Here is a 70,644-nt window from a genome sequence, read left to right on the forward strand (position 1 = left end):
CTTTATTATGTCCAACGATGCATTTGGGTTTCTTCCGTCCTCTTGTGTGCCCGTGAGTAAGCTTCCACGTGGATGAAGGAGATTGTGTACAGGACAATTGATTGCGGCATTGCCATTTGGCTTCACTGTCACTCAGTTGAACACGGTCCTTATCTAAGAAGGACTTCCAAGAAATGGGTAGGAGTTTTGGCTGTGAGAGGAGCAGAAAGCACATTTTCTACAGCAAATTGCTAGCTGATGCACTTTCCTCCCTGCCAAAATAGTGATTGCCATTCATCTTCCTGGGAAGAATGTAAAGACCCATTCAGAGATGCCAGGTTCAGCTGGCCTGTGGCTTTGTGTGCCTCATTTCACATGTCCAATTTCAAGGGCCACTAAAAGAGGCTCATGTTTGCCTTGCTACCCACAAGTGCTGTAGGTATTTCCAGGAGAAGAGGGAAAACATCGCTGTCCTGTGGTGTGGTAGAAATGCCACCACAACTGTGATTGTGTGAGCAAAGCCAGCCAGTGCTTTTTGGGGCAGCAGCAGCAGCTGAGAGTGTGGCAGAGCGGTTGTGATACTCTTTTTAGAGTCCTGCAAACATTGTTCCCGAAACAACCCACAGCTTTGCAAATGTGCCCGAAGAAAATGCAAAGAGAACTGGGGTGTGAAAATCAAAGACTGTTTATCTGTAGAAGAAAAGGAACAAGAATGAACTACACCACATATTTACACTGTAAGAATATTGGTAACAACAACAACAACAACAACCACAACAACAACAACAAACTATAGAACCTATTTACCTGAGAACAGCTCTAACAAAACTCTATGAAACGTATTTACAGACAACTTAAACAAGCTCTAAAACCTCTATCCTGAACACAACAACTGTAAAACGTATGTACAGCAGGGTGGCATCTGTGTCTGTGATGTCCCTAAGTCCTGGAAGAAAAACAAGTAGCACGGTCAGTGCAGTCAGGCACGGAAGGGTGTTCCATGTGCTGCCGGGCTGGGACACTGGCCCAGTGGGACTCTGCTGCCAGAAGGGAGCCTGGCTGGGGGCTGTGGCCCAGGCACTGGAACAGGGCTTGTGTGGCCCACAGCAAGCCCAGGCCAGGCCAGGGATGGCCAGCAGAATCCAGTGCATGGGCTAGCGTGTCCCTGAGCAGGAAGTGCCCAGCCCGGCCCCAGGCTGGCAGCAGGGGCCCCACTCTGCCTGTGGGGAGCACCTGCCTGTTCTGCTGCTGGCATCGGTCTTCATCCCAAGACCATGTCTTCCTCCTTGTCTTTTAGATCAATATCCATCTCTTCAACATAATCTTTCGTTTCCACCTCCATCTCTTCCTCTGTCTCGTACATATCCACATCCATCTCTTGCTCTCCAGTATCCTCTCCGTCCACTTCCATGGCTTCTTCTCTATCAGTCTGTGTATCGACGTCCGTCTCCTCCTCTCCGTCTGTGCCAGCCTGCAGAGGTAGCAAAATTTCCCAGCCTGTCCCACAGAGCTCCAGCCCAGCCAGGCAGCTGCGGGGTGTCCGCCTCCGTGGAATAGTACCATACCTCTTTTGGAACAAATGCAGACATCCTGCAGGGATGGAGAGCAAAATCCAAGCGATGGGGAGCTTTGGGGACTGCTGGGGGAATCAGGGAGCAGGTGGCAACAAGGTGACAGGGGTAGGCTTGGAGCAGGGTGAATGAAGAGCGTGCTGGCACAAGGAGCCAAGGGTTGTGTTGTGGCCGTTGCTGGATGCTGGAAGTTCTAGCTGGAGCGTGCACTGTGACATCACCGCCAGGAGTTCAGGCCCAGGCTGAAGTGGACAACGGAGACCGTAGAATGAATGATGGAATCCCTGGGTGCTTGGGCTTGGAAGGGACCCTAAAGACCATCTTGTTCCAAGCGGAGCGATCTTCCCCTAGAATAGGTTGCTCAGAGCCCCGCTCCCAGCTGGCCTTGGATGTTGCCAAGGATGGAGCATCCCCAGCCTCTGTGCACAGCCTGGGCCAGTGGCCCAGCAGCCGGAGTGGAAAAGAGCAGCTTCATTAGATCCAACTTCAAGCTCACTCCTGCAGTTGAAAGGCTTCTCCTCTCTGTGCCCATCTTTCCTAGAGCTGCAGGGAGGCCTCGCCAGCCCCCTTCTCTTTCCAGGCTGAGCATCCCCAGCCCCACACGGACAGCAGTCCCATGCGTGGCAGTCAAGGCTAAAGGGTAGCAAATGGCTACATCAGGAAGTGAGAGATGGAAGCTTTTGGAGATGGAAGCTTTACCTCTAAATGTAGAAAAGAAAGAGAAGTGGAGGGGGAAATGGTGGGACTCTGGCTCTGTTCTAACTGGCGAAGATTTTCTTTTCTTCTTTTCTGTCGTGCTAACCCAAGTTTTGTTGTTTGAAAGGAGGTTTAGCAAAATATCCATCGTCTTCTCCACTGCTGAAACACTGAACAACACCTGGGCAGGCTGAGGATGCAGAGCAAAACCTGCAAATATCTACTGCTGATCGTGATCCTGGGGAATGCAGCTAAAGCCAGCCAAAAGCAATTTCTGGAAAGTCAAGCCTGCTTTACGTTTTCTGGAGTTTGCTTGTGCCAACTTCACCAGTCATTTCTAAAAAAGGAAAAGAAACTCCAAGCAAAAGAGAGAAAAACACAAAGAAACCAACCCAAAGAAACCAATCAAACAAACAGATAAAACACCCCCAATCAAACCAAAGGCAATGAGAAGTTAGGACTAGTTGTAAGGATATCACAGCAGGCGAATGGCTGCTTCCTACTTGGATCACCATCCAAAGCCACCTAGAACAACTTCTCCAAAACATATCCAACAGGACAAATGGAAAAAGTGATCCATGGCAGCTCTGCATTGTGGTGAAGGATGAGCATGCAGTGGTCCAGATGCAGCATTGCCCACCCTCCAGGCTGCTGTTTGCTCTGCTGAAAGACTCTTGCAGGACTCTTGTGGCCCCTCTCCATGCAATGGAAATCCTTGCCACAGCTCTCAGTTGAGGCACTGGCATTTCCAGAGCCAGATTCAGGCACAATCCTACTGCCTGCTGAGCATCTGGGAAAGGTGCTGAGCATCTTCAGGCCTAGAAGCACAAAAGAGCTCAGGCTCTCCCCGAACTGGGTTTTCAGGGCAGCTTTCCATATCTCTGCAAGATTTCTTCATCCCTCAACACGTCTGACTTTATTATGTCCAACGATGCATTTGGGTTTCTTCCGTCCTCTTGTGTGCCCGTGAGTAACCTTCCACGTGGATGAAGGAGATTGTGTACAGGACAATTGATTGCGGCATTGCCATTTGGCTTCACTGTCACTCAGTTGAACACGGTCCTTATCTAAGAAGGACTTCCAAGAAATGGGTAGGAGTTTTGGCTGTGAGAGGAGCAGAAAGCACATTTTCTACAGCAAATTGCTAGCTGATGCACTTTCCTCCCTGCCAAAATAGTGATTGCCATTCATCTTCCTGGGAAGAATGTAAAGACCCATTCAGAGATGCCAGGTTCAGCTGGCCTGTGGCTTTGTGTGCCTCATTTCACATGTCCAATTTCAAGGGCCACTAAAAGAGGCTCATGTTTGCCTTGCTACCCACAAGTGCTGTAGGTATTTCCAGGAGAAGAGGGAAAACATCGCTGTCCTGTGGTGTGGTAGAAATGCCACCACAACTGTGATTGTGTGAGCAAAGCCAGCCAGTGCTTTTTGGGGCAGCAGCAGCAGCTGAGAGTGTGGCAGAGCGGTTGTGATACTCTTTTTAGAGTCCTGCAAACATTGTTCCCGAAACAACCCACAGCTTTGCAAATGTGCCCGAAGAAAATGCAAAGAGAACTGGGGTGTGAAAATCAAAGACTGTTTATCTGTAGAAGAAAAGGAACAAGAATGAACTACACCACATATTTACACTGTAAGAATATTGGTAACAACAACAACAACAACAACCACAACAACAACAACAAACTATAGAACCTATTTACCTGAGAACAGCTCTAACAAAACTCTATGAAACGTATTTACAGACAACTTAAACAAGCTCTAAAACCTCTATCCTGAACACAACAACTGTAAAACGTATGTACAGCAGGGTGGCATCTGTGTCTGTGATGTCCCTAAGTCCTGGAAGAAAAACAAGTAGCACGGTCAGTGCAGTCAGGCACGGAAGGGTGTTCCATGTGCTGCCGGGCTGGGACACTGGCCCAGTGGGACTCTGCTGCCAGAAGGGAGCCTGGCTGGGGGCTGTGGCCCAGGCACTGGAACAGGGCTTGTGTGGCCCACAGCAAGCCCAGGCCAGGCCAGGGATGGCCAGCAGAATCCAGTGCATGGGCTAGCGTGTCCCTGAGCAGGAAGTGCCCAGCCCGGCCCCAGGCTGGCAGCAGGGGCCCCACTCTGCCTGTGGGGAGCACCTGCCTGTTCTGCTGCTGGCATCGGTCTTCATCCCAAGACCATGTCTTCCTCCTTGTCTTTTAGATCAATATCCATCTCTTCAACATAATCTTTCGTTTCCACCTCCATCTCTTCCTCTGTCTCGTACATATCCACATCCATCTCTTGCTCTCCAGTATCCTCTCCGTCCACTTCCATGGCTTCTTCTCTATCAGTCTGTGTATCGACGTCCGTCTCCTCCTCTCCGTCTGTGCCAGCCTGCAGAGGTAGCAAAATTTCCCAGCCTGTCCCACAGAGCTCCAGCCCAGCCAGGCAGCTGCGGGGTGTCCGCCTCCGTGGAATAGTACCATACCTCTTTTGGAACAAATGCAGACATCCTGCAGGGATGGAGAGCAAAATCCAAGCGATGGGGAGCTTTGGGGACTGCTGGGGGAATCAGGGAGCAGGTGGCAACAAGGTGACAGGGGTAGGCTTGGAGCAGGGTGAATGAAGAGCGTGCTGGCACAAGGAGCCAAGGGTTGTGTTGTGGCCGTTGCTGGATGCTGGAAGTTCTAGCTGGAGCGTGCACTGTGACATCACCGCCAGGAGTTCAGGCCCAGGCTGAAGTGGACAACGGAGACCGTAGAATGAATGATGGAATCCCTGGGTGCTTGGGCTTGGAAGGGACCCTAAAGACCATCTTGTTCCAAGCGGAGCGATCTTCCCCTAGAATAGGTTGCTCAGAGCCCCGCTCCCAGCTGGCCTTGGATGTTGCCAAGGATGGAGCATCCCCAGCCTCTGTGCACAGCCTGGGCCAGTGGCCCAGCAGCCGGAGTGGAAAAGAGCAGCTTCATTAGATCCAACTTCAAGCTCACTCCTGCAGTTGAAAGGCTTCTCCTCTCTGTGCCCATCTTTCCTAGAGCTGCAGGGAGGCCTCGCCAGCCCCCTTCTCTTTCCAGGCTGAGCATCCCCAGCCCCACACGGACAGCAGTCCCATGCGTGGCAGTCAAGGCTAAAGGGTAGCAAATGGCTACATCAGGAAGTGAGAGATGGAAGCTTTTGGAGATGGAAGCTTTACCTCTAAATGTAGAAAAGAAAGAGAAGTGGAGGGGGAAATGGTGGGACTCTGGCTCTGTTCTAACTGGCGAAGATTTTCTTTTCTTCTTTTCTGTCGTGCTAACCCAAGTTTTGTTGTTTGAAAGGAGGTTTAGCAAAATATCCATCGTCTTCTCCACTGCTGAAACACTGAACAACACCTGGGCAGGCTGAGGATGCAGAGCAAAACCTGCAAATATCTACTGCTGATCGTGATCCTGGGGAATGCAGCTAAAGCCAGCCAAAAGCAATTTCTGGAAAGTCAAGCCTGCTTTACGTTTTCTGGAGTTTGCTTGTGCCAACTTCACCAGTCATTTCTAAAAAAGGAAAAGAAACTCCAAGCAAAAGAGAGAAAAACACAAAGAAACCAACCCAAAGAAACCAATCAAACAAACAGATAAAACACCCCCAATCAAACCAAAGGCAATGAGAAGTTAGGACTAGTTGTAAGGATATCACAGCAGGCGAATGGCTGCTTCCTACTTGGATCACCATCCAAAGCCACCTAGAACAACTTCTCCAAAACATATCCAACAGGACAAATGGAAAAAGTGATCCATGGCAGCTCTGCATTGTGGTGAAGGATGAGCATGCAGTGGTCCAGATGCAGCATTGCCCACCCTCCAGGCTGCTGTTTGCTCTGCTGAAAGACTCTTGCAGGACTCTTGTGGCCCCTCTCCATGCAATGGAAATCCTTGCCACAGCTCTCAGTTGAGGCACTGGCATTTCCAGAGCCAGATTCAGGCACAATCCTACTGCCTGCTGAGCATCTGGGAAAGGTGCTGAGCATCTTCAGGCCTAGAAGCACAAAAGAGCTCAGGCTCTCCCCGAACTGGGTTTTCAGGGCAGCTTTCCATATCTCTGCAAGATTTCTTCATCCCTCAACACGTCTGACTTTATTATGTCCAACGATGCATTTGGGTTTCTTCCGTCCTCTTGTGTGTCCGTGAGTAAGCTTCCACGTGGATGAAGGAGATTGTGTACAGGACAATTGATTGCGGCATTGCCATTTGGCTTCACTGTCACTCAGTTGAACACGGTCCTTATCTAAGAAGGACTTCCAAGAAATGGGTAGGAGTTTTGGCTGTGAGAGGAGCAGAAAGCACATTTTCTACAGCAAATTGCTAGCTGATGCACTTTCCTCCCTGCCAAAATAGTGATTGCCATTCATCTTCCTGGGAAGAATGTAAAGACCCATTCAGAGATGCCAGGTTCAGCTGGCCTGTGGCTTTGTGTGCCTCATTTCACATGTCCAATTTCAAGGGCCACTAAAAGAGGCTCATGTTTGCCTTGCTACCCACAAGTGCTGTAGGTATTTCCAGGAGAAGAGGGAAAACATCGCTGTCCTGTGGTGTGGTAGAAATGCCACCACAACTGTGATTGTGTGAGCAAAGCCAGCCAGTGCTTTTTGGGGCAGCAGCAGCAGCTGAGAGTGTGGCAGAGCGGTTGTGATACTCTTTTTAGAGTCCTGCAAACATTGTTCCCGAAACAACCCACAGCTTTGCAAATGTGCCCGAAGAAAATGCAAAGAGAACTGGGGTGTGAAAATCAAAGACTGTTTATCTGTAGAAGAAAAGGAACAAGAATGAACTACACCACATATTTACACTGTAAGAATATTGGTAACAACAACAACAAACTATAGAACCTATTTACCTGAGAACAGCTCTAACAAAACTCTATGAAACGTATTTACAGACAACTTAAACAAGCTCTAAAACCTCTATCCTGAACACAACAACTGTAAAACGTATGTACAGCAGGGTGGCATCTGTGTCTGTGATGTCCCTAAGTCCTGGAAGAAAAACAAGTAGCACGGTCAGTGCAGTCAGGCACGGAAGGGTGTTCCATGTGCTGCCGGGCTGGGACACTGGCCCAGTGGGACTCTGCTGCCAGAAGGGAGCCTGGCTGGGGGCTGTGGCCCAGGCACTGGAACAGGGCTTGTGTGGCCCACAGCAAGCCCAGGCCAGGCCAGGGATGGCCAGCAGAATCCAGTGCATGGGCTAGCGTGTCCCTGAGCAGGAAGTGCCCAGCCCGGCCCCAGGCTGGCAGCAGGGGCCCCACTCTGCCTGTGGGGAGCACCTGCCTGTTCTGCTGCTGGCATCGGTCTTCATCCCAAGACCATGTCTTCCTCCTTGTCTTTTAGATCAATATCCATCTCTTCAACATAATCTTTCGTTTCCACCTCCATCTCTTCCTCTGTCTCGTACATATCCACATCCATCTCTTGCTCTCCAGTATCCTCTCCGTCCACTTCCATGGCTTCTTCTCTATCAGTCTGTGTATCGACGTCCGTCTCCTCCTCTCCGTCTGTGCCAGCCTGCAGAGGTAGCAAAATTTCCCAGCCTGTCCCACAGAGCTCCAGCCCAGCCAGGCAGCTGCGGGGTGTCCGCCTCCGTGGAATAGTACCATACCTCTTTTGGAACAAATGCAGACATCCTGCAGGGATGGAGAGCAAAATCCAAGCGATGGGGAGCTTTGGGGACTGCTGGGGGAATCAGGGAGCAGGTGGCAACAAGGTGACAGGGGTAGGCTTGGAGCAGGGTGAATGAAGAGCGTGCTGGCACAAGGAGCCAAGGGTTGTGTTGTGGCCGTTGCTGGATGCTGGAAGTTCTAGCTGGAGCGTGCACTGTGACATCACCGCCAGGAGTTCAGGCCCAGGCTGAAGTGGACAACGGAGACCGTAGAATGAATGATGGAATCCCTGGGTGCTTGGGCTTGGAAGGGACCCTAAAGACCATCTTGTTCCAAGCGGAGCGATCTTCCCCTAGAATAGGTTGCTCAGAGCCCCGCTCCCAGCTGGCCTTGGATGTTGCCAAGGATGGAGCATCCCCAGCCTCTGTGCACAGCTTGGGCCAGTGGCCCAGCAGCCGGAGTGGAAAAGAGCAGCTTCATTAGATCCAACTTCAAGCTCACTCCTGCAGTTGAAAGGCTTCTCCTCCCTGTGCCCATCTTTCCTCGAGCTGCAGGGAGGCCTCGCCAGCCCCCTTCTCTTTCCAGGCTGAGCATCCCCAGCCCCACACGGACAGCAGTCCCATGCGTGGCAGTCAAGGCTAAAGGGTAGCAAATGGCTACATCAGGAAGTGAGAGATGGAAGCTTTTGGAGATGGAAGCTTTACCTCTAAATGTAGAAAAGAAAGAGAAGTGGAGGGGGAAATGGTGGGACTCTGGCTCTGTTCTAACTGGCGAAGATTTTCTTCTCTTCTTTTCTGTCGTGCTAACCCAAGTTTTGTTGTTTGAAAGGAGGTTTAGCAAAATATCCATCGTCTTCTCCACTGCTGAAACACTGAACAACACCTGGGCAGGCTGAGGATGCAGAGCAAAACCTGCAAATATCTACTGCTGATCGTGATCCTGGGGAATGCAGCTAAAGCCAGCCAAAAACAATTTCTGGAAAGTCAAGCCTGCTTTACGTTTTCTGGAGTTTGCTTGTGCCAACTTCACCAGTCATTTCTAAAAAAGGAAAAGAAACTCCAAGCAAAAGAGAGAAAAACACAAAGAAACCAACCCAAAGAAACCAATCAAACAAACAGATAAAACACCCCCAATCAAACCAAAGGCAATGAGAAGTTAGGACTAGTTGTAAGGATATCACAGCAGGCGAATGGCTGCTTCCTACTTGGATCACCATCCAAAGCCACCTAGAACAACTTCTCCAAAACATATCCAACAGGACAAATGGAAAAAGTGATCCATGGCAGCTCTGCATTGTGGTGAAGGATGAGCATGCAGTGGTCCAGATGCAGCATTGCCCACCCTCCAGGCTGCTGTTTGCTCTGCTGAAAGACTCTTGCAGGACTCTTGTGGCCCCTCTCCATGCAATGGAAATCCTTGCCACAGCTCTCAGTTGAGGCACTGGCATTTCCAGAGCCAGATTCAGGCACAATCCTACTGCCTGCTGAGCATCTGGGAAAGGTGCTGAGCATCTTCAGGCCTAGAAGCACAAAAGAGCTCAGGCTCTCCCCGAACTGGGTTTTCAGGGCAGCTTTCCATATCTCTGCAAGATTTCTTCATCCCTCAACACGTCTGACTTTATTATGTCCAACGATGCATTTGGGTTTCTTCCGTCCTCTTGTGTGCCCGTGAGTAAGCTTCCACGTGGATGAAGGAGATTGTGTACAGGACAATTGATTGCGGCATTGCCATTTGGCTTCACTGTCACTCAGTTGAACACGGTCCTTATCTAAGAAGGACTTCCAAGAAATGGGTAGGAGTTTTGGCTGTGAGAGGAGCAGAAAGCACATTTTCTACAGCAAATTGCTAGCTGATGCACTTTCCTCCCTGCCAAAATAGTGATTGCCATTCATCTTCCTGGGAAGAATGTAAAGACCCATTCAGAGATGCCAGGTTCAGCTGGCCTGTGGCTTTGTGTGCCTCATTTCACATGTCCAATTTCAAGGGCCACTAAAAGAGGCTCATGTTTGCCTTGCTACCCACAAGTGCTGTAGGTATTTCCAGGAGAAGAGGGAAAACATCGCTGTCCTGTGGTGTGGTAGAAATGCCACCACAACTGTGATTGTGTGAGCAAAGCCAGCCAGTGCTTTTTGGGGCAGCAGCAGCAGCTGAGAGTGTGGCAGAGCGGTTGTGATACTCTTTTTAGAGTCCTGCAAACATTGTTCCCGAAACAACCCACAGCTTTGCAAATGTGCCCGAAGAAAATGCAAAGAGAACTGGGGTGTGAAAATCAAAGACTGTTTATCTGTAGAAGAAAAGGAACAAGAATGAACTACACCACATATTTACACTGTAAGAATATTGGTAACAACAACAACAACAACAACCACAACAACAACAACAAACTATAGAACCTATTTACCTGAGAACAGCTCTAACAAAACTCTATGAAACGTATTTACAGACAACTTAAACAAGCTCTAAAACCTCTATCCTGAACACAACAACTGTAAAACGTATGTACAGCAGGGTGGCATCTGTGTCTGTGATGTCCCTAAGTCCTGGAAGAAAAACAAGTAGCACGGTCAGTGCAGTCAGGCACGGAAGGGTGTTCCATGTGCTGCCGGGCTGGGACACTGGCCCAGTGGGACTCTGCTGCCAGAAGGGAGCCTGGCTGGGGGCTGTGGCCCAGGCACTGGAACAGGGCTTGTGTGGCCCACAGCAAGCCCAGGCCAGGCCAGGGATGGCCAGCAGAATCCAGTGCATGGGCTAGCGTGTCCCTGAGCAGGAAGTGCCCAGCCCGGCCCCAGGCTGGCAGCAGGGGCCCCACTCTGCCTGTGGGGAGCACCTGCCTGTTCTGCTGCTGGCATCGGTCTTCATCCCAAGACCATGTCTTCCTCCTTGTCTTTTAGATCAATATCCATCTCTTCAACATAATCTTTCGTTTCCACCTCCATCTCTTCCTCTGTCTCGTACATATCCACATCCATCTCTTGCTCTCCAGTATCCTCTCCGTCCACTTCCATGGCTTCTTCTCTATCAGTCTGTGTATCGACGTCCGTCTCCTCCTCTCCGTCTGTGCCAGCCTGCAGAGGTAGCAAAATTTCCCAGCCTGTCCCACAGAGCTCCAGCCCAGCCAGGCAGCTGCGGGGTGTCCGCCTCCGTGGAATAGTACCATACCTCTTTTGGAACAAATGCAGACATCCTGCAGGGATGGAGAGCAAAATCCAAGCGATGGGGAGCTTTGGGGACTGCTGGGGGAATCAGGGAGCAGGTGGCAAGAAGGTGACAGGGGTAGGCTTGGAGCAGGGTGAATGAAGAGCGTGCTGGCACAAGGAGCCAAGGGTTGTGTTGTGGCCGTTGCTGGATGCTGGAAGTTCTAGCTGGAGCGTGCACTGTGACATCACCGCCAGGAGTTCAGGCCCAGGCTGAAGTGGACAACGGAGACCGTAGAATGAATGATGGAATCCCTGGGTGCTTGGGCTTGGAAGGGACCCTAAAGACCATCTTGTTCCAAGCGGAGCGATCTTCCCCTAGAATAGGTTGCTCAGAGCCCCGCTCCCAGCTGGCCTTGGATGTTGCCAAGGATGGAGCATCCCCAGCCTCTGTGCACAGCTTGGGCCAGTGGCCCAGCAGCCGGAGTGGAAAAGAGCAGCTTCATTAGATCCAACTTCAAGCTCACTCCTGCAGTTGAAAGGCTTCTCCTCCCTGTGCCCATCTTTCCTCGAGCTGCAGGGAGGCCTCGCCAGCCCCCTTCTCTTTCCAGGCTGAGCATCCCCAGCCCCACACGGACAGCAGTCCGATGCGTGGCAGTCAAGGCTAAAGGGTAGCAAATGGCTACATCAGGAAGTGAGAGATGGAAGCTTTTGGAGATGGAAGCTTTACCTCTAAATGTAGAAAAGAAAGAGAAGTGGAGGGGGAAATGGTGGGACTCTGGCTCTGTTCTAACTGGCGAAGATTTTCTTCTCTTCTTTTCTGTCGTGCTAACCCAAGTTTTGTTGTTTGAAAGGAGGTTTAGCAAAATATCCATCGTCTTCTCCACTGCTGAAACACTGAACAACACCTGGGCAGGCTGAGGATGCAGAGCAAAACCTGCAAATATCTACTGCTGATCGTGATCCTGGGGAATGCAGCTAAAGCCAGCCAAAAACAATTTCTGGAAAGTCAAGCCTGCTTTACGTTTTCTGGAGTTTGCTTGTGCCAACTTCACCAGTCATTTCTAAAAAAGGAAAAGAAACTCCAAGCAAAAGAGAGAAAAACACAAAGAAACCAACCCAAAGAAACCAATCAAACAAACAGATAAAACACCCCCAATCAAACCAAAGGCAATGAGAAGTTAGGACTAGTTGTAAGGATATCACAGCAGGCGAATGGCTGCTTCCTACTTGGATCACCATCCAAAGCCACCTAGAACAACTTCTCCAAAACATATCCAACAGGACAAATGGAAAAAGTGATCCATGGCAGCTCTGCATTGTGGTGAAGGATGAGCATGCAGTGGTCCAGATGCAGCATTGCCCACCCTCCAGGCTGCTGTTTGCTCTGCTGAAAGACTCTTGCAGGACTCTTGTGGCCCCTCTCCATGCAATGGAAATCCTTGCCACAGCTCTCAGTTGAGGCACTGGCATTTCCAGAGCCAGATTCAGGCACAATCCTACTGCCTGCTGAGCATCTGGGAAAGGTGCTGAGCATCTTCAGGCCTAGAAGCACAAAAGAGCTCAGGCTCTCCCCGAACTGGGTTTTCAGGGCAGCTTTACATATCTCTGCAAGATTTCTTCATCCCTCAACACGTCTGACTTTATTATGTCCAACGATGCATTTGGGTTTCTTCCGTCCTCTTGTGTGCCCGTGAGTAAGCTTCCACGTGGATGAAGGAGATTGTGTACAGGACAATTGATTGCGGCATTGCCATTTGGCTTCACTGTCACTCAGTTGAACACGGTCCTTATCTAAGAAGGACTTCCAAGAAATGGGTAGGAGTTTTGGCTGTGAGAGGAGCAGAAAGCACATTTTCTACAGCAAATTGCTAGCTGATGCACTTTCCTCCCTGCCAAAATAGTGATTGCCATTCATCTTCCTGGGAAGAATGTAAAGACCCATTCAGAGATGCCAGGTTCAGCTGGCCTGTGGCTTTGTGTGCCTCATTTCACATGTCCAATTTCAAGGGCCACTAAAAGAGGCTCATGTTTGCCTTGCTACCCACAAGTGCTGTAGGTATTTCCAGGAGAAGAGGGAAAACATCGCTGTCCTGTGGTGTGGTAGAAATGCCACCACAACTGTGATTGTGTGAGCAAAGCCAGCCAGTGCTTTTTGGGGCAGCAGCAGCAGCTGAGAGTGTGGCAGAGCGGTTGTGATACTCTTTTTAGAGTCCTGCAAACATTGTTCCCGAAACAACCCACAGCTTTGCAAATGTGCCCGAAGAAAATGCAAAGAGAACTGGGGTGTGAAAATCAAAGACTGTTTATCTGTAGAAGAAAAGGAACAAGAATGAACTACACCACATATTTACACTGTAAGAATATTGGTAACAACAACAACAACAACAACCACAACAACAACAACAAACTATAGAACCTATTTACCTGAGAACAGCTCTAACAAAACTCTATGAAACGTATTTACAGACAACTTAAACAAGCTCTAAAACCTCTATCCTGAACACAACAACTGTAAAACGTATGTACAGCAGGGTGGCATCTGTGTCTGTGATGTCCCTAAGTCCTGGAAGAAAAACAAGTAGCACGGTCAGTGCAGTCAGGCACGGAAGGGTGTTCCATGTGCTGCCGGGCTGGGACACTGGCCCAGTGGGACTCTGCTGCCAGAAGGGAGCCTGGCTGGGGGCTGTGGCCCAGGCACTGGAACAGGGCTTGTGTGGCCCACAGCAAGCCCAGGCCAGGCCAGGGATGGCCAGCAGAATCCAGTGCATGGGCTAGCGTGTCCCTGAGCAGGAAGTGCCCAGCCCGGCCCCAGGCTGGCAGCAGGGGCCCCACTCTGCCTGTGGGGAGCACCTGCCTGTTCTGCTGCTGGCATCGGTCTTCATCCCAAGACCATGTCTTCCTCCTTGTCTTTTAGATCAATATCCATCTCTTCAACATAATCTTTCGTTTCCACCTCCATCTCTTCCTCTGTCTCGTACATATCCACATCCATCTCTTGCTCTCCAGTATCCTCTCCGTCCACTTCCATGGCTTCTTCTCTATCAGTCTGTGTATCGACGTCCGTCTCCTCCTCTCCGTCTGTGCCAGCCTGCAGAGGTAGCAAAATTTCCCAGCCTGTCCCACAGAGCTCCAGCCCAGCCAGGCAGCTGCGGGGTGTCCGCCTCCGTGGAATAGTACCATACCTCTTTTGGAACAAATGCAGACATCCTGCAGGGATGGAGAGCAAAATCCAAGCGATGGGGAGCTTTGGGGACTGCTGGGGGAATCAGGGAGCAGGTGGCAACAAGGTGACAGGGGTAGGCTTGGAGCAGGGTGAATGAAGAGCGTGCTGGCACAAGGAGCCAAGGGTTGTGTTGTGGCCGTTGCTGGATGCTGGAAGTTCTAGCTGGAGCGTGCACTGTGACATCACCGCCAGGAGTTCAGGCCCAGGCTGAAGTGGACAACGGAGACCGTAGAATGAATGATGGAATCCCTGGGTGCTTGGGCTTGGAAGGGACCCTAAAGACCATCTTGTTCCAAGCGGAGCGATCTTCCCCTAGAATAGGTTGCTCAGAGCCCCGCTCCCAGCTGGCCTTGGATGTTGCCAAGGATGGAGCATCCCCAGCCTCTGTGCACAGCCTGGGCCAGTGGCCCAGCAGCCGGAGTGGAAAAGAGCAGCTTCATTAGATCCAACTTCAAGCTCACTCCTGCAGTTGAAAGGCTTCTCCTCTCTGTGCCCATCTTTCCTAGAGCTGCAGGGAGGCCTCGCCAGCCCCCTTCTCTTTCCAGGCTGAGCATCCCCAGCCCCACACGGACAGCAGTCCCATGCGTGGCAGTCAAGGCTAAAGGGTAGCAAATGGCTACATCAGGAAGTGAGAGATGGAAGCTTTTGGAGATGGAAGCTTTACCTCTAAATGTAGAAAAGAAAGAGAAGTGGAGGGGGAAATGGTGGGACTCTGGCTCTGTTCTAACTGGCGAAGATTTTCTTTTCTTCTTTTCTGTCGTGCTAACCCAAGTTTTGTTGTTTGAAAGGAGGTTTAGCAAAATATCCATCGTCTTCTCCACTGCTGAAACACTGAACAACACCTGGGCAGGCTGAGGATGCAGAGCAAAACCTGCAAATATCTACTGCTGATCGTGATCCTGGGGAATGCAGCTAAAGCCAGCCAAAAGCAATTTCTGGAAAGTCAAGCCTGCTTTACGTTTTCTGGAGTTTGCTTGTGCCAACTTCACCAGTCATTTCTAAAAAAGGAAAAGAAACTCCAAGCAAAAGAGAGAAAAACACAAAGAAACCAACCCAAAGAAACCAATCAAACAAACAGATAAAACACCCCCAATCAAACCAAAGGCAATGAGAAGTTAGGACTAGTTGTAAGGATATCACAGCAGGCGAATGGCTGCTTCCTACTTGGATCACCATCCAAAGCCACCTAGAACAACTTCTCCAAAACATATCCAACAGGACAAATGGAAAAAGTGATCCATGGCAGCTCTGCATTGTGGTGAAGGATGAGCATGCAGTGGTCCAGATGCAGCATTGCCCACCCTCCAGGCTGCTGTTTGCTCTGCTGAAAGACTCTTGCAGGACTCTTGTGGCCCCTCTCCATGCAATGGAAATCCTTGCCACAGCTCTCAGTTGAGGCACTGGCATTTCCAGAGCCAGATTCAGGCACAATCCTACTGCCTGCTGAGCATCTGGGAAAGGTGCTGAGCATCTTCAGGCCTAGAAGCACAAAAGAGCTCAGGCTCTCCCCGAACTGGGTTTTCAGGGCAGCTTTCCATATCTCTGCAAGATTTCTTCATCCCTCAACACGTCTGACTTTATTATGTCCAACGATGCATTTGGGTTTCTTCCGTCCTCTTGTGTGTCCGTGAGTAAGCTTCCACGTGGATGAAGGAGATTGTGTACAGGACAATTGATTGCGGCATTGCCATTTGGCTTCACTGTCACTCAGTTGAACACGGTCCTTATCTAAGAAGGACTTCCAAGAAATGGGTAGGAGTTTTGGCTGTGAGAGGAGCAGAAAGCACATTTTCTACAGCAAATTGCTAGCTGATGCACTTTCCTCCCTGCCAAAATAGTGATTGCCATTCATCTTCCTGGGAAGAATGTAAAGACCCATTCAGAGATGCCAGGTTCAGCTGGCCTGTGGCTTTGTGTGCCTCATTTCACATGTCCAATTTCAAGGGCCACTAAAAGAGGCTCATGTTTGCCTTGCTACCCACAAGTGCTGTAGGTATTTCCAGGAGAAGAGGGAAAACATCGCTGTCCTGTGGTGTGGTAGAAATGCCACCACAACTGTGATTGTGTGAGCAAAGCCAGCCAGTGCTTTTTGGGGCAGCAGCAGCAGCTGAGAGTGTGGCAGAGCGGTTGTGATACTCTTTTTAGAGTCCTGCAAACATTGTTCCCGAAACAACCCACAGCTTTGCAAATGTGCCCGAAGAAAATGCAAAGAGAACTGGGGTGTGAAAATCAAAGACTGTTTATCTGTAGAAGAAAAGGAACAAGAATGAACTACACCACATATTTACACTGTAAGAATATTGGTAACAACAACAACAAACTATAGAACCTATTTACCTGAGAACAGCTCTAACAAAACTCTATGAAACGTATTTACAGACAACTTAAACAAGCTCTAAAACCTCTATCCTGAACACAACAACTGTAAAACGTATGTACAGCAGGGTGGCATCTGTGTCTGTGATGTCCCTAAGTCCTGGAAGAAAAACAAGTAGCACGGTCAGTGCAGTCAGGCACGGAAGGGTGTTCCATGTGCTGCCGGGCTGGGACACTGGCCCAGTGGGACTCTGCTGCCAGAAGGGAGCCTGGCTGGGGGCTGTGGCCCAGGCACTGGAACAGGGCTTGTGTGGCCCACAGCAAGCCCAGGCCAGGCCAGGGATGGCCAGCAGAATCCAGTGCATGGGCTAGCGTGTCCCTGAGCAGGAAGTGCCCAGCCCGGCCCCAGGCTGGCAGCAGGGGCCCCACTCTGCCTGTGGGGAGCACCTGCCTGTTCTGCTGCTGGCATCGGTCTTCATCCCAAGACCATGTCTTCCTCCTTGTCTTTTAGATCAATATCCATCTCTTCAACATAATCTTTCGTTTCCACCTCCATCTCTTCCTCTGTCTCGTACATATCCACATCCATCTCTTGCTCTCCAGTATCCTCTCCGTCCACTTCCATGGCTTCTTCTCTATCAGTCTGTGTATCGACGTCCGTCTCCTCCTCTCCGTCTGTGCCAGCCTGCAGAGGTAGCAAAATTTCCCAGCCTGTCCCACAGAGCTCCAGCCCAGCCAGGCAGCTGCGGGGTGTCCGCCTCCGTGGAATAGTACCATACCTCTTTTGGAACAAATGCAGACATCCTGCAGGGATGGAGAGCAAAATCCAAGCGATGGGGAGCTTTGGGGACTGCTGGGGGAATCAGGGAGCAGGTGGCAACAAGGTGACAGGGGTAGGCTTGGAGCAGGGTGAATGAAGAGCGTGCTGGCACAAGGAGCCAAGGGTTGTGTTGTGGCCGTTGCTGGATGCTGGAAGTTCTAGCTGGAGCGTGCACTGTGACATCACCGCCAGGAGTTCAGGCCCAGGCTGAAGTGGACAACGGAGACCGTAGAATGAATGATGGAATCCCTGGGTGCTTGGGCTTGGAAGGGACCCTAAAGACCATCTTGTTCCAAGCGGAGCGATCTTCCCCTAGAATAGGTTGCTCAGAGCCCCGCTCCCAGCTGGCCTTGGATGTTGCCAAGGATGGAGCATCCCCAGCCTCTGTGCACAGCTTGGGCCAGTGGCCCAGCAGCCGGAGTGGAAAAGAGCAGCTTCATTAGATCCAACTTCAAGCTCACTCCTGCAGTTGAAAGGCTTCTCCTCCCTGTGCCCATCTTTCCTCGAGCTGCAGGGAGGCCTCGCCAGCCCCCTTCTCTTTCCAGGCTGAGCATCCCCAGCCCCACACGGACAGCAGTCCCATGCGTGGCAGTCAAGGCTAAAGGGTAGCAAATGGCTACATCAGGAAGTGAGAGATGGAAGCTTTTGGAGATGGAAGCTTTACCTCTAAATGTAGAAAAGAAAGAGAAGTGGAGGGGGAAATGGTGGGACTCTGGCTCTGTTCTAACTGGCGAAGATTTTCTTCTCTTCTTTTCTGTCGTGCTAACCCAAGTTTTGTTGTTTGAAAGGAGGTTTAGCAAAATATCCATCGTCTTCTCCACTGCTGAAACACTGAACAACACCTGGGCAGGCTGAGGATGCAGAGCAAAACCTGCAAATATCTACTGCTGATCGTGATCCTGGGGAATGCAGCTAAAGCCAGCCAAAAACAATTTCTGGAAAGTCAAGCCTGCTTTACGTTTTCTGGAGTTTGCTTGTGCCAACTTCACCAGTCATTTCTAAAAAAGGAAAAGAAACTCCAAGCAAAAGAGAGAAAAACACAAAGAAACCAACCCAAAGAAACCAATCAAACAAACAGATAAAACACCCCCAATCAAACCAAAGGCAATGAGAAGTTAGGACTAGTTGTAAGGATATCACAGCAGGCGAATGGCTGCTTCCTACTTGGATCACCATCCAAAGCCACCTAGAACAACTTCTCCAAAACATATCCAACAGGACAAATGGAAAAAGTGATCCATGGCAGCTCTGCATTGTGGTGAAGGATGAGCATGCAGTGGTCCAGATGCAGCATTGCCCACCCTCCAGGCTGCTGTTTGCTCTGCTGAAAGACTCTTGCAGGACTCTTGTGGCCCCTCTCCATGCAATGGAAATCCTTGCCACAGCTCTCAGTTGAGGCACTGGCATTTCCAGAGCCAGATTCAGGCACAATCCTACTGCCTGCTGAGCATCTGGGAAAGGTGCTGAGCATCTTCAGGCCTAGAAGCACAAAAGAGCTCAGGCTCTCCCCGAACTGGGTTTTCAGGGCAGCTTTCCATATCTCTGCAAGATTTCTTCATCCCTCAACACGTCTGACTTTATTATGTCCAACGATGCATTTGGGTTTCTTCCGTCCTCTTGTGTGCCCGTGAGTAAGCTTCCACGTGGATGAAGGAGATTGTGTACAGGACAATTGATTGCGGCATTGCCATTTGGCTTCACTGTCACTCAGTTGAACACGGTCCTTATCTAAGAAGGACTTCCAAGAAATGGGTAGGAGTTTTGGCTGTGAGAGGAGCAGAAAGCACATTTTCTACAGCAAATTGCTAGCTGATGCACTTTCCTCCCTGCCAAAATAGTGATTGCCATTCATCTTCCTGGGAAGAATGTAAAGACCCATTCAGAGATGCCAGGTTCAGCTGGCCTGTGGCTTTGTGTGCCTCATTTCACATGTCCAATTTCAAGGGCCACTAAAAGAGGCTCATGTTTGCCTTGCTACCCACAAGTGCTGTAGGTATTTCCAGGAGAAGAGGGAAAACATCGCTGTCCTGTGGTGTGGTAGAAATGCCACCACAACTGTGATTGTGTGAGCAAAGCCAGCCAGTGCTTTTTGGGGCAGCAGCAGCAGCTGAGAGTGTGGCAGAGCGGTTGTGATACTCTTTTTAGAGTCCTGCAAACATTGTTCCCGAAACAACCCACAGCTTTGCAAATGTGCCCGAAGAAAATGCAAAGAGAACTGGGGTGTGAAAATCAAAGACTGTTTATCTGTAGAAGAAAAGGAACAAGAATGAACTACACCACATATTTACACTGTAAGAATATTGGTAACAACAACAACAACAACAACCACAACAACAACAACAAACTATAGAACCTATTTACCTGAGAACAGCTCTAACAAAACTCTATGAAACGTATTTACAGACAACTTAAACAAGCTCTAAAACCTCTATCCTGAACACAACAACTGTAAAACGTATGTACAGCAGGGTGGCATCTGTGTCTGTGATGTCCCTAAGTCCTGGAAGAAAAACAAGTAGCACGGTCAGTGCAGTCAGGCACGGAAGGGTGTTCCATGTGCTGCCGGGCTGGGACACTGGCCCAGTGGGACTCTGCTGCCAGAAGGGAGCCTGGCTGGGGGCTGTGGCCCAGGCACTGGAACAGGGCTTGTGTGGCCCACAGCAAGCCCAGGCCAGGCCAGGGATGGCCAGCAGAATCCAGTGCATGGGCTAGCGTGTCCCTGAGCAGGAAGTGCCCAGCCCGGCCCCAGGCTGGCAGCAGGGGCCCCACTCTGCCTGTGGGGAGCACCTGCCTGTTCTGCTGCTGGCATCGGTCTTCATCCCAAGACCATGTCTTCCTCCTTGTCTTTTAGATCAATATCCATCTCTTCAACATAATCTTTCGTTTCCACCTCCATCTCTTCCTCTGTCTCGTACATATCCACATCCATCTCTTGCTCTCCAGTATCCTCTCCGTCCACTTCCATGGCTTCTTCTCTATCAGTCTGTGTATCGACGTCCGTCTCCTCCTCTCCGTCTGTGCCAGCCTGCAGAGGTAGCAAAATTTCCCAGCCTGTCCCACAGAGCTCCAGCCCAGCCAGGCAGCTGCGGGGTGTCCGCCTCCGTGGAATAGTACCATACCTCTTTTGGAACAAATGCAGACATCCTGCAGGGATGGAGAGCAAAATCCAAGCGATGGGGAGCTTTGGGGACTGCTGGGGGAATCAGGGAGCAGGTGGCAAGAAGGTGACAGGGGTAGGCTTGGAGCAGGGTGAATGAAGAGCGTGCTGGCACAAGGAGCCAAGGGTTGTGTTGTGGCCGTTGCTGGATGCTGGAAGTTCTAGCTGGAGCGTGCACTGTGACATCACCGCCAGGAGTTCAGGCCCAGGCTGAAGTGGACAACGGAGACCGTAGAATGAATGATGGAATCCCTGGGTGCTTGGGCTTGGAAGGGACCCTAAAGACCATCTTGTTCCAAGCGGAGCGATCTTCCCCTAGAATAGGTTGCTCAGAGCCCCGCTCCCAGCTGGCCTTGGATGTTGCCAAGGATGGAGCATCCCCAGCCTCTGTGCACAGCTTGGGCCAGTGGCCCAGCAGCCGGAGTGGAAAAGAGCAGCTTCATTAGATCCAACTTCAAGCTCACTCCTGCAGTTGAAAGGCTTCTCCTCCCTGTGCCCATCTTTCCTCGAGCTGCAGGGAGGCCTCGCCAGCCCCCTTCTCTTTCCAGGCTGAGCATCCCCAGCCCCACACGGACAGCAGTCCGATGCGTGGCAGTCAAGGCTAAAGGGTAGCAAATGGCTACATCAGGAAGTGAGAGATGGAAGCTTTTGGAGATGGAAGCTTTACCTCTAAATGTAGAAAAGAAAGAGAAGTGGAGGGGGAAATGGTGGGACTCTGGCTCTGTTCTAACTGGCGAAGATTTTCTTCTCTTCTTTTCTGTCGTGCTAACCCAAGTTTTGTTGTTTGAAAGGAGGTTTAGCAAAATATCCATCGTCTTCTCCACTGCTGAAACACTGAACAACACCTGGGCAGGCTGAGGATGCAGAGCAAAACCTGCAAATATCTACTGCTGATCGTGATCCTGGGGAATGCAGCTAAAGCCAGCCAAAAACAATTTCTGGAAAGTCAAGCCTGCTTTACGTTTTCTGGAGTTTGCTTGTGCCAACTTCACCAGTCATTTCTAAAAAAGGAAAAGAAACTCCAAGCAAAAGAGAGAAAAACACAAAGAAACCAACCCAAAGAAACCAATCAAACAAACAGATAAAACACCCCCAATCAAACCAAAGGCAATGAGAAGTTAGGACTAGTTGTAAGGATATCACAGCAGGCGAATGGCTGCTTCCTACTTGGATCACCATCCAAAGCCACCTAGAACAACTTCTCCAAAACATATCCAACAGGACAAATGGAAAAAGTGATCCATGGCAGCTCTGCATTGTGGTGAAGGATGAGCATGCAGTGGTCCAGATGCAGCATTGCCCACCCTCCAGGCTGCTGTTTGCTCTGCTGAAAGACTCTTGCAGGACTCTTGTGGCCCCTCTCCATGCAATGGAAATCCTTGCCACAGCTCTCAGTTGAGGCACTGGCATTTCCAGAGCCAGATTCAGGCACAATCCTACTGCCTGCTGAGCATCTGGGAAAGGTGCTGAGCATCTTCAGGCCTAGAAGCACAAAAGAGCTCAGGCTCTCCCCGAACTGGGTTTTCAGGGCAGCTTTACATATCTCTGCAAGATTTCTTCATCCCTCAACACGTCTGACTTTATTATGTCCAACGATGCATTTGGGTTTCTTCCGTCCTCTTGTGTGCCCGTGAGTAAGCTTCCACGTGGATGAAGGAGATTGTGTACAGGACAATTGATTGCGGCATTGCCATTTGGCTTCACTGTCACTCAGTTGAACACGGTCCTTATCTAAGAAGGACTTCCAAGAAATGGGTAGGAGTTTTGGCTGTGAGAGGAGCAGAAAGCACATTTTCTACAGCAAATTGCTAGCTGATGCACTTTCCTCCCTGCCAAAATAGTGATTGCCATTCATCTTCCTGGGAAGAATGTAAAGACCCATTCAGAGATGCCAGGTTCAGCTGGCCTGTGGCTTTGTGTGCCTCATTTCACATGTCCAATTTCAAGGGCCACTAAAAGAGGCTCATGTTTGCCTTGCTACCCACAAGTGCTGTAGGTATTTCCAGGAGAAGAGGGAAAACATCGCTGTCCTGTGGTGTGGTAGAAATGCCACCACAACTGTGATTGTGTGAGCAAAGCCAGCCAGTGCTTTTTGGGGCAGCAGCAGCAGCTGAGAGTGTGGCAGAGCGGTTGTGATACTCTTTTTAGAGTCCTGCAAACATTGTTCCCGAAACAACCCACAGCTTTGCAAATGTGCCCGAAGAAAATGCAAAGAGAACTGGGGTGTGAAAATCAAAGACTGTTTATCTGTAGAAGAAAAGGAACAAGAATGAACTACACCACATATTTACACTGTAAGAATATTGGTAACAACAACAACAACAACAACCACAACAACAACAACAAACTATAGAACCTATTTACCTGAGAACAGCTCTAACAAAACTCTATGAAACGTATTTACAGACAACTTAAACAAGCTCTAAAACCTCTATCCTGAACACAACAACTGTAAAACGTATGTACAGCAGGGTGGCATCTGTGTCTGTGATGTCCCTAAGTCCTGGAAGAAAAACAAGTAGCACGGTCAGTGCAGTCAGGCACGGAAGGGTGTTCCATGTGCTGCCGGGCTGGGACACTGGCCCAGTGGGACTCTGCTGCCAGAAGGGAGCCTGGCTGGGGGCTGTGGCCCAGGCACTGGAACAGGGCTTGTGTGGCCCACAGCAAGCCCAGGCCAGGCCAGGGATGGCCAGCAGAATCCAGTGCATGGGCTAGCGTGTCCCTGAGCAGGAAGTGCCCAGCCCGGCCCCAGGCTGGCAGCAGGGGCCCCACTCTGCCTGTGGGGAGCACCTGCCTGTTCTGCTGCTGGCATCGGTCTTCATCCCAAGACCATGTCTTCCTCCTTGTCTTTTAGATCAATATCCATCTCTTCAACATAATCTTTCGTTTCCACCTCCATCTCTTCCTCTGTCTCGTACATATCCACATCCATCTCTTGCTCTCCAGTATCCTCTCCGTCCACTTCCATGGCTTCTTCTCTATCAGTCTGTGTATCGACGTCCGTCTCCTCCTCTCCGTCTGTGCCAGCCTGCAGAGGTAGCAAAATTTCCCAGCCTGTCCCACAGAGCTCCAGCCCAGCCAGGCAGCTGCGGGGTGTCCGCCTCCGTGGAATAGTACCATACCTCTTTTGGAACAAATGCAGACATCCTGCAGGGATGGAGAGCAAAATCCAAGCGATGGGGAGCTTTGGGGACTGCTGGGGGAATCAGGGAGCAGGTGGCAACAAGGTGACAGGGGTAGGCTTGGAGCAGGGTGAATGAAGAGCGTGCTGGCACAAGGAGCCAAGGGTTGTGTTGTGGCCGTTGCTGGATGCTGGAAGTTCTAGCTGGAGCGTGCACTGTGACATCACCGCCAGGAGTTCAGGCCCAGGCTGAAGTGGACAACGGAGACCGTAGAATGAATGATGGAATCCCTGGGTGCTTGGGCTTGGAAGGGACCCTAAAGACCATCTTGTTCCAAGCGGAGCGATCTTCCCCTAGAATAGGTTGCTCAGAGCCCCGCTCCCAGCTGGCCTTGGATGTTGCCAAGGATGGAGCATCCCCAGCCTCTGTGCACAGCTTGGGCCAGTGGCCCAGCAGCCGGAGTGGAAAAGAGCAGCTTCATTAGATCCAACTTCAAGCTCACTCCTGCAGTTGAAAGGCTTCTCCTCCCTGTGCCCATCTTTCCTCGAGCTGCAGGGAGGCCTCGCCAGCCCCCTTCTCTTTCCAGGCTGAGCATCCCCAGCCCCACACGGACAGCAGTCCCATGCGTGGCAGTCAAGGCTAAAGGGTAGCAAATGGCTACATCAGGAAGTGAGAGATGGAAGCTTTTGGAGATGGAAGCTTTACCTCTAAATGTAGAAAAGAAAGAGAAGTGGAGGGGGAAATGGTGGGACTCTGGCTCTGTTCTAACTGGCGAAGATTTTCTTCTCTTCTTTTCTGTCGTGCTAACCCAAGTTTTGTTGTTTGAAAGGAGGTTTAGCAAAATATCCATCGTCTTCTCCACTGCTGAAACACTGAACAACACCTGGGCAGGCTGAGGATGCAGAGCAAAACCTGCAAATATCTACTGCTGATCGTGATCCTGGGGAATGCAGCTAAAGCCAGCCAAAAACAATTTCTGGAAAGTCAAGCCTGCTTTACGTTTTCTGGAGTTTGCTTGTGCCAACTTCACCAGTCATTTCTAAAAAAGGAAAAGAAACTCCAAGCAAAAGAGAGAAAAACACAAAGAAACCAACCCAAAGAAACCAATCAAACAAACAGATAAAACACCCCCAATCAAACCAAAGGCAATGAGAAGTTAGGACTAGTTGTAAGGATATCACAGCAGGCGAATGGCTGCTTCCTACTTGGATCACCATCCAAAGCCACCTAGAACAACTTCTCCAAAACATATCCAACAGGACAAATGGAAAAAGTGATCCATGGCAGCTCTGCATTGTGGTGAAGGATGAGCATGCAGTGGTCCAGATGCAGCATTGCCCACCCTCCAGGCTGCTGTTTGCTCTGCTGAAAGACTCTTGCAGGACTCTTGTGGCCCCTCTCCATGCAATGGAAATCCTTGCCACAGCTCTCAGTTGAGGCACTGGCATTTCCAGAGCCAGATTCAGGCACAATCCTACTGCCTGCTGAGCATCTGGGAAAGCTGCTGAGCATCTTCAGGCCTAGAAGCACAAAAGAGCTCAGGCTCTCCCCGAACTGGGTTTTCAGGGCAGCTTTCCATATCTCTGCAAGATTTCTTCATCCCTCAACACGTTTGACTTTATTATGTCCAACGATGCATTTGGGTTTCTTCCGTCCTCTTGTGTGCCCGTGAGTAAGCTTCCACGTGGATGAAGGAGATTGTGTACAGGACAATTGATTGCGGCATTGCCATTTGGCTTCACTGTCACTCAGTTGAACACGGTCCTTATCTAAGAAGGACTTCCAAGAAATGGGTAGGAGTTTTGGCTGTGAGAGGAGCAGAAAGCACATTTTCTACAGCAAATTGCTAGCTGATGCACTTTCCTCCCTGCCAAAATAGTGATTGCCATTCATCTTCCTGGGAAGAATGTAAAGACCCATTCAGAGATGCCAGGTTCAGCTGGCCTGTGGCTTTGTGTGCCTCATTTCACATGTCCAATTTCAAGGGCCACTAAAAGAGGCTCATGTTTGCCTTGCTACCCACAAGTGCTGTAGGTATTTCCAGGAGAAGAGGGAAAACATCGCTGTCCTGTGGTGTGGTAGAAATGCCACCACAACTGTGATTGTGTGAGCAAAGCCAGCCAGTGCTTTTTGGGGCAGCAGCAGCAGCTGAGAGTGTGGCAGAGCGGTTGTGATACTCTTTTTAGAGTCCTGCAAACATTGTTCCCGAAACAACCCACAGCTTTGCAAATGTGCCCGAAGAAAATGCAAAGAGAACTGGGGTGTGAAAATCAAAGACTGTTTATCTGTAGAAGAAAAGGAACAAGAATGAACTACACCACATATTTACACTGTAAGAATATTGGTAACAACAACAACAACAACAACCACAACAACAACAACAAACTATAGAACCTATTTACCTGAGAACAGCTCTAACAAAACTCTATGAAACGTATTTACAGACAACTTAAACAAGCTCTAAAACCTCTATCCTGAACACAACAACTGTAAAACGTATGTACAGCAGGGTGGCATCTGTGTCTGTGATGTCCCTAAGTCCTGGAAGAAAAACAAGTAGCACGGTCAGTGCAGTCAGGCACGGAAGGGTGTTCCATGTGCTGCCGGGCTGGGACACTGGCCCAGTGGGACTCTGCTGCCAGAAGGGAGCCTGGCTGGGGGCTGTGGCCCAGGCACTGGAACAGGGCTTGTGTGGCCCACAGCAAGCCCAGGCCAGGCCAGGGATGGCCAGCAGAATCCAGTGCATGGGCTAGCGTGTCCCTGAGCAGGAAGTGCCCAGCCCGGCCCCAGGCTGGCAGCAGGGGCCCCACTCTGCCTGTGGGGAGCACCTGCCTGTTCTGCTGCTGGCATCGGTCTTCATCCCAAGACCATGTCTTCCTCCTTGTCTTTTAGATCAATATCCATCTCTTCAACATAATCTTTCGTTTCCACCTCCATCTCTTCCTCTGTCTCGTACATATCCACATCCATCTCTTGCTCTCCAGTATCCTCTCCGTCCACTTCCATGGCTTCTTCTCTATCAGTCTGTGTATCGACGTCCGTCTCCTCCTCTCCGTCTGTGCCAGCCTGCAGAGGTAGCAAAATTTCCCAGCCTGTCCCACAGAGCTCCAGCCCAGCCAGGCAGCTGCGGGGTGTCCGCCTCCGTGGAATAGTACCATACCTCTTTTGGAACAAATGCAGACATCCTGCAGGGATGGAGAGCAAAATCCAAGCGATGGGGAGCTTTGGGGACTGCTGGGGGAATCAGGGAGCAGGTGGCAACAAGGTGACAGGGGTAGGCTTGGAGCAGGGTGAATGAAGAGCGTGCTGGCACAAGGAGCCAAGGGTTGTGTTGTGGCCGTTGCTGGATGCTGGAAGTTCTAGCTGGAGCGTGCACTGTGACATCACCGCCAGGAGTTCAGGCCCAGGCTGAAGTGGACAACGGAGACCGTAGAATGAATGATGGAATCCCTGGGTGCTTGGGCTTGGAAGGGACCCTAAAGACCATCTTGTTCCAAGCGGAGCGATCTTCCCCTAGAATAGGTTGCTCAGAGCCCCGCTCCCAGCTGGCCTTGGATGTTGCCAAGGATGGAGCATCCCCAGCCTCTGTGCACAGCTTGGGCCAGTGGCCCAGCAGCCGGAGTGGAAAAGAGCAGCTTCATTAGATCCAACTTCAAGCTCACTCCTGCAGTTGAAAGGCTTCTCCTCCCTGTGCCCATCTTTCCTAGAGCTGCAGGGAGGCCTCGCCAGCCCCCTTCTCTTTCCAGGCTGAGCATCCCCAGCCCCACACGGACAGCAGTCCCATGCGTGGCAGTCAAGGCTAAAGGGTAGCAAATGGCTACATCAGGAAGTGAGAGATGGAAGCTTTTGGAGATGGAAGCTTTACCTCTAAATGTAGAAAAGAAAGAGAAGTGGAGGGGGAAATGGTGGGACTCTGGCTCTGTTCTAACTGGCGAAGATTTTCTTCTCTTCTTTTCTGTCGTGCTAACCCAAGTTTTGTTGTTTGAAAGGAGGTTTAGCAAAATATCCATCGTCTTCTCCACTGCTGAAACACTGAACAACACCTGGGCAGGCTGAGAATGCAGAGCAAAACCTGCAAATATCTACTGCTGATCGTGATCCTGGGGAATGCAGCTAAAGCCAGCCAAAAGCAATTTCTGGAAAGTCAAGCCTGCTTTACGTTTTCTGGAGTTTGCTTGTGCCAACTTCACCAGTCATTTCTAAAAAAGGAAAAGAAACTCCAAGCAAAAGAGAGAAAAACACAAAGAAACCAACCCAAAGAAACCAATCAAACAAACAGATAAAACACCCCCAATCAAACCAAAGGCAATGAGAAGTTAGGACTAGTTGTAAGGATATCACAGCAGGCGAATGGCTGCTTCCTACTTGGATCACCATCCAAAGCCACCTAGAACAACTTCTCCAAAACATATCCAACAGGACAAATGGAAAAAGTGATCCATGGCAGCTCTGCATTGTGGTGAAGGATGAGCATGCAGTGGTCCAGATGCAGCATTGCCCACCCTCCAGGCTGCTGTTTGCTCTGCTGAAAGACTCTTGCAGGACTCTTGTGGCCCCTCTCCATGCAATGGAAATCCTTGCCACAGCTCTCAGTTGAGGCACTGGCATTTCCAGAGCCAGATTCAGGCACAATCCTACTGCCTGCTGAGCATCTGGGAAAGGTGCTGAGCATCTTCAGGCCTAGAAGCACAAAAGAGCTCAGGCTCTCCCCGAACTGGGTTTTCAGGGCAGCTTTCCATATCTCTGCAAGATTTCTTCATCCCTCAACACGTCTGACTTTATTATGTCCAACGATGCATTTGGGTTTCTTCCGTCCTCTTGTGTGCCCGTGAGTAAGCTTCCACGTGGATGAAGGAGATTGTGTACAGGACAATTGATTGCGGCATTGCCATTTGGCTTCACTGTCACTCAGTTGAACACGGTCCTTATCTAAGAAGGACTTCCAAGAAATGGGTAGGAGTTTTGGCTGTGAGAGGAGCAGAAAGCACATTTTCTACAGCAAATTGCTAGCTGATGCACTTTCCTCCCTGCCAAAATAGTGATTGCCATTCATCTTCCTGGGAAGAATGTAAAGACCCATTCAGAGATGCCAGGTTCAGCTGGCCTGTGGCTTTGTGTGCCTCATTTCACATGTCCAATTTCAAGGGCCACTAAAAGAGGCTCATGTTTGCCTTGCTACCCACAAGTGCTGTAGGTATTTCCAGGAGAAGAGGGAAAACATCGCTGTCCTGTGGTGTGGTAGAAATGCCACCACAACTGTGATTGTGTGAGCAAAGCCAGCCAGTGCTTTTTGGGGCAGCAGCAGCAGCTGAGAGTGTGGCAGAGCGGTTGTGATACTCTTTTTAGAGTCCTGCAAACATTGTTCCCGAAACAACCCACAGCTTTGCAAATGTGCCCGAAGAAAATGCAAAGAGAACTGGGGTGTGAAAATCAAAGACTGTTTATCTGTAGAAGAAAAGGAACAAGAATGAACTACACCACATATTTACACTGTAAGAATATTGGTAACAACAACAACAACAACAACCACAACAACAACAACAAACTATAGAACCTATTTACCTGAGAACAGCTCTAACAAAACTCTATGAAACGTATTTACAGACAACTTAAACAAGCTCTAAAACCTCTATCCTGAACACAACAACTGTAAAACGTATGTACAGCAGGGTGGCATCTGTGTCTGTGATGTCCCTAAGTCCTGGAAGAAAAACAAGTAGCACGGTCAGTGCAGTCAGGCACGGAAGGGTGTTCCATGTGCTGCCGGGCTGGGACACTGGCCCAGTGGGACTCTGCTGCCAGAAGGGAGCCTGGCTGGGGGCTGTGGCCCAGGCACTGGAACAGGGCTTGTGTGGCCCACAGGAAGCCCAGGCCAGGCCAGGGATGGCCAGCAGAATCCAGTGCATGGGCTAGCGTGTCCCTGAGCAGGAAGTGCCCAGCCCGGCCCCAGGCTGGCAGCAGGGGCCCCACTCTGCCTGTGGGGAGCACCTGCCTGTTCTGCTGCTGGCATCGGTCTTCATCCCAAGACCATGTCTTCCTCCTTGTCTTTTAGATCAATATCCATCTCTTCAACATAATCTTTCGTTTCCACCTCCATCTCTTCCTCTGTCTCGTACATATCCACATCCATCTCTTGCTCTCCAGTATCCTCTCCGTCCACTTCCATGGCTTCTTCTCTATCAGTCTGTGTATCGACGTCCGTCTCCTCCTCTCCGTCTGTGCCAGCCTGCAGAGGTAGCAAAATTTCCCAGCCTGTCCCACAGAGCTCCAGCCCAGCCAGGCAGCTGCGGGGTGTCCGCCTCCGTGGAATAGTACCATACCTCTTTTGGAACAAATGCAGACATCCTGCAGGGATGGAGAGCAAAATCCAAGCGATGGGGAGCTTTGGGGACTGCTGGGGGAATCAGGGAGCAGGTGGCAACAAGGTGACAGGGGTAGGCTTGGAGCAGGGTGAATGAAGAGCGTGCTGGCACAAGGAGCCAAGGGTTGTGTTGTGGCCGTTGCTGGATGCTGGAAGTTCTAGCTGGAGCGTGCACTGTGACATCACCGCCAGGAGTTCAGGCCCAGGCTGAAGTGGACAACGGAGACCGTAGAATGAATGATGGAATCCCTGGGTGCTTGGGCTTGGAAGGGACCCTAAAGACCATCTTGTTCCAAGCGGAGCGATCTTCCCCTAGAATAGGTTGCTCAGAGCCCCGCTCCCAGCTGGCCTTGGATGTTGCCAAGGATGGAGCATCCCCAGCCTCTGTGCACAGCCTGGGCCAGTGGCCCAGCAGCCGGAGTGGAAAAGAGCAGCTTCATTAGATCCAACTTCAAGCTCACTCCTGCAGTTGAAAGGCTTCTCCTCCCTGTGCCCATCTTTCCTAGAGCTGCAGGGAGGCCTCGCCAGCCCCCTTCTCTTTCCAGGCTGAGCATCCCCAGCCCCACACGGACAGCAGTCCGATGCGTGGCAGTCAAGGCTAAAGGGTAGCAAATGGCTACATCAGGAAGTGAGAGATGGAAGCTTTTGGAGATGGAAGCTTTACCTCTAAATGTAGAAAAGAAAGAGAAGTGGAGGGGGAAATGGTGGGACTCTGGCTCTGTTCTAACTGGCGAAGATTTTCTTCTCTTCTTTTCTGTCGTGCTAACCCAAGTTTTGTTGTTTGAAAGGAGGTTTAGCAAAATATCCATCGTCTTCTCCACTGCTGAAACACTGAACAACACCTGGGCAGGCTGAGGATGCAGAGCAAAACCTGCAAATGTCTACTGCTGATCGTGATCCTGGGGAATGCAGCTAAAGCCAGCCAAAAGCAATTTCTGGAAAGTCAAGCCTGCTTTACGTTTTCTGGAGTTTGCTTGTGCCAACTTCACCAGTCATTTCTAAAAAAGGAAAAGAAACTCCAAGCAAAACAGAGAAAAACACAAAGAAACCAACCCAAAGAAACCAATCAAACAAACAGATAAAACACCCCCAATCAAACCAAAGGCAATGAGAAGTTAGGACTAGTTGTAAGGATATCACAGCAGGCGAATGGCTGCTTCCTACTTGGATCACCATCCAAAGCCACCTAGAACAACTTCTCCAAAACATATCCAACAGGACAAATGGAAAAAGTGATCCATGGCAGCTCTGCATTGTGGTGAAGGATGAGCATGCAGTGGTCCAGATGCAGCATTGCCCACCCTCCAGGCTGCTGTTTGCTCTGCTGAAAGACTCTTGCAGGACTCTTGTGGCCCCTCTCCATGCAATGGAAATCCTTGCCACAGCTCTCAGTTGAGGCACTGGCATTTCCAGAGCCAGATTCAGGCACAATCCTACTGCCTGCTGAGCATCTGGGAAAGGTGCTGAGCATCTTCAGGCCTAGAAGCACAAAAGAGCTCAGGCTCTCCCCGAACTGGGTTTTCAGGGCAGCTTTCCGTATCTCTGCAAGATTTCTTCATCCCTCAACACGTCTGACTTTATTATGTCCAACGATGCATTTGGGTTTCTTCCGTCCTCTTGTGTGCCCGTGAGTAAGCTTCCACGTGGATGAAGGAGATTGTGTACAGGACAATTGATTGCGGCATTGCCATTTGGCTTCACTGTCACTCAGTTGAACACGGTCCTTATCTAAGAAGGACTTCCAAGAAATGGGTAGGAGTTTTGGCTGTGAGAGGAGCAGAAAGCACATTTTCTACAGCAAATTGCTAGCTGATGCACTTTCCTCCCTGCCAAAATAGTGATTGCCATTCATCTTCCTGGGAAGAATGTAAAGACCCATTCAGAGATGCCAGGTTCAGCTGGCCTGTGGCTTTGTGTGCCTCATTTCACATGTCCAATTTCAAGGGCCACTAAAAGAGGCTCATGTTTGCCTTGCTACCCACAAGTGCTGTAGGTATTTCCAGGAGAAGAGGGAAAACATCGCTGTCCTGTGGTGTGGTAGAAATGCCACCACAACTGTGATTGTGTGAGCAAAGCCAGCCAGTGCTTTTTGGGGCAGCAGCAGCAGCTGAGAGTGTGGCAGAGCGGTTGTGATACTCTTTTTAGAGTCCTGCAAACATTGTTCCCGAAACAACCCACAGCTTTGCAAATGTGCCCGAAGAAAATGCAAAGAGAACTGGGGTGTGAAAATCAAAGACTGTTTATCTGTAGAAGAAAAGGAACAAGAATGAACTACACCACATATTTACACTGTAAGAATATTGGTAACAACAACAACAACAACAACCACAACAACAACAACAAACTATAGAACCTATTTACCTGAGAACAGCTCTAACAAAACTCTATGAAACGTATTTACAGACAACTTAAACAAGCTCTAAAACCTCTATCCTGAACACAACAACTGTAAAACGTATGTACAGCAGGGTGGCATCTGTGTCTGTGATGTCCCTAAGTCCTGGAAGAAAAACAAGTAGCACGGTCAGTGCAGTCAGGCACGGAAGGGTGTTCCATGTGCTGCCGGGCTGGGACACTGGCCCAGTGGGACTCTGCTGCCAGAAGGGAGCCTGGCTGGGGGCTGTGGCCCAGGCACTGGAACAGGGCTTGTGTGGCCCACAGCAAGCCCAGGCCAGGCCAGGGATGGCCAGCAGAATCCAGTGCATGGGCTAGCGTGTCCCTGAGCAGGAAGTGCCCAGCCCGGCCCCAGGCTGGCAGCAGGGGCCCCACTCTGCCTGTGGGGAGCACCTGCCTGTTCTGCTGCTGGCATCGGTCTTCATCCCAAGACCATGTCTTCCTCCTTGTCTTTTAGATCAATATCCATCTCTTCAACATAATCTTTCGTTTCCACCTCCATCTCTTCCTCTGTCTCGTACATATCCACATCCATCTCTTGCTCTCCAGTATCCTCTCCGTCCACTTCCATGGCTTCTTCTCTATCAGTCTGTGTATCGACGTCCGTCTCCTCCTCTCCGTCTGTGCCAGCCTGCAGAGGTAGCAAAATTTCCCAGCCTGTCCCACAGAGCTCCAGCCCAGCCAGGCAGCTGCGGGGTGTCCGCCTCCGTGGAATAGTACCATACCTCTTTTGGAACAAATGCAGACATCCTGCAGGGATGGAGAGCAAAATCCAAGCAATGGGGAGCTTTGGGGACTGCTGGGGGAATCAGGGAGCAGGTGGCAAGAAGGTGACAGGGGTAGGCTTGGAGCAGGGTGAATGAAGAGCGTGCTGGCACAAGGAGCCAAGGGTTGTGTTGTGGCCGTTGCTGGATGCTGGAAGTTCTAGCTGGAGCGTGCACTGTGACATCACCGCCAGGAGTTCAGGCCCAGGCTGAAGTGGACAACGGAGACCGTAGAATGAATGATGGAATCCCTGGGTGCTTGGGCTTGGAAGGGACCCTAAAGACCATCTTGTTCCAAGCGGAGCGATCTTCCCCTAGAATAGGTTGCTCAGAGCCCCGCTCCCAGCTGGCCTTGGATGTTGCCAAGGATGGAGCATCCCCAGCCTCTGTGCACAGCCTGGGCCAGTGGCCCAGCAGCCGGAGTGGAAAAGAGCAGCTTCATTAGATCCAACTTCAAGCTCACTCCTGCAGTTGAAAGGCTTCTCCTCCCTGTGCCCATCTTTCCTAGAGCTGCAGGGAGGCCTCGCCAGCCCCCTTCTCTTTCCAGGCTGAGCATCCCCAGCCCCACACGGACAGCAGTCCGATGCGTGGCAGTCAAGGCTAAAGGGTAGCAAATGGCTACATCAGGAAGTGAGAGATGGAAGCTTTTGGAGATGGAAGCTTTACCTCTAAATGTAGAAAAGAAAGAGAAGTGGAGGGGGAAATGGTGGGACTCTGGCTCTGTTCTAACTGGCGAAGATTTTCTTCTCTTCTTTTCTGTCGTGCTAACCCAAGTTTTGTTGTTTGAAAGGAGGTTTAGCAAAATATCCATCGTCTTCTCCACTGCTGAAACACTGAACAACACCTGGGCAGGCTGAGGATGCAGAGCAAAACCTGCAAATGTCTACTGCTGATCGTGATCCTGGGGAATGCAGCTAAAGCCAGCCAAAAGCAATTTCTGGAAAGTCAAGCCTGCTTTACGTTTTCTGGAGTTTGCTTGTGCCAACTTCACCAGTCATTTCTAAAAAAGGAAAAGAAACTCCAAGCAAAAGAGAGAAAAACACAAAGAAACCAACCCAAAGAAACCAATCAAACAAACAGATAAAACACCCCCAATCAAACCAAAGGCAATGAGAAGTTAGGACTAGTTGTAAGGATATCACAGCAGGCGAATGGCTGCTTCCTACTTGGATCACCATCCAAAGCCACCTAGAACAACTTCTCCAAAACGTATCCAACTGGACAAATGGAAAAAGTGATCCATGGCAGCTCTGCATTGTGGTGAAGGATGAGCATGCAGTGGTCCAGATGCAGCATTACCCACCCTCCAGGCTGCTGTTTGCTCTGCTGAAAGACTCTTGCAGGACTCTTGTGGCCCCTCTCCATGCAATGGAAATCCTTGCCACAGCTCTCAGTTGAGGCACTGGCATTTCCAGAGCCAGATTCAGGCACAATCCTACTGCCTGCTGAGCATCTGGGAAAGGTGCTGAGCATCTTCAGGCCTAGAAGCACAAAAGAGCTCAGGCTCTCCCTGAACTGGGTTTTCAGGGCAGCTTTCCATATCTCTGCAAGATTTCTTCATCCCTCAACACGTCTGACTTTATTATGTCCAACGATGCATTTGGGTTTCTTCCGTCCTCTTGTGTGCTCGTGAGTAACCTTCCACGTGGATGAAGGAGATTGTGTACAGGACAATTGATTGCGGCATTGCCATTTGGCTTCACTGTCACTCAGTTGAACACGGTCCTTATCTAAGAAGGACTTCCAAGAAATGGGTAGGAGTTTTGGCTGTGAGAGGAGCAGAAAGCACATTTTCTACAGCAAATTGCTAGCTGATGCACTTTCCTCCCTGCCAAAATAGTGATTGCCAGTCATCTTCCTGGGAAGAATGTAAAGACCCATTCAGAGATGCCAGGTTCAGCTGGCCTGTGGCTTTGTGTGCCTCATTTCACATGTCCAATTTCAAGGGCCACTAAAAGAGGCTCATGTTTGCCTTGCTACCCACAAGTGCTGTAGGTATTTCCAGGAGAAGAGGGAAAACATCGCTGTCCTGTGGTGTGGTAGAAATGCCACCACAACTGTGATTGTGTGAGCAAAGCCAGCCAGTGCTTTTTGGGGCAGCAGCAGCAGCTGAGAGTGTGGCAGAGCGGTTGTGATACTCTTTTTAGAGTCCTGCAAACATTGTTCCCGAAACAACCCACAGCTTTGCAAACATGACCGAAGAAAATGCAAAGAGAACTGGGGTGTGAAAATCAAAGACTGTTTATCTGTGGAAGAAAAGGAACAAGAATGAACTACACCACATATTTACACTGTAAGAATATTGGTAACAACAACAACAACAACAACAACAACAAACTATAGAACCTATTTACCTGAGAACAGCTCTAACAAAACTCTATGAAACGTATTTACAGACAACTTAAACAAGCTCTAAAACCTCTATCCTGAACACAACAACTGTAAAACGTATGTACAGCAGGGTGGCATCTGTGTCTGTGATGTCCCTAAGTCCTGGAAGAAAAACAAGTAGCACGGTCAGTGCAGTCAGGCACGGAAGGGTGTTCCATGTGCTGCCGGGCTGGGACACTGGCCCAGTGGGACTCTGCTGCCAGAAGGGAGCCTGGCTGGGGGCTGTGGCCCAGGCACTGGAACAGGGCTTGTGTGGCCCACAGGAAGCCCAGGCCAGGCCAGGGATGGCCAGCAGAATCCAGTGCATGGGCTAGCGTGTCCCTGAGCAGGAAGTGCCCAGCCCGGCCCCAGGCTGGCAGCAGGGGCCCCACTCTGCCTGTGGGGAGCACCTGCCTGTTCTGCTGCTGGCATCGGTCTTCATCCCAAGACCATGTCTTCCTCCTTGTCTTTTAGATCAATATCCATCTCTTCAACATAATCTTTCGTTTCCACCTCCATCTCTTCCTCTGTCTCGTACATATCCACATCCATCTCTTCCTCTCCAGTATCCTCTCCGTCCACTTCCATGGCTTCTTCTCTATCAGTCTGTGTATCGACGTCCGTCTTCTCCTCTCCGTCTGTGCCAGCCTGCAGAGGTAGCAAAATTTCCCAGCCTGTCCCACAGAGCTCCAGCCCAGCCAGGCAGCTGCGGGGTGTCCGCTTCCGTGGAATAGTACCATACCTCTTTTGGAACAAATGCAGACATCCTGCAGGGATGGAGAGCAAAATCCAAGCGATGGGGAGCTTTGGGGACTGCTGGGGGAATCAGGGAGCAGGTGGCAACAAGGTGACAGGGGTAGGCTTGGAGCAGGGTGAATGAAGAGCGTGCTGGCACAAGGAGCCAAGGGTTGTGTTGTGGCCGTTGCTGGATGCTGGAAGTTCTAGCTGGAGCGTGCACTGTGACATCACCGCCAGGAGTTCAGGCCCAGGCTGAAGTGGACAACGGAGACCGTAGAATGAATGATGGAATCCCTGGGTGCTTGGGCTTGGAAGGGACCCTAAAGACCATCTTGTTCCAAGCGGAGCGATCTTCCCCTAGAATAGGTTGCTCAGAGCCCCGCTCCCAGCTGGCCTTGGATGTTGCCAAGGATGGAGCATCCCCAGCCTCTGTGCACAGCCTGGGCCAGTGGCCCAGCAGCCGGAGTGGAAAAGAGCAGCTTCATTAGATCCAACTTCAAGCTCACTCCTGCAGTTGAAAGGCTTCTCCTCCCTGTGCCCATCTTTCCTAGAGCTGCAGGGAGGCCTCGCCAGCCCCCTTCTCTTTCCAGGCTGAGCATCCCCAGCCCCACACGGACAGCAGTCCGATGCGTGGCAGTCAAGGCTAAAGGGTAGCAAATGGCTACATCAGGAAGTGAGAGATGGAAGCTTTTGGAGATGGAAGCTTTACCTCTAAATGTAGAAAAGAAAGAAAAGTGGAGGGGGAAATGGTGGGACTCTGAATCTGTTCTAACTGGCGAGGATTTTCTTTTCTTCTTTTCTGTCGTGCTAACCCAAGTTTTGTTGTTTGAAAGGAGGTTTAGCAAAATATCCATCATCTTCTCCATTGCTGAAACACTGAACAACACCTGGGCAAACTGAGGATGCAGAGCAAAACCTGCAAATATCTACTGCTGATCGTGATCCTGGGGAATGCAGCTAAAGCCAGCCAAAAGCAATTTCTGGAAAGTCAAGCCTGCTTTACGTTTTCTGGAGTTTGCTTGTGCCAACTTCACCAGTCATTTCTAAAAAAGGAAAAGAAACTCCAAGCAAAAGAGAGAAAAACACAAAGAAACCAACCCAAAGAAACCAATCAAACAAACAGATAAAACACCCCCAATCAAACCAAAGGCAATGAGAAGTTAGGACTAGTTGTAAGGATATCACAGCAGGCGAATGGCTGCTTCCTACTTGGATCACCATCCAAAGCCACCTAGAACAACTTCTCCAAAACATATCCAACAGGAGAAATGGAAAAAGTGATCCATGGCAGCTCTGCATTGTGGTGAAGGATGAGCATGCAGTGGTCCAGATGCAGCACTGCCCACCCTCCAGGCTGCTGTTTGCTCTGCTGAAAGACTCTTGCAGGACTCTTGTGGCCCCTCTCCATGCAATGGAAATCCTTGCCACAGCTCTCAGTTGAGGCACTGGCATTTCCAGAGCCAGATTCAGGCACAATCCTACTGCCTGCTGAGCATCTGGGAAAGGTGCTGAGCATCTTCAGGCCTAGAAGCACAAAAGAGCTCAGGCTCTCCCCGAACTGGGTTTTCAGGGCAGCTTTCCATATCTCTGCAAGATTTCTTCATCCCTCAACACGTCTGACTTTATTATGTCCAACGATGCATTTGGGTTTCTTCCGTCCTCTTGTGTGCCCGTGAGTAACTTTCCACGTGGATGAAGGAGATTGTGTACAGGACAATTGATTGCGGCATTGCCATTTGGCTTCACTGTCACTCAGTTGAACACGGTCCTTATCTAAGAAGGACTTCCAAGAAATGGGTAGGAGTTTTGGCTGTGAGAGGAGCAGAAAGCACATTTTCTACAGCAAATTGCTAGCTGATGCACTTTCCTCCCTGCCAAAATAGTGATTGCCATTCATCTTCCTGGGAAGAATGTAAAGACCCATTCAGAGATGCCAGGTTCAGCTGGCCTGTGGCTTTGTGTGCCTCATTTCACATGTCCAATTTCAAGGGCCACTAAAAGAGGCTCATGTTTGCCTTGCTACCCACAAGTGCTGTAGGTATTTCCAGGAGAAGAGGGAAAACATCGCTGTCCTGTGGTGTGGTAGAAATGCCACCACAACTGTGATTGTGTGAGCAAAGCCAGCCAGTGCTTTTTGGGGCAGCAGCAGCAGCTGAGAGTGTGGCAGAGCGGTTGTGATACTCTTTTTAGAGTCCTGCAAACATTGTTCCCGAAACAACCCACAGCTTTGCAAATGTGCCCGAAGAAAATGCAAAGAGAACTGGGGTGTGAAAATCAAAGACTGTTTATCTGTAGAAGAAAAGGAACAAGAATGAACTACACCACATATTTACACTGTAAGAATATTGGTAACAACAACAACAACAACAACCACAACAACAACAAACTATAGAACCTATTTACCTGAGAACAGCTCTAACAAAACTCTATGAAACGTATTTACAGACAACTTAAACAAGCTCTAAAACCTCTATCCTGAACACAACAACTGTAAAACGTATGTACAGCAGGGTGGCATCTGTGTCTGTGATGTCCCTAAGTCCTGGAAGAAAAACAAGTAGCACGGTCAGTGCAGTCAGGCACGGAAGGGTGTTCCATGTGCTGCCGGGCTGGGACACAGGCCCAGTGGGACTCTGCTGCCAGAAGGGAGCCTGGCTGGGGGCTGTGGCCCAGGCACTGGAACAGGGCTTGTGTGGCCCACAGGAAGCCCAGGCCAGGCCAGGGATGGCCAGCAGAATCCAGTGCATGGGCTAGCGTGTCCCTGAGCAGGAAGTGCCCAGCCCGGCCCCAGGCTGGCAGCAGGGGCCCCACTCTGCCTGTGGGGAGCACCTGCCTGTTCTGCTGCTGGCATCGGTCTTCATCCCAAGACCATGTCTTCCTCCTTGTCTTTTAGATCAATATCCATCTCTTCAACATAATCTTTCGTTTCCACCTCCATCTCTTCCTCTGTCTCGTACATATCCACATCCATCTCTTCCTCTCCAGTATCCTCTCCGTCCACTTCCATGGCTTCTTCTCTATCAGTCTGTGTATCGACGTCCGTCTCCTCCTCTCCGTCTGTGCCAGCCTGCAGAGGTAGCAAAATTTCCCAGCCTGTCCCACAGAGCTCCAGCCCAGCCAGGCAGCTGCGGGGTGTCCGCCTCCGTGGAATAGTCCCATACCTCTTTTGGAACAAATGCAGACATCCTGCAGGGATGGAGAGCAAAATCCAAGCGATGGGGAGCTTTGGGGACTGCTGGGGGAATCAGGGAGCAGGTGGCAACAAGGTGACAGAGGTAGGCTTGGAGCAGGGTGAATGAAGAGCGTGCTGGCACAAGGAGCCAAGGGTTGTGTTGTGGCCGTTGCTGGATGCTGGAAGTTCTAGCTGGAGCGTGCACTGTGACATCACCGCCAGGAGTTCAGGCCCAGGCTGAAGTGGACAACGGAGACCGTAGAATGAATGATGGAATCCCTGGGTGCTTGGGCTTGGAAGGGACCCTAAAGACCATCTTGTTCCAAGCGGAGCGATCTTCCCCTAGAATAGGTTGCTCAGAGCCCCGCTCCCAGCTGGCCTTGGATGTTGCCAAGGATGGAGCATCCCCAGCCTCTGTGCACAGCCTGGGCCAGTGGCCCAGCAGCCGGAGTGGAAAAGAGCAGCTTCATTAGATCCAACTTCAAGCTCACTCCTGCAGTTGAAAGGCTTCTCCTCTCTGTGCCCATCTTTCCTAGAGCTGCAGGGAGGCCTCGCCAGCCCCCTTCTCTTTCCAGGCTGAGCATCCCCAGCCCCACACGGACAGCAGTCCGATGCGTGGCAGTCAAGGCTAAAGGGTAGCAAATGGCTACATCAGGAAGTGAGAGATGGAAGCTTTTGGAGATGGAAGCTTTACCTCTAAATGTAGAAAAGAAAGAGAAGTGGAGGGGGAAATGGTGGGACTCTGGCTCTGTTCTAACTGGCGAAGATTTTCTTCTCTTCTTTTCTGTCGTGCTAACCCAAGTTTTGTTGTTTGAAAGGAGGTTTAGCAAAATATCCATCGTCTTCTCCACTGCTGAAACACTGAACAACACCTGGGCAGGCTGAGGATGCAGAGCAAAACCTGCAAATATCTACTGCTGATCGTGATCCTGGGGAATGCAGCTAAAGCCAGCCAAAAGCAATTTCTGGAAAGTCAAGCCTGCTTTACGTTTTCTGGAGTTTGCTTGTGCCAACTTCACCAGTCATTTCTAAAAAAGGAAAAGAAACTCCAAGCAAAAGAGAGAAAAACACAAAGAAACCAACCCAAAGAAACCAATCAAACAAACAGATAAAACACCCCCAATCAAACCAAAGGCAATGAGAAGTTAGGACTAGTTGTAAGGATATCACAGCAGGCGAATGGCTGCTTCCTACTTGGATCACCATCCAAAGCCACCTAGAACAACTTCTCCAAAACATATCCAACAGGACAAATGGAAAAAGTGATCCATGGCAGCTCTGCATTGTGGTGAAGGATGAGCATGCAGTGGTCCAGATGCAGCATTGCCCACCCTCCAGGCTGCTGTTTGCTCTGCTGAAAGACTCTTGCAGGACTCTTGTGGCCCCTCTCCATGCAATGGAAATCCTTGCCACAGCTCTCAGTTGAGGCACTGGCATTTCCAGAGCCAGATTCAGGCACAATCCTACTGCCTGCTGAGCATCTGGGAAAGGTGCTGAGCATCTTCAGGCCTAGAAGCACAAAAGAGCTCAGGCTCTCCCCGAACTGGGTTTTCAGGGCAGCTTTCCATATCTCTGCAAGATTTCTTCATCCCTCAACACGTCTGACTTTATTATGTCCAACGATGCATTTGGGTTTCTTCCGTCCTCTTGTGTGCCCGTGAGTAAGCTTCCACGTGGATGAAGGAGATTGTGTACAGGACAATTGATTGCGGCATTGCCATTTGGCTTCACTGTCACTCAGTTGAACACGGTCCTTATCTAAGAAGGACTTCCAAGAAATGGGTAGGAGTTTTGGCTGTGAGAGGAGCAGAAAGCACATTTTCTACAGCAAATTGCTAGCTGATGCACTTTCCTCCCTGCCAAAATAGTGATTGCCATTCATCTTCCTGGGAAGAATGTAAAGACCCATTCAGAGATGCCAGGTTCAGCTGGCCTGTGGCTTTGTGTGCCTCATTTCACATGTCCAATTTCAAGGGCCACTAAAAGAGGCTCATGTTTGCCTTGCTACCCACAAGTGCTGTAGGTATTTCCAGGAGAAGAGGGAAAACATCGCTGTCCTGTGGTGTGGTAGAAATGCCACCACAACTGTGATTGTGTGAGCAAAGCCAGCCAGTGCTTTTTGGGGCAGCAGCAGCAGCTGAGAGTGTGGCAGAGCGGTTGTGATACTCTTTTTAGAGTCCTGCAAACATTGTTCCCGAAACAACCCACAGCTTTGCAAATGTGCCCGAAGAAAATGCAAAGAGAACTGGGGTGTGAAAATCAAAGACTGTTTATCTGTAGAAGAAAAGGAACAAGAATGAACTACACCACATATTTACACTGTAAGAATATTGGTAACAACAACAACAACAACAACCACAACAACAACAAACTATAGAACCTATTTACCTGAGAACAGCTCTAACAAAACTCTATGAAACGTATTTACAGACAACTTAAACAAGCTCTAAAACCTCTATCCTGAACACAACAACTGTAAAACGTATGTACAGCAGGGTGGCATCTGTGTCTGTGATGTCCCTAAGTCCTGGAAGAAAAACAAGTAGCACGGTCAGTGCAGTCAGGCACGGAAGGGTGTTCCATGTGCTGCCGGGCTGGGACACAGGCCCAGTGGGACTCTGCTGCCAGAAGGGAGCCTGGCTGGGGGCTGTGGCCCAGGCACTGGAACAGGGCTTGTGTGGCCCACAGGAAGCCCAGGCCAGGCCAGGGATGGCCAGCAGAATCCAGTGCATGGGCTAGCGTGTCCCTGAGCAGGAAGTGCCCAGCCCGGCCCCAGGCTGGCAGCAGGGGCCCCACTCTGCCTGTGGGGAGCACCTGCCTGTTCTGCTGCTGGCATCGGTCTTCATCCCAAGACCATGTCTTCCTCCTTGTCTTTTAGATCAATATCCATCTCTTCAACATAATCTTTCGTTTCCACCTCCATCTCTTCCTCTGTCTCGTACATATCCACATCCATCTCTTCCTCTCCAGTATCCTCTCCGTCCACTTCCATGACTTCTTCTCTATCAGTCTGTGTATCGACGTCCGTCTCCTCCTCTCCGTCTGTGCCAGCCTGCAGAGGTAGCAAAATTTCCCAGCCTGTCCCACAGAGCTCCAGCCCAGCCAGGCAGCTGCGGGGTGTCCGCCTCCGTGGAATAGTCCCATACCTCTTTTGGAACAAATGCAGACATCCTGCAGGGATGGAGAGCAAAATCCAAGCGATGGGGAGCTTTGGGGACTGCTGGGGGAATCAGGGAGCAGGTGGCAACAAGGTGACAGAGGTAGGCTTGGAGCAGGGTGAATGAAGAGCGTGCTGGCACAAGGAGCCAAGGGTTGTGTTGTGGCCGTTGCTGGATGCTGGAAGTTCTAGCTGGAGCGTGCACTGTGACATCACCGCCAGGAGTTCAGGCCCAGGCTGAAGTGGACAACGGAGACCGTAGAATGAATGATGGAATCCCTGGGTGCTTGGGCTTGGAAGGGACCCTAAAGACCATCTTGTTCCAAGCGGAGCGATCTTCCCCTAGAATAGGTTGCTCAGAGCCCCGCTCCCAGCTGGCCTTGGATGTTGCCAAGGATGGAGCATCCCCAGCCTCTGTGCACAGCCTGGGCCAGTGGCCCAGCAGCCGGAGTGGAAAAGAGCAGCTTCATTAGATCCAACTTCAAGCTCACTCCTGCAGTTGAAAGGCTTCTCCTCTCTGTGCCCATCTTTCCTAGAGCTGCAGGGAGGCCTCGCCAGCCCCCTTCTCTTTCCAGGCTGAGCATCCCCAGCCCCACACGGACAGCAGTCCGATGCGTGGCAGTCAAGGCTAAAGGGTAGCAAATGGCTACATCAGGAAGTGAGAGATGGAAGCTTTTGGAGATGGAAGCTTTACCTCTAAATGTAGAAAAGAAAGAGAAGTGGAGGGGGAAATGGTGGGACTCTGGCTCTGTTCTAACTGGCGAAGATTTTCTTCTCTTCTTTTCTGTCGTGCTAACCCAAGTTTTGTTGTTTGAAAGGAGGTTTAGCAAAATATCCATCGTCTTCTCCACTGCTGAAACACTGAACAACACCTGGGCAGGCTGAGGATGCAGAGCAAAACCTGCAAATATCTACTGCTGATCGTGATCCTGGGGAATGCAGCTAAAGCCAGCCAAAAGCAATTTCTGGAAAGTCAAGCCTGCTTTACGTTTTCTGGAGTTTGCTTGTGCCAACTTCACCAGTCATTTCTAAAAAAGGAAAAGAAACTCCAAGCAAAAGAGAGAAAAACACAAAGAAACCAACCCAAAGAAACCAATCAAACAAACAGATAAAACACCCCCAATCAAACCAAAGGCAATGAGAAGTTAGGACTAGTTGTAAGGATATCACAGCAGGCGAATGGCTGCTTCCTACTTGGATCACCATCCAAAGCCACCTAGAACAACTTCTCCAAAACATATCCAACAGGACAAATGGAAAAAGTGATCCATGGCAGCTCTGCATTGTGGTGAAGGATGAGCATGCAGTGGTCCAGATGCAGCATTGCCCACCCTCCAGGCTGCTGTTTGCTCTGCTGAAAGACTCTTGCAGGACTCTTGTGGCCCCTCTCCATGCAATGGAAATCCTTGCCACAGCTCTCAGTTGAGGCACTGGCATTTCCAGAGCCAGATTCAGGCACAATCCTACTGCCTGCTGAGCATCTGGGAAAGGTGCTGAGCATCTTCAGGCCTAGAAGCACAAAAGAGCTCAGGCTCTCCCCGAACTGGGTTTTCAGGGCAGCTTTCCATATCTCTGCAAGATTTCTTCATCCCTCAACACGTCTGACTTTATTATGTCCAACGATGCATTTGGGTTTCTTCCGTCCTCTTGTGTGCCCGTGAGTAAGCTTCCACGTGGATGAAGGAGATTGTGTACAGGACAATTGATTGCGGCATTGCCATTTGGCTTCACTGTCACTCAGTTGAACACGGTCCTTATCTAAGAAGGACTTCCAAGAAATGGGTAGGAGTTTTGGCTGTGAGAGGAGCAGAAAGCACATTTTCTACAGCAAATTGCTAGCTGATGCACTTTCCTCCCTGCCAAAATAGTGATTGCCATTCATCTTCCTGGGAAGAATGTAAAGACCCATTCAGAGATGCCAGGTTCAGCTGGCCTGTGGCTTTGTGTGCCTCATTTCACATGTCCAATTTCAAGGGCCACTAAAAGAGGCTCATGTTTGCCTTGCTACCCACAAGTGCTGTAGGTATTTCCAGGAGAAGAGGGAAAACATCGCTGTCCTGTGGTGTGGTAGAAATGCCACCACAACTGTGATTGTGTGAGCAAAGCCAGCCAGTGCTTTTTGGGGCAGCAGCAGCAGCTGAGAGTGTGGCAGAGCGGTTGTGATACTCTTTTTAGAGTCCTGCAAACATTGTTCCCGAAACAACCCACAGCTTTGCAAATGTGCCCGAAGAAAATGCAAAGAGAACTGGGGTGTGAAAATCAAAGACTGTTTATCTGTAGAAGAAAAGGAACAAGAATGAACTACACCACATATTTACACTGTAAGAATATTGGTAACAACAACAACAACAACAACCACAACAACAACAAACTATAGAACCTATTTACCTGAGAACAGCTCTAACAAAACTCTATGAAACGTATTTACAGACAACTTAAACAAGCTCTAAAACCTCTATCCTGAACACAACAACTGTAAAACGTATGTACAGCAGGGTGGCATCTGTGTCTGTGATGTCCCTAAGTCCTGGAAGAAAAACAAGTAGCACGGTCAGTGCAGTCAGGCACGGAAGGGTGTTCCATGTGCTGCCGGGCTGGGACACAGGCCCAGTGGGACTCTGCTGCCAGAAGGGAGCCTGGCTGGGGGCTGTGGCCCAGGCACTGGAACAGGGCTTGTGTGGCCCACAGGAAGCCCAGGCCAGGCCAGGGATGGCCAGCAGAATCCAGTGCATGGGCTAGCGTGTCCCTGAGCAGGAAGTGCCCAGCCCGGCCCCAGGCTGGCAGCAGGGGCCCCACTCTGCCTGTGGGGAGCACCTGCCTGTTCTGCTGCTGGCATCGGTCTTCATCCCAAGACCATGTCTTCCTCCTTGTCTTTTAGATCAATATCCATCTCTTCAACATAATCTTTCGTTTCCACCTCCATCTCTTCCTCTGTCTCGTACATATCCACATCCATCTCTTCCTCTCCAGTATCCTCTCCGTCCACTTCCATGGCTTCTTCTCTATCAGTCTGTGTATCGACGTCCGTCTCCTCCTCTCCGTCTGTGCCAGCCTGCAGAGGTAGCAAAATTTCCCAGCCTGTCCCACAGAGCTCCAGCCCAGCCAGGCAGCTGCGGGGTGTCCGCCTCCGTGGAATAGTCCCATACCTCTTTTGGAACAAATGCAGACATCCTGCAGGGATGGAGAGCAAAATCCAAGCGATGGGGAGCTTTGGGGACTGCTGGGGGAATCAGGGAGCAGGTGGCAACAAGGTGACAGAGGTAGGCTTGGAGCAGGGTGAATGAAGAGCGTGCTGGCACAAGGAGCCAAGGGTTGTGTTGTGGCCGTTGCTGGATGCTGGAAGTTCTAGCTGGAGCGTGCACTGTGACATCACCGCCAGGAGTTCAGGCCCAGGCTGAAGTGGACAACGGAGACCGTAGAATGAATGATGGAATCCCTGGGTGCTTGGGCTTGGAAGGGACCCTAAAGACCATCTTGTTCCAAGCGGAGCGATCTTCCCCTAGAATAGGTTGCTCAGAGCCCCGCTCCCAGCTGGCCTTGGATGTTGCCAAGGATGGAGCATCCCCAGCCTCTGTGCACAGCCTGGGCCAGTGGCCCAGCAGCCGGAGTGGAAAAGAGCAGCTTCATTAGATCCAACTTCAAGCTCACTCCTGCAGTTGAAAGGCTTCTCCTCTCTGTGCCCATCTTTCCTAGAGCTGCAGGGAGGCCTCGCCAGCCCCCTTCTCTTTCCAGGCTGAGCATCCCCAGCCCCACACGGACAGCAGTCCGATGCGTGGCAGTCAAGGCTAAAGGGTAGCAAATGGCTACATCAGGAAGTGAGAGATGGAAGCTTTTGGAGATGGAAGCTTTACCTCTAAATGTAGAAAAGAAAGAGAAGTGGAGGGGGAAATGGTGGGACTCTGGCTCTGTTCTAACTGGCGAAGATTTTCTTCTCTTCTTTTCTGTCGTGCTAACCCAAGTTTTGTTGTTTGAAAGGAGGTTTAGCAAAATATCCATCGTCTTCTCCACTGCTGAAACACTGAACAACACCTGGGCAGGCTGAGGATGCAGAGCAAAACCTGCAAATATCTACTGCTGATCGTGATCCTGGGGAATGCAGCTAAAGCCAGCCAAAAGCAATTTCTGGAAAGTCAAGCCTGCTTTACGTTTTCTGGAGTTTGCTTGTGCCAACTTCACCAGTCATTTCTAAAAAAGGAAAAGAAACTCCAAGCAAAAGAGAGAAAAACACAAAGAAACCAACCCAAAGAAACCAATCAAACAAACAGATAAAACACCCCCAATCAAACCAAAGGCAATGAGAAGTTAGGACTAGTTGTAAGGATATCACAGCAGGCGAATGGCTGCTTCCTACTTGGATCACCATCCAAAGCCACCTAGAACAACTTCTCCAAAACATATCCAACAGGACAAATGGAAAAAGTGATCCATGGCAGCTCTGCATTGTGGTGAAGGATGAGCATGCAGTGGTCCAGATGCAGCATTGCCCACCCTCCAGGCTGCTGTTTGCTCTGCTGAAAGACTCTTGCAGGACTCTTGTGGCCCCTCTCCATGCAATGGAAATCCTTGCCACAGCTCTCAGTTGAGGCACTGGCATTTCCAGAGCCAGATTCAGGCACAATCCTACTGCCTGCTGAGCATCTGGGAAAGCTGCTGAGCATCTTCAGGCCTAGAAGCACAAAAGAGCTCAGGCTCTCCCCGAACTGGGTTTTCAGGGCAGCTTTACATATCTCTGCAAGATTTCTTCATCCCTCAACACGTCTGACTTTATTATGTCCAACGATGCATTTGGGTTTCTTCCGTCCTCTTGTGTGCCCGTGAGTAAGCTTCCACGTGGATGAAGGAGATTGTGTACAGGACAATTGATTGCGGCATTGCCATTTGGCTTCACTGTCACTCAGTTGAACACGGTCCTTATCTAAGAAGGACTTCCAAGAAATGGGTAGGAGTTTTGGCTGTGAGAGGAGCAGAAAGCACATTTTCTACAGCAAATTGCTAGCTGATGCACTTTCCTCCCTGCCAAAATAGTGATTGCCATTCATCTTCCTGGGAAGAATGTAAAGACCCATTCAGAGATGCCAGGTTCAGCTGGCCTGTGGCTTTGTGTGCCTCATTTCACATGTCCAATTTCAAGGGCCACTAAAAGAGGCTCATGTTTGCCTTGCTACCCACAAGTGCTGTAGGTATTTCCAGGAGAAGAGGGAAAACATCGCTGTCCTGTGGTGTGGTAGAAATGCCACCACAACTGTGATTGTGTGAGCAAAGCCAGCCAGTGCTTTTTGGGGCAGCAGCAGCAGCTGAGAGTGTGGCAGAGCGGTTGTGATACTCTTTTTAGAGTCCTGCAAACATTGTTCCCGAAACAACCCACAGCTTTGCAAATGTGCCCGAAGAAAATGCAAAGAGAACTGGGGTGTGAAAATCAAAGACTGTTTATCTGTAGAAGAAAAGGAACAAGAATGAACTACACCACATATTTACACTGTAAGAATATTGGTAACAACAACAACAACCACAACAACCACAACAAACTATAGAACCTATTTACCTGAGAACAGCTCTAACAAAACTCTATGAAACGTATTTACAGACAACTTAAACAAGCTCTAAAACCTCTATCCTGAACACAACAACTGTAAAACGTATGTACAGCAGGGTGGCATCTGTGTCTGTGATGTCCCTAAGTCCTGGAAGAAAAACAAGTAGCACGGTCAGTGCAGTCAGGCACGGAAGGGTGTTCCATGTGCTGCCGGGCTGGGACACTGGCCCAGTGGGACTCTGCTGCCAGAAGGGAGCCTGGCTGGGGGCTGTGGCCCAGGCACTGGAACAGGGCTTGTGTGGCCCACAGGAAGCCCAGGCCAGGCCAGGGATGGCCAGCAGAATGCAGTGCATGGGCTAGCGTGTCCCTGAGCAGGAAGTGCCCAGCCCGGCCCCAGGCTGGCAGCAGGGGCCCCACTCTGCCTGTGGGGAGCACCTGCCTGTTCTGCTGCTGGCATCGGTCTTCATCCCAAGACCATGTCTTCCTCCTTGTCTTTTAGATCAATATCCATCTCTTCAACATAATCTTTCGTTTCCACCTCCATCTCTTCCTCTGTCTCGTACATATCCACATCCATCTCTTGCTCTCCAGTATCCTCTCCGTCCACTTCCATGGCTTCTTCTCTATCAGTCTGTGTATCGACGTCCGTCTCCTCCTCTCCGTCTGTGCCAGCCTGCAGAGGTAGCAAAATTTCCCAGCCTGTCCCACAGAGCTCCAGCCCAGCCAGGCAGCTGCGGGGTGTCCGCCTCCGTGGAATAGTACCATACCTCTTTTGGAACAAATGCAGACATCCTGCAGGGATGGAGAGCAAAATCCAAGCGATGGGGAGCTTTGGGGACTGCTGGGGGAATCAGGGAGCAGGTGGCAACAAGGTGACAGGGGTAGGCTTGGAGCAGGGTGAATGAAGAGCGTGCTGGCACAAGGAGCCAAGGGTTGTGTTGTGGCCATTGCTGGATGCTGGAAGTTCTAGCTGGAGCGTGCACTGTGACATCACCGCCAGGAGTTCAGGCCCAGGCTGAAGTGGACAACGGAGACCGTAGAATGAATGATGGAATCCCTGGGTGCTTGGGCTTGGAAGGGACCCTAAAGACCATCTTGTTCCAAGCGGAGCGATCTTCCCCTAGAATAGGTTGCTCAGAGCCCCGCTCCCAGCTGGCCTTGGATGTTGCCAAGGATGGAGCATCCCCAGCCTCTGTGCACAGCCTGGGCCAGTGGCCCAGCAGCCGGAGTGGAAAAGAGCAGCTTCATTAGATCCAACTTCAAGCTCACTCCTGCAGTTGAAAGGCTTCTCCTCCCTGTGCCCATCTTTCCTAGAGCTGCAGGGAGGCCTCGCCAGCCCCCTTCTCTTTCCAGGCTGAGCATCCCCAGCCCCACACGGACAGCAGTCCCATGCGTGGCAGTCAAGGCTAAAGGGTAGCAAATGGCTACATCAGGAAGTGAGAGATGGAAGCTTTTGGAGATGGAAGCTTTACCTCTAAATGTAGAAAAGAAAGAGAAGTGGAGGGGGAAATGGTGGGACTCTGGCTCTGTTCTAACTGGCGAAGATTTTCTTCTCTTCTTTTCTGTCGTGCTAACCCAAGTTTTGTTGTTTGAAAGGAGGTTTAGCAAAATATCCATCGTCTTCTCCACTGCTGAAACACTGAACAACACCTGGGCAGGCTGAGGATGCAGAGCAAAACCTGCAAATGTCTACTGCTGATCGTGATCCTGGGGAATGCAGCTAAAGCCAGCCAAAAGCAATTTCTGGAAAGTCAAGCCTGCTTTACGTTTTCTGGAGTTTGCTTGTGCCAACTTCACCAGTCATTTCTAAAAAAGGAAAAGAAACTCCAAGCAAAACAGAGAAAAACACAAAGAAACCAACCCAAAGAAACCAATCAAACAAACAGATAAAACACCCCCAATCAAACCAAAGGCAATGAGAAGTTAGGACTAGTTGTAAGGATATCACAGCAGGCGAATGGCTGCTTCCTACTTGGATCACCATCCAAAGCCACCTAGAACAACTTCTCCAAAACATATCCAACAGGACAAATGGAAAAAGTGATCCATGGCAGCTCTGCATTGTGGTGAAGGATGAGCATGCAGTGGTCCAGATGCAGCATTGCCCACCCTCCAGGCTGCTGTTTGCTCTGCTGAAAGACTCTTGCAGGACTCTTGTGGCCCCTCTCCATGCAATGGAAATCCTTGCCACAGCTCTCAGTTGAGGCACTGGCATTTCCAGAGCCAGATTCAGGCACAATCCTACTGCCTGCTGAGCATCTGGGAAAGGTGCTGAGCATCTTCAGGCCTAGAAGCACAAAAGAGCTCAGGCTCTCCCCGAACTGGGTTTTCAGGGCAGCTTTCCATATCTCTGCAAGATTTCTTCATCCCTCAACACGTCTGACTTTATTATGTCCAACGATGCATTTGGGTTTCTTCCGTCCTCTTGTGTGCCCGTGAGTAAGCTTCCACGTGGATGAAGGAGATTGTGTACAGGACAATTGATTGCGGCATTGCCATTTGGCTTCACTGTCACTCAGTTGAACACGGTCCTTATCTAAGAAGGACTTCCAAGAAATGGGTAGGAGTTTTGGCTGTGAGAGGAGCAGAAAGCACATTTTCTACAGCAAATTGCTAGCTGATGCACTTTCCTCCCTGCCAAAATAGTGATTGCCATTCATCTTCCTGGGAAGAATGTAAAGACCCATTCAGAGATGCCAGGTTCAGCTGGCCTGTGGCTTTGTGTGCCTCATTTCACATGTCCAATTTCAAGGGCCACTAAAAGAGGCTCATGTTTGCCTTGCTACCCACAAGTGCTGTAGGTATTTCCAGGAGAAGAGGGAAAACATCGCTGTCCTGTGGTGTGGTAGAAATGCCACCACAACTGTGATTGTGTGAGCAAAGCCAGCCAGTGCTTTTTGGGGCAGCAGCAGCAGCTGAGAGTGTGGCAGAGCGGTTGTGATACTCTTTTTAGAGTCCTGCAAACATTGTTCCCGAAACAACCCACAGCTTTGCAAATGTGCCCGAAGAAAATGCAAAGAGAACTGGGGTGTGAAAATCAAAGACTGTTTATCTGTAGAAGAAAAGGAACAAGAATGAACTACACCACATATTTACACTGTAAGAATATTGGTAACAACAACAACAACAACAACCACAACAACAACAACAAACTATAGAACCTATTTACCTGAGAACAGCTCTAACAAAACTCTATGAAACGTATTTACAGACAACTTAAACAAGCTCTAAAACCTCTATCCTGAACACAACAACTGTAAAACGTATGTACAGCAGGGTGGCATCTGTGTCTGTGATGTCCCTAAGTCCTGGAAGAAAAACAAGTAGCACGGTCAGTGCAGTCAGGCACGGAAGGGTGTTCCATGTGCTGCCGGGCTGGGACACTGGCCCAGTGGGACTCTGCTGCCAGAAGGGAGCCTGGCTGGGGGCTGTGGCCCAGGCACTGGAACAGGGCTTGTGTGGCCCACAGCAAGCCCAGGCCAGGCCAGGGATGGCCAGCAGAATCCAGTGCATGGGCTAGCGTGTCCCTGAGCAGGAAGTGCCCAGCCCGGCCCCAGGCTGGCAGCAGGGGCCCCACTCTGCCTGTGGGGAGCACCTGCCTGTTCTGCTGCTGGCATCGGTCTTCATCCCAAGACCATGTCTTCCTCCTTGTCTTTTAGATCAATATCCATCTCTTCAACATAATCTTTCGTTTCCACCTCCATCTCTTCCTCTGTCTCGTACATATCCACATCCATCTCTTGCTCTCCAGTATCCTCTCCGTCCACTTCCATGGCTTCTTCTCTATCAGTCTGTGTATCGACGTCCGTCTCCTCCTCTCCGTCTGTGCCAGCCTGCAGAGGTAGCAAAATTTCCCAGCCTGTCCCACAGAGCTCCAGCCCAGCCAGGCAGCTGCGGGGTGTCCGCCTCCGTGGAATAGTACCATACCTCTTTTGGAACAAATGCAGACATCCTGCAGGGATGGAGAGCAAAATCCAAGCGATGGGGAGCTTTGGGGACTGCTGGGGGAATCAGGGAGCAGGTGGCAAGAAGGTGACAGGGGTAGGCTTGGAGCAGGGTGAATGAAGAGCGTGCTGGCACAAGGAGCCAAGGGTTGTGTTGTGGCCGTTGCTGGATGCTGGAAGTTCTAGCTGGAGCGTGCACTGTGACATCACCGCCAGGAGTTCAGGCCCAGGCTGAAGTGGACAACGGAGACCGTAGAATGAATGATGGAATCCCTGGGTGCTTGGGCTTGGAAGGGACCCTAAAGACCATCTTGTTCCAAGCGGAGCGATCTTCCCCTAGAATAGGTTGCTCAGAGCCCCGCTCCCAGCTGGCCTTGGATGTTGCCAAGGATGGAGCATCCCCAGCCTCTGTGCACAGCCTGGGCCAGTGGCCCAGCAGCCGGAGTGGAAAAGAGCAGCTTCATTAGATCCAACTTCAAGCTCACTCCTGCAGTTGAAAGGCTTCTCCTCCCTGTGCCCATCTTTCCTAGAGCTGCAGGGAGGCCTCGCCAGCCCCCTTCTCTTTCCAGGCTGAGCATCCCCAGCCCCACACGGACAGCAGTCCGATGCGTGGCAGTCAAGGCTAAAGGGTAGCAAATGGCTACATCAGGAAGTGAGAGATGGAAGCTTTTGGAGATGGAAGCTTTACCTCTAAATGTAGAAAAGAAAGAGAAGTGGAGGGGGAAATGGTGGGACTCTGGCTCTGTTCTAACTGGCGAAGATTTTCTTCTCTTCTTTTCTGTCGTGCTAACCCAAGTTTTGTTGTTTGAAAGGAGGTTTAGCAAAATATCCATCGTCTTCTCCACTGCTGAAACACTGAACAACACCTGGGCAGGCTGAGGATGCAGAGCAAAACCTGCAAATGTCTACTGCTGATCGTGATCCTGGGGAATGCAGCTAAAGCCAGCCAAAAGCAATTTCTGGAAAGTCAAGCCTGCTTTACGTTTTCTGGAGTTTGCTTGTGCCAACTTCACCAGTCATTTCTAAAAAAGGAAAAGAAACTCCAAGCAAAAGAGAGAAAAACACAAAGAAACCAACCCAAAGAAACCAATCAAACAAACAGATAAAACACCCCCAATCAAACCAAAGGCAATGAGAAGTTAGGACTAGTTGTAAGGATATCACAGCAGGCGAATGGCTGCTTCCTACTTGGATCACCATCCAAAGCCACCTAGAACAACTTCTCCAAAACATATCCAACTGGACAAATGGAAAAAGTGATCCATGGCAGCTCTGCATTGTGGTGAAGGATGAGCATGCAGTGGTCCAGATGCAGCATTACCCACCCTCCAGGCTGCTGTTTGCTCTGCTGAAAGACTCTTGCAGGACTCTTGTGGCCCCTCTCCATGCAATGGAAATCCTTGCCACAGCTCTCAGTTGAGGCACTGGCATTTCCAGAGCCAGATTCAGGCACAATCCTACTGCCTGCTGAGCATCTGGGAAAGGTGCTGAGCATCTTCAGGCCTAGAAGCACAAAAGAGCTCAGGCTCTCCCTGAACTGGGTTTTCAGGGCAGCTTTCCATATCTCTGCAAGATTTCTTCATCCCTCAACACGTCTGACTTTATTATGTCCAACGATGCATTTGGGTTTCTTCCGTCCTCTTGTGTGCTCGTGAGTAACCTTCCACGTGGATGAAGGAGATTGTGTACAGGACAATTGATTGCGGCATTGCCATTTGGCTTCACTGTCACTCAGTTGAACACGGTCCTTATCTAAGAAGGACTTCCAAGAAATGGGTAGGAGTTTTGGCTGTGAGAGGAGCAGAAAGCACATTTTCTACAGCAAATTGCTAGCTGATGCACTTTCCTCCCTGCCAAAATAGTGATTGCCAGTCATCTTCCTGGGAAGAATGTAAAGACCCATTCAGAGATGCCAGGTTCAGCTGGCCTGTGGCTTTGTGTGCCTCATTTCACATGTCCAATTTCAAGGGCCACTAAAAGAGGCTCATGTTTGCCTTGCTACCCACAAGTGCTGTAGGTATTTCCAGGAGAAGAGGGAAAACATCGCTGTCCTGTGGTGTGGTAGAAATGCCACCACAACTGTGATTGTGTGAGCAAAGCCAGCCAGTGCTTTTTGGGGCAGCAGCAGCAGCTGAGAGTGTGGCAGAGCGGTTGTGATACTCTAAAAAGAGTCCTGCAAACATTGTTCCCGAAACAACCCACAGCTTTGCAAATGTGCCCGAAGAAAATGCAAAGAGAACTGGGGTGTGAAAATCAAAGACTGTTTATCTGTAGAAGAAAAGGAACAAGAATGAACTACACCACATATTTACACTGTAAGAATATTGGTAACAACAACAACAACAACAACAAACTATAGAACCTATTTACCTGAGAACAGCTCTAACAAAACTCTATGAAACGTATTTACAGACAACTTAAACAAGCTCTAAAACCTCTATCCTGAACACAACAACTGTAAAACGTATGTACAGCAGGGTGGCATCTGTGTCTGTGATGTCCCTAAGTCCTGGAAGAAAAACAAGTAGCACGGTCAGTGCAGTCAGGCACGGAAGGGTGTTCCATGTGCTGCCGGGCTGGGACACTGGCCCAGTGGGACTCTGCTGCCAGAAGGGAGCCTGGCTGGGGGCTGTGGCCCAGGCACTGGAACAGGGCTTGTGTGGCCCACAGGAAGCCCAGGCCAGGCCAGGGATGGCCAGCAGAATCCAGTGCATGGGCTAGCGTGTCCCTGAGCAGGAAGTGCCCAGCCCGGCCCCAGGCTGGCAGCAGGGGCCCCACTCTGCCTGTGGGGAGCACCTGCCTGTTCTGCTGCTGGCATCGGTCTTCATCCCAAGACCATGTCTTCCTCCTTGTCTTTTAGATCAATATCCATCTCTTCAACATAATCTTTCGTTTCCACCTCCATCTCTTCCTCTGTCTCGTACATATCCACATCCATCTCTTGCTCTCCAGTATCCTCTCCGTCCACTTCCATGGCTTCTTCTCTATCAGTCTGTGTATCGACGTCCGTCTCCTCCTCTCCGTCTGTGCCAGCCTGCAGAGGTAGCAAAATTTCCCAGCCTGTCCCACAGAGCTCCAGCCCAGCCAGGCAGCTGCGGGGTGTCCGCCTCCGTGGAATAGTACCATACCTCTTTTGGAACAAATGCAGACATCCTGCAGGGATGGAGAGCAAAATCCAAGCGATGGGGAGCTTTGGGGACTGCTGGGGGAATCAGGGAGCAGGTGGCAACAAGGTGACAGGGGTAGGCTTGGAGCAGGGTGAATGAAGAGCGTGCTGGCACAAGGAGCCAAGGGTTGTGTTGTGGCCGTTGCTGGATGCTGGAAGTTCTAGCTGGAGCGTGCACTGTGACATCACCGCCAGGAGTTCAGGCCCAGGCTGAAGTGGACAACGGAGACCGTAGAATGAATGATGGAATCCCTGGGTGCTTGGGCTTGGAAGGGACCCTAAAGACCATCTTGTTCCAAGCGGAGCGATCTTCCCCTAGAATAGGTTGCTCAGAGCCCCGCTCCCAGCTGGCCTTGGATGTTGCCAAGGATGGAGCATCCCCAGCCTCTGTGCACAGCCTGGGCCAGTGCCCCAGCAGCCGGAGTGGAAAAGAGCAGCTTCATTAGATCCAACTTCAAGCTCACTCCTGCAGTTGAAAGGCTTCTCCTCCCTGTGCCCATCTTTCCTAGAGCTGCAGGGAGGCCTCGCCAGCCCCCTTCTCTTTCCAGGCTGAGCATCCCCAGCCCCACACGGACAGCAGTCCGATGCGTGGCAGTCAAGGCTAAAGGGTAGCAAATGGCTACATCAGGAAGTGGGAGATGGAAGCTTTTGGAGATGGAAGCTTTACCTCTAAATGTAGAAAAGAAAGAGAAGTGGAGGGGGAAATGGTGGGACTCTGGCTCTGTTCTAACTGGCGAAGATTTTCTTTTCTTCTTTTCTGTCGTGCTAACCCAAGTTTTGTTGTTTGAAAGGAGGTTTAGCAAAATATCCATCGTCTTCTCCATTGCTGAAACACTGAACAACACCTGGGCAGGCTGAGGATGCAGAGCAAAACCTGCAAATATCTACTGCTGATCGTGATCCTGGGGAATGCAGCTAAAGCCAGCCAAAAGCAATTTCTGGAAAGTCAAGCCTGCTTTACGTTTTCTGGAGTTTGCTTGTGCCAACTTCACCAGTCATTTCTAAAAAAGGAAAAGAAACTCCAAGCAAAACAGAGAAAAACACAAAGAAACCAACCCAAAGAAACCAATCAAACAAACAGATAAAACACCCCCAATCAAACCAAAGGCAATGAGAAGTTAGGACTAGTTGTAAGGATATCACAGCAGGCGAATGGCTGCTTCCTACTTGGATCACCATCCAAAGCCACCTAGAACAACTTCTCCAAAACATATCCAACAGGACAAATGGAAAAAGTGATCCATGGCAGCTCTGCATTGTGGTGAAGGATGAGCATGCAGTGGTCCAGATGCAGCATTGCCCACCCTCCAGGCTGCTGTTTGCTCTGCTGAAAGACTCTTGCAGGACTCTTGTGGCCCCTCTCCATGCAATGGAAATCCTTGCCACAGCTCTCAGTTGAGGCACTGGCATTTCCTGAGCCAGATTCAGGCACAATCCTACTGCCTGCTGAGCATCTGGGAAAGGTGCTGAGCATCTTCAGGCCTAGAAGCACAAAAGAGCTCAGGCTCTCCCTGAACTGGGTTTTCAGGGCAGCTTTCCATATCTCTGCAAGATTTCTTCATCCCTCAACACGTCTGACTTTATTATGTCCAACGATGCATTTGGGTTTCTTCCGTCCTCTTGTGTGCCCGTGGGTAACCTTCCACGTGGATGAAGGAGATTGTGTACAGGACAATTGATTGCGGCATTGCCATTTGGCTTCACTGTCACTCAGTTGAACACGGTCCTTATCTAAGAAGGACTTCCAAGAAATGGGTAGGAGTTTTGGCTGTGAGAGGAGCAGAAAGCACATTTTCTACAGCAAATTGCTAGCTGATGCACTTTCCTCCCTGCCAAAATAGTGATTGCCAGTCATCTTCCTGGGAAGAATGTAAAGACCCATTCAGAGATGCCAGGTTCAGCTGGCCTGTGGCTTTGTGTGCCTCATTTCACATGTCCAATTTCAAGGGCCACTAAAAGAGGCTCATGTTTGCCTTGCTACCCACAAGTGCTGTAGGTATTTCCAGGAGAAGAGGGAAAACATCGCTGTCCTGTGGTGTGGTAGAAATGCCACCACAACTGTGATTGTGTGAGCAAAGCCAGCCAGTGCTTTTTGGGGCAGCAGCAGCAGCTGAGAGTGTGGCAGAGCGGTTGTGATACTCTTTTTAGAGTCCTGCAAACATTGTTCCCGAAACAACCCACAGCTTTGCAAATGTGCCCGAAGAAAATGCAAAGAGAACTGGGGTGTGAAAATCAAAGACTGTTTATCTGTGGAAGAAAAGGAACAAGAATGAACTACACCACATATTTACACTGTAAGAATATTGGTAACAACAACAACAACAACAACAACAACAAACTATAGAACCTATTTACCTGAGAACAGCTCTAACAAAACTCTATGAAACGTATTTACAGACAACTTAAACAAGCTCTAAAACCTCTATCCTGAACACAACAACTGTAAAACGTATGTACAGCAGGGTGGCATCTGTGTCTGTGATGTCCCTAAGTCCTGGAAGAAAAACAAGTAGCACGGTCAGTGCAGTCAGGCACGGAAGGGTGTTCCATGTGCTGCCGGGCTGGGACACTGGCCCAGTGGGACTCTGCTGCCAGAAGGGAGCCTGGCTGGGGGCTGTGGCCCAGGCACTGGAACAGGGCTTGTGTGGCCCACAGGAAGCCCAGGCCAGGCCAGGGATGGCCAGCAGAATCCAGTGCATGGGCTAGCGTGTCCCTGAGCAGGAAGTGCCCAGCCCGGCCCCAGGCTGGCAGCAGGGGCCCCACTCTGCCTGTGGGGAGCACCTGCCTGTTCTGCTGCTGGCATCGGTCTTCATCCCAAGACCATGTCTTCCTCCTTGTCTTTTAGATCAATATCCATCTCTTCAACATAATCTTTCGTTTCCACCTCCATCTCTTCCTCTGTCTCGTACATATCCACATCCATCTCTTCCTCTCCAGTATCCTCTCCGTCCACTTCCATGGCTTCTTCTCTATCAGTCTGTGTATCGACGTCCGTCTTCTCCTCTCCGTCTGTGCCAGCCTGCAGAGGTAGCAAAATTTCCCAGCCTGTCCCACAGAGCTCCAGCCCAGCCAGGCAGCTGCGGGGTGTCCGCTTCCGTGGAATAGTACCATACCTCTTTTGGAACAAATGCAGACATCCTGCAGGGATGGAGAGCAAAATCCAAGCGATGGGGAGCTTTGGGGACTGCTGGGGGAATCAGGGAGCAGGTGGCAACAAGGTGACAGGGGTAGGCTTGGAGCAGGGTGAATGAAGAGCGTGCTGGCACAAGGAGCCAAGGGTTGTGTTGTGGCCGTTGCTGGATGCTGGAAGTTCTAGCTGGAGCGTGCACTGTGACATCACCGCCAGGAGTTCAGGCCCAGGCTGAAGTGGACAACGGAGACCGTAGAATGAATGATGGAATCCCTGGGTGCTTGGGCTTGGAAGGGACCCTAAAGACCATCTTGTTCCAAGCGGAGCGATCTTCCCCTAGAATAGGTTGCTCAGAGCCCCGCTCCCAGCTGGCCTTGGATGTTGCCAAGGATGGAGCATCCCCAGCCTCTGTGCACAGCCTGGGCCAGTGGCCCAGCAGCCGGAGTGGAAAAGAGCAGCTTCATTAGATCCAACTTCAAGCTCACTCCTGCAGTTGAAAGGCTTCTCCTCCCTGTGCCCATCTTTCCTAGAGCTGCAGGGAGGCCTCGCCAGCCCCCTTCTCTTTCCAGGCTGAGCATCCCCAGCCCCACACGGACAGCAGTCCGATGCGTGGCAGTCAAGGCTAAAGGGTAGCAAATGGCTACATCAGGAAGTGAGAGATGGAAGCTTTTGGAGATGGAAGCTTTACCTCTAAATGTAGAAAAGAAAGAAAAGTGGAGGGGGAAATGGTGGGACTCTGGATCTGTTCTAACTGGCGAGGATTTTCTTTTCTTCTTTTCTGTCGTGCTAACCCAAGTTTTGTTGTTTGAAAGGAGGTTTAGCAAAATATCCATCATCTTCTCCATTGCTGAAACACTGAACAACACCTGGGCAAACTGAGGATGCAGAGCAAAACCTGCAAATATCTACTGCTGATCGTGATCCTGGGGAATGCAGCTAAAGCCAGCCAAAAGCAATTTCTGGAAAGTCAAGCCTGCTTTACGTTTTCTGGAGTTTGCTTGTGCCAACTTCACCAGTCATTTCTAAAAAAGGAAAAGAAACTCCAAGCAAAAGAGAGAAAAACACAAAGAAACCAACCCAAAGAAACCAATCAAACAAACAGATAAAACACCCCCAATCAAACCAAAGGCAATGAGAAGTTAGGACTAGTTGTAAGGATATCACAGCAGGCGAATGGCTGCTTCCTACTTGGATCACCATCCAAAGCCACCTAGAACAACTTCTCCAAAACATATCCAACAGGACAAATGGAAAAAGTGATCCATGGCAGCTCTGCATTGTGGTGAAGGATGAGCATGCAGTGGTCCAGATGCAGCATTGCCCACCCTCCAGGCTGCTGTTTGCTCTGCTGAAAGACTCTTGCAGGACTCTTGTGGCCCCTCTCCATGCAATGGAAATCCTTGCCACAGCTCTCAGTTGAGGCACTGGCATTTCCAGAGCCAGATTCAGGCACAATCCTACTGCCTGCTGAGCATCTGGGAAAGGTGCTGAGCATCTTCAGGCCTAGAAGCACAAAAGAGCTCAGGCTCTCCCCGAACTGGGTTTTCAGGGCAGCTTTCCATATCTCTGCAAGATTTCTTCATCCCTCAACACGTCTGACTTTATTATGTCCAACGATGCATTTGGGTTTCTTCCGTCCTCTTGTGTGCCCGTGAGTAAGCTTCCACGTGGATGAAGGAGATTGTGTACAGGACAATTGATTGCGGCATTGCCATTTGGCTTCACTGTCACTCAGTTGAACACGGTCCTTATCTAAGAAGGACTTCCAAGAAATGGGTAGGAGTTTTGGCTGTGAGAGGAGCAGAAAGCACATTTTCTACAGCAAATTGCTAGCTGATGCACTTTCCTCCCTGCCAAAATAGTGATTGCCATTCATCTTCCTGGGAAGAATGTAAAGACCCATTCAGAGATGCCAGGTTCAGCTGGCCTGTGGCTTTGTGTGCCTCATTTCACATGTCCAATTTCAAGGGCCACTAAAAGAGGCTCATGTTTGCCTTGCTACCCACAAGTGCTGTAGGTATTTCCAGGAGAAGAGGGAAAACATCGCTGTCCTGTGGTGTGGTAGAAATGCCACCACAACTGTGATTGTGTGAGCAAAGCCAGCCAGTGCTTTTTGGGGCAGCAGCAGCAGCTGAGAGTGTGGCAGAGCGGTTGTGATACTCTTTTTAGAGTCCTGCAAACATTGTTCCCGAAACAACCCACAGCTTTGCAAATGTGCCCGAAGAAAATGCAAAGAGAACTGGGGTGTGAAAATCAAAGACTGTTTATCTGTAGAAGAAAAGGAACAAGAATGAACTACACCACATATTTACACTGTAAGAATATTGGTAACAACAACAACAACCACAACAACAACAACAAACTATAGAACCTATTTACCTGAGAACAGCTCTAACAAAACTCTATGAAACGTATTTACAGACAACTTAAACAAGCTCTAAAACCTCTATCCTGAACACAACAACTGTAAAACGTATGTACAGCAGGGTGGCATCTGTGTCTGTGATGTCCCTAAGTCCTGGAAGAAAAACAAGTAGCACGGTCAGTGCAGTCAGGCACGGAAGGGTGTTCCATGTGCTGCCGGGCTGGGACACTGGCCCAGTGGGACTCTGCTGCCAGAAGGGAGCCTGGCTGGGGGCTGTGGCCCAGGCACTGGAACAGGGCTTGTGTGGCCCACAGGAAGCCCAGGCCAGGCCAGGGATGGCCAGCAGAATGCAGTGCATGGGCTAGCGTGTCCCTGAGCAGGAAGTGCCCAGCCCGGCCCCAGGCTGGCAGCAGGGGCCCCACTCTGCCTGTGGGGAGCACCTGCCTGTTCTGCTGCTGGCATCGGTCTTCATCCCAAGACCATGTCTTCCTCCTTGTCTTTTAGATCAATATCCATCTCTTCAACATAATCTTTCGTTTCCACCTCCATCTCTTCCTCTGTCTCGTACATATCCACATCCATCTCTTGCTCTCCAGTATCCTCTCCGTCCACTTCCATGGCTTCTTCTCTATCAGTCTGTGTATCGACGTCCGTCTCCTCCTCTCCGTCTGTGCCAGCCTGCAGAGGTAGCAAAATTTCCCAGCCTGTCCCACAGAGCTCCAGCCCAGCCAGGCAGCTGCGGGGTGTCCGCCTCCGTGGAATAGTACCATACCTCTTTTGGAACAAATGCAGACATCCTGCAGGGATGGAGAGCAAAATCCAAGCGATGGGGAGCTTTGGGGACTGCTGGGGGAATCAGGGAGCAGGTGGCAACAAGGTGACAGGGGTAGGCTTGGAGCAGGGTGAATGAAGAGCGTGCTGGCACAAGGAGCCAAGGGTTGTGTTGTGGCCGTTGCTGGATGCTGGAAGTTCTAGCTGGAGCGTGCACTGTGACATCACCGCCAGGAGTTCAGGCCCAGGCTGAAGTGGACAACGGAGACCGTAGAATGAATGATGGAATCCCTGGGTGCTTGGGCTTGGAAGGGACCCTAAAGACCATCTTGTTCCAAGCGGAGCGATCTTCCCCTAGAATAGGTTGCTCAGAGCCCCGCTCCCAGCTGGCCTTGGATGTTGCCAAGGATGGAGCATCCCCAGCCTCTGTGCACAGCCTGGGCCAGTGGCCCAGCAGCCGGAGTGGAAAAGAGCAGCTTCATTAGATCCAACTTCAAGCTCACTCCTGCAGTTGAAAGGCTTCTCCTCCCTGTGCCCATCTTTCCTAGAGCTGCAGGGAGGCCTCGCCAGCCCCCTTCTCTTTCCAGGCTGAGCATCCCCAGCCCCACACGGACAGCAGTCCGATGCGTGGCAGTCAAGGCTAAAGGGTAGCAAATGGCTACATCAGGAAGTGAGAGATGGAAGCTTTTGGAGATGGAAGCTTTACCTCTAAATGTAGAAAAGAAAGAGAAGTGGAGGGGGAAATGGTGGGACTCTGGCTCTGTTCTAACTGGCGAAGATTTTCTTCTCTTCTTTTCTGTCGTGCTAACCCAAGTTTTGTTGTTTGAAAGGAGGTTTAGCAAAATATCCATCGTCTTCTCCACTGCTGAAACACTGAACAACACCTGGGCAGGCTGAGGATGCAGAGCAAAACCTGCAAATGTCTACTGCTGATCGTGATCCTGGGGAATGCAGCTAAAGCCAGCCAAAAGCAATTTCTGGAAAGTCAAGCCTGCTTTACGTTTTCTGGAGTTTGCTTGTGCCAACTTCACCAGTCATTTCTAAAAAAGGAAAAGAAACTCCAAGCAAAACAGAGAAAAACACAAAGAAACCAACCCAAAGAAACCAATCAAACAAACAGATAAAACACCCCCAATCAAACCAAAGGCAATGAGAAGTTAGGACTAGTTGTAAGGATATCACAGCAGGCGAATGGCTGCTTTCTACTTGGATCACCATCCAAAGCCACCTAGAACAACTTCTCCAAAACATATCCAACAGGACAAATGGAAAAAGTGATCCATGGCAGCTCTGCATTGTGGTGAAGGATGAGCATGCAGTGGTCCAGATGCAGCATTGCCCACCCTCCAGGCTGCTGTTTGCTCTGCTGAAAGACTCTTGCAGGACTCTTGTGGCCCCTCTCCATGCAATGGAAATCCTTGCCACAGCTCTCAGTTGAGGCACTGGCATTTCCAGAGCCAGATTCAGGCACAATCCTACTGCCTGCTGAGCATCTGGGAAAGGTGCTGAGCATCTTCAGGCCTAGAAGCACAAAAGAGCTCAGGCTCTCCCCGAACTGGGTTTTCAGGGCAGCTTTCCATATCTCTGCAAGATTTCTTCATCCCTCAACACGTCTGACTTTATTATGTCCAACGATGCATTTGGGTTTCTTCCGTCCTCTTGTGTGCCCGTGAGTAAGCTTCCACGTGGATGAAGGAGATTGTGTACAGGACAATTGATTGCGGCATTGCCATTTGGCTTCACTGTCACTCAGTTGAACACGGTCCTTATCTAAGAAGGACTTCCAAGAAATGGGTAGGAGTTTTGGCTGTGAGAGGAGCAGAAAGCACATTTTCTACAGCAAATTGCTAGCTGATGCACTTTCCTCCCTGCCAAAATAGTGATTGCCATTCATCTTCCTGGGAAGAATGTAAAGACCCATTCAGAGATGCCAGGTTCAGCTGGCCTGTGGCTTTGTGTGCCTCATTTCACATGTCCAATTTCAAGGGCCACTAAAAGAGGCTCATGTTTGCCTTGCTACCCACAAGTGCTGTAGGTATTTCCAGGAGAAGAGGGAAAACATCGCTGTCCTGTGGTGTGGTAGAAATGCCACCACAACTGTGATTGTGTGAGCAAAGCCAGCCAGTGCTTTTTGGGGCAGCAGCAGCAGCTGAGAGTGTGGCAGAGCGGTTGTGATACTCTTTTTAGAGTCCTGCAAACATTGTTCCCGAAACAACCCACAGCTTTGCAAATGTGCCCGAAGAAAATGCAAAGAGAACTGGGGTGTGAAAATCAAAGACTGTTTATCTGTAGAAGAAAAGGAACAAGAATGAACTACACCACATATTTACACTGTAAGAATATTGGTAACAACAACAACAACAACAACCACAACAACAACAACAAACTATAGAACCTATTTACCTGAGAACAGCTCTAACAAAACTCTATGAAACGTATTTACAGACAACTTAAACAAGCTCTAAAACCTCTATCCTGAACACAACAACTGTAAAACGTATGTACAGCAGGGTGGCATCTGTGTCTGTGATGTCCCTAAGTCCTGGAAGAAAAACAAGTAGCACGGTCAGTGCAGTCAGGCACGGAAGGGTGTTCCATGTGCTGCCGGGCTGGGACACTGGCCCAGTGGGACTCTGCTGCCAGAAGGGAGCCTGGCTGGGGGCTGTGGCCCAGGCACTGGAACAGGGCTTGTGTGGCCCACAGCAAGCCCAGGCCAGGCCAGGGATGGCCAGCAGAATCCAGTGCATGGGCTAGCGTGTCCCTGAGCAGGAAGTGCCCAGCCCGGCCCCAGGCTGGCAGCAGGGGCCCCACTCTGCCTGTGGGGAGCACCTGCCTGTTCTGCTGCTGGCATCGGTCTTCATCCCAAGACCATGTCTTCCTCCTTGTCTTTTAGATCAATATCCATCTCTTCAACATAATCTTTCGTTTCCACCTCCATCTCTTCCTCTGTCTCGTACATATCCACATCCATCTCTTGCTCTCCAGTATCCTCTCCGTCCACTTCCATGGCTTCTTCTCTATCAGTCTGTGTATCGACGTCCGTCTCCTCCTCTCCGTCTGTGCCAGCCTGCAGAGGTAGCAAAATTTCCCAGCCTGTCCCACAGAGCTCCAGCCCAGCCAGGCAGCTGCGGGGTGTCCGCCTCCGTGGAATAGTACCATACCTCTTTTGGAACAAATGCAGACATCCTGCAGGGATGGAGAGCAAAATCCAAGCGATGGGGAGCTTTGGGGACTGCTGGGGGAATCAGGGAGCAGGTGGCAAGAAGGTGACAGGGGTAGGCTTGGAGCAGGGTGAATGAAGAGCGTGCTGGCACAAGGAGCCAAGGGTTGTGTTGTGGCCGTTGCTGGATGCTGGAAGTTCTAGCTGGAGCGTGCACTGTGACATCACCGCCAGGAGTTCAGGCCCAGGCTGAAGTGGACAACGGAGACCGTAGAATGAATGATGGAATCCCTGGGTGCTTGGGCTTGGAAGGGACCCTAAAGACCATCTTGTTCCAAGCGGAGCGATCTTCCCCTAGAATAGGTTGCTCAGAGCCCCGCTCCCAGCTGGCCTTGGATGTTGCCAAGGATGGAGCATCCCCAGCCTCTGTGCACAGCCTGGGCCAGTGGCCCAGCAGCCGGAGTGGAAAAGAGCAGCTTCATTAGATCCAACTTCAAGCTCACTCCTGCAGTTGAAAGGCTTCTCCTCCCTGTGCCCATCTTTCCTAGAGCTGCAGGGAGGCCTCGCCAGCCCCCTTCTCTTTCCAGGCTGAGCATCCCCAGCCCCACACGGACAGCAGTCCGATGCGTGGCAGTCAAGGCTAAAGGGTAGCAAATGGCTACATCAGGAAGTGAGAGATGGAAGCTTTTGGAGATGGAAGCTTTACCTCTAAATGTAGAAAAGAAAGAGAAGTGGAGGGGGAAATGGTGGGACTCTGGCTCTGTTCTAACTGGCGAAGATTTTCTTCTCTTCTTTTCTGTCGTGCTAACCCAAGTTTTGTTGTTTGAAAGGAGGTTTAGCAAAATATCCATCGTCTTCTCCACTGCTGAAACACTGAACAACACCTGGGCAGGCTGAGGATGCAGAGCAAAACCTGCAAATGTCTACTGCTGATCGTGATCCTGGGGAATGCAGCTAAAGCCAGCCAAAAGCAATTTCTGGAAAGTCAAGCCTGCTTTACGTTTTCTGGAGTTTGCTTGTGCCAACTTCACCAGTCATTTCTAAAAAAGGAAAAGAAACTCCAAGCAAAAGAGAGAAAAACACAAAGAAACCAACCCAAAGAAACCAATCAAACAAACAGATAAAACACCCCCAATCAAACCAAAGGCAATGAGAAGTTAGGACTAGTTGTAAGGATATCACAGCAGGCGAATGGCTGCTTCCTACTTGGATCACCATCCAAAGCCACCTAGAACAACTTCTCCAAAACATATCCAACTGGACAAATGGAAAAAGTGATCCATGGCAGCTCTGCATTGTGGTGAAGGATGAGCATGCAGTGGTCCAGATGCAGCATTACCCACCCTCCAGGCTGCTGTTTGCTCTGCTGAAAGACTCTTGCAGGACTCTTGTGGCCCCTCTCCATGCAATGGAAATCCTTGCCACAGCTCTCAGTTGAGGCACTGGCATTTCCAGAGCCAGATTCAGGCACAATCCTACTGCCTGCTGAGCATCTGGGAAAGGTGCTGAGCATCTTCAGGCCTAGAAGCACAAAAGAGCTCAGGCTCTCCCTGAACTGGGTTTTCAGGGCAGCTTTCCATATCTCTGCAAGATTTCTTCATCCCTCAACACGTCTGACTTTATTATGTCCAACGATGCATTTGGGTTTCTTCCGTCCTCTTGTGTGCTCGTGAGTAACCTTCCACGTGGATGAAGGAGATTGTGTACAGGACAATTGATTGCGGCATTGCCATTTGGCTTCACTGTCACTCAGTTGAACACGGTCCTTATCTAAGAAGGACTTCCAAGAAATGGGTAGGAGTTTTGGCTGTGAGAGGAGCAGAAAGCACATTTTCTACAGCAAATTGCTAGCTGATGCACTTTCCTCCCTGCCAAAATAGTGATTGCCAGTCATCTTCCTGGGAAGAATGTAAAGACCCATTCAGAGATGCCAGGTTCAGCTGGCCTGTGGCTTTGTGTGCCTCATTTCACATGTCCAATTTCAAGGGCCACTAAAAGAGGCTCATGTTTGCCTTGCTACCCACAAGTGCTGTAGGTATTTCCAGGAGAAGAGGGAAAACATCGCTGTCCTGTGGTGTGGTAGAAATGCCACCACAACTGTGATTGTGTGAGCAAAGCCAGCCAGTGCTTTTTGGGGCAGCAGCAGCAGCTGAGAGTGTGGCAGAGCGGTTGTGATACTCTAAAAAGAGTCCTGCAAACATTGTTCCCGAAACAACCCACAGCTTTGCAAATGTGCCCGAAGAAAATGCAAAGAGAACTGGGGTGTGAAAATCAAAGACTGTTTATCTGTAGAAGAAAAGGAACAAGAATGAACTACACCACATATTTACACTGTAAGAATATTGGTAACAACAACAACAACAACAACAAACTATAGAACCTATTTACCTGAGAACAGCTCTAACAAAACTCTATGAAACGTATTTACAGACAACTTAAACAAGCTCTAAAACCTCTATCCTGAACACAACAACTGTAAAACGTATGTACAGCAGGGTGGCATCTGTGTCTGTGATGTCCCTAAGTCCTGGAAGAAAAACAAGTAGCACGGTCAGTGCAGTCAGGCACGGAAGGGTGTTCCATGTGCTGCCGGGCTGGGACACTGGCCCAGTGGGACTCTGCTGCCAGAAGGGAGCCTGGCTGGGGGCTGTGGCCCAGGCACTGGAACAGGGCTTGTGTGGCCCACAGGAAGCCCAGGCCAGGCCAGGGATGGCCAGCAGAATCCAGTGCATGGGCTAGCGTGTCCCTGAGCAGGAAGTGCCCAGCCCGGCCCCAGGCTGGCAGCAGGGGCCCCACTCTGCCTGTGGGGAGCACCTGCCTGTTCTGCTGCTGGCATCGGTCTTCATCCCAAGACCATGTCTTCCTCCTTGTCTTTTAGATCAATATCCATCTCTTCAACATAATCTTTCGTTTCCACCTCCATCTCTTCCTCTGTCTCGTACATATCCACATCCATCTCTTGCTCTCCAGTATCCTCTCCGTCCACTTCCATGGCTTCTTCTCTATCAGTCTGTGTATCGACGTCCGTCTCCTCCTCTCCGTCTGTGCCAGCCTGCAGAGGTAGCAAAATTTCCCAGCCTGTCCCACAGAGCTCCAGCCCAGCCAGGCAGCTGCGGGGTGTCCGCCTCCGTGGAATAGTACCATACCTCTTTTGGAACAAATGCAGACATCCTGCAGGGATGGAGAGCAAAATCCAAGCGATGGGGAGCTTTGGGGACTGCTGGGGGAATCAGGGAGCAGGTGGCAACAAGGTGACAGGGGTAGGCTTGGAGCAGGGTGAATGAAGAGCGTGCTGGCACAAGGAGCCAAGGGTTGTGTTGTGGCCGTTGCTGGATGCTGGAAGTTCTAGCTGGAGCGTGCACTGTGACATCACCGCCAGGAGTTCAGGCCCAGGCTGAAGTGGACAACGGAGACCGTAGAATGAATGATGGAATCCCTGGGTGCTTGGGCTTGGAAGGGACCCTAAAGACCATCTTGTTCCAAGCGGAGCGATCTTCCCCTAGAATAGGTTGCTCAGAGCCCCGCTCCCAGCTGGCCTTGGATGTTGCCAAGGATGGAGCATCCCCAGCCTCTGTGCACAGCCTGGGCCAGTGCCCCAGCAGCCGGAGTGGAAAAGAGCAGCTTCATTAGATCCAACTTCAAGCTCACTCCTGCAGTTGAAAGGCTTCTCCTCCCTGTGCCCATCTTTCCTAGAGCTGCAGGGAGGCCTCGCCAGCCCCCTTCTCTTTCCAGGCTGAGCATCCCCAGCCCCACACGGACAGCAGTCCGATGCGTGGCAGTCAAGGCTAAAGGGTAGCAAATGGCTACATCAGGAAGTGGGAGATGGAAGCTTTTGGAGATGGAAGCTTTACCTCTAAATGTAGAAAAGAAAGAGAAGTGGAGGGGGAAATGGTGGGACTCTGGCTCTGTTCTAACTGGCGAAGATTTTCTTTTCTTCTTTTCTGTCGTGCTAACCCAAGTTTTGTTGTTTGAAAGGAGGTTTAGCAAAATATCCATCGTCTTCTCCATTGCTGAAACACTGAACAACACCTGGGCAGGCTGAGGATGCAGAGCAAAACCTGCAAATATCTACTGCTGATCGTGATCCTGGGGAATGCAGCTAAAGCCAGCCAAAAGCAATTTCTGGAAAGTCAAGCCTGCTTTACGTTTTCTGGAGTTTGGTTGTGCCAACTTCACCAGTCATTTCTAAAAAAGGAAAAGAAACTCCAAGCAAAACAGAGAAAAACACAAAGAAACCAACCCAAAGAAACCAATCAAACAAACAGATAAAACACCCCCAATCAAACCAAAGGCAATGAGAAGTTAGGACTAGTTGTAAGGATATCACAGCAGGCGAATGGCTGCTTCCTACTTGGATCACCATCCAAAGCCACCTAGAACAACTTCTCCAAAACATATCCAACAGGACAAATGGAAAAAGTGATCCATGGCAGCTCTGCATTGTGGTGAAGGATGAGCATGCAGTGGTCCAGATGCAGCATTGCCCACCCTCCAGGCTGCTGTTTGCTCTGCTGAAAGACTCTTGCAGGACTCTTGTGGCCCCTCTCCATGCAATGGAAATCCTTGCCACAGCTCTCAGTTGAGGCACTGGCATTTCCTGAGCCAGATTCAGGCACAATCCTACTGCCTGCTGAGCATCTGGGAAAGGTGCTGAGCATCTTCAGGCCTAGAAGCACAAAAGAGCTCAGGCTCTCCCTGAACTGGGTTTTCAGGGCAGCTTTCCATATCTCTGCAAGATTTCTTCATCCCTCAACACGTCTGACTTTATTATGTCCAACGATGCATTTGGGTTTCTTCCGTCCTCTTGTGTGCCCGTGGGTAACCTTCCACGTGGATGAAGGAGATTGTGTACAGGACAATTGATTGCGGCATTGCCATTTGGCTTCACTGTCACTCAGTTGAACACGGTCCTTATCTAAGAAGGACTTCCAAGAAATGGGTAGGAGTTTTGGCTGTGAGAGGAGCAGAAAGCACATTTTCTACAGCAAATTGCTAGCTGATGCACTTTCCTCCCTGCCAAAATAGTGATTGCCAGTCATCTTCCTGGGAAGAATGTAAAGACCCATTCAGAGATGCCAGGTTCAGCTGGCCTGTGGCTTTGTGTGCCTCATTTCACATGTCCAATTTCAAGGGCCACTAAAAGAGGCTCATGTTTGCCTTGCTACCCACAAGTGCTGTAGGTATTTCCAGGAGAAGAGGGAAAACATCGCTGTCCTGTGGTGTGGTAGAAATGCCACCACAACTGTGATTGTGTGAGCAAAGCCAGCCAGTGCTTTTTGGGGCAGCAGCAGCAGCTGAGAGTGTGGCAGAGCGGTTGTGATACTCTTTTTAGAGTCCTGCAAACATTGTTCCCGAAACAACCCACAGCTTTGCAAACATGACCGAAGAAAATGCAAAGAGAACTGGGGTGTGAAAATCAAAGACTGTTTATCTGTGGAAGAAAAGGAACAAGAATGAACTACACCACATATTTACACTGTAAGAATATTGGTAACAACAACAACAACAACAACAACAACAAACTATAGAACCTATTTACCTGAGAACAGCTCTAACAAAACTCTATGAAACGTATTTACAGACAACTTAAACAAGCTCTAAAACCTCTATCCTGAACACAACAACTGTAAAACGTATGTACAGCAGGGTGGCATCTGTGTCTGTGATGTCCCTAAGTCCTGGAAGAAAAACAAGTAGCACGGTCAGTGCAGTCAGGCACGGAAGGGTGTTCCATGTGCTGCCGGGCTGGGACACTGGCCCAGTGGGACTCTGCTGCCAGAAGGGAGCCTGGCTGGGGGCTGTGGCCCAGGCACTGGAACAGGGCTTGTGTGGCCCACAGGAAGCCCAGGCCAGGCCAGGGATGGCCAGCAGAATCCAGTGCATGGGCTAGCGTGTCCCTGAGCAGGAAGTGCCCAGCCCGGCCCCAGGCTGGCAGCAGGGGCCCCACTCTGCCTGTGGGGAGCACCTGCCTGTTCTGCTGCTGGCATCGGTCTTCATCCCAAG

The 70,644-nt window shown here is 50.4% G+C and overlaps 2 long non-coding RNA genes across 2 annotated transcripts in view; both read right to left on the minus strand.

The window, feature by feature from the left end:
- Window positions 1-3,829, minus strand: part of LOC147650466 (uncharacterized) — a 6,317-nt gene extending 2,488 nt beyond the window's left edge. The window contains exons 1-3 of the long non-coding RNA XR_015276225.1: window positions 1,545-3,829; window positions 1,217-1,450; window positions 1-925 (exon numbers count right to left, since the gene is read on the minus strand). The exon at window positions 1-925 is cut by the window's left edge and continues 1,616 nt beyond it. This is a non-coding gene — a long non-coding RNA (uncharacterized LOC147650466). The remainder of the gene's footprint in view (window positions 926-1,216; window positions 1,451-1,544) is intronic.
- A 23,725-nt stretch (window positions 3,830-27,554) lies between these two features.
- LOC147650467 (uncharacterized) lies at window positions 27,555-35,628 on the minus strand. The gene is made up of 5 exons (XR_015276226.1): window positions 33,097-35,628; window positions 32,769-33,002; window positions 29,937-32,477; window positions 29,609-29,842; window positions 27,555-29,317 (listed from the first exon to the last, which is right to left on the minus strand). It is a non-coding gene; the product is annotated as an uncharacterized LOC147650467 (long non-coding RNA).
- Between the last annotated feature and the right edge of the window lie 35,016 nt (window positions 35,629-70,644).

The sequence above is a fragment of the Cyanistes caeruleus genome, chromosome 14 (genome assembly GCF_971803275.1).
Source record: "Cyanistes caeruleus chromosome 14, bCyaCae1.hap1.1, whole genome shotgun sequence".
Taxonomy (NCBI): Eukaryota; Metazoa; Chordata; class Aves; order Passeriformes; family Paridae; genus Cyanistes; species Cyanistes caeruleus.